Genomic DNA, 72,089 nt, shown 5'->3' with positions numbered 1-72,089 from the left:
TGTCTCGAACTATGGGCGAGCCTGGGTTCCTGCTTGGTATGTCTCCTTCTCTAAGGCTGCTTTGCAAACAGCCCAAGAGAGGACCAAGGAGGCACGTGTCGGGCGAGAGGGAAGTGGGGGAAGGAGGACGCGGGTGTCGCAGGGCGGCTGTGGGTAGAGACCCGAAGCAGATGCTTCTTTACTTTTTTCCCACCCCATCCCCCACCCCCCACCCCCGGACGGGCCACCCCTGGGTTCTTTGGAAACTGGGGGAAGACATACCATGTAACTAGTCATTTTTAATTGAGAACTGTCCTACATAGCCCAGCACAGGAACTTGGATGGGGCGCGGGATAAAGACCCAGCCAACATCACATGAGGAGTCATGAGGAAGAATCAGGAAATGCAAAATGTAGCTCCTGGCCAACGATTTAACCACAGCGTTCCCCTTCAGAGCCTCTGGAGCTCGAGGCGAGAGATCTCCCAAGAGATGCTGGACGAGGGGGAGACGGCGTCCGGAGGGCAGGGAGGGCCTGGCGGGGCACAGGGGGAGGCAGTGCGGATAGAGCAGGGTGCTGAGACAGTGTCCCCCTCTGTCGGGGGTCGGGGGGGCAGCCCGGGGCTCTTGCTCAGCAGCTGGCTCTGCGGGGGGACCCCAGGGAGGGGTGGCCAGGCCAAGCCTCCGGGACAGCTGTGGTTTCGGTGCTCGATTCAAGGAGGATTTCTCAGAGCGTCACTCGCCCTCACTACATTGTCCCAGGGTCTCAAATACGCACTGGAGACGCTTCTTTGGATTCACCGGAGATGCTTCGAGAGGTGACCATGTGACCCAGAAGACCACCAGCCACGGTCTAGAGACAGAAAACAGGCCTAGAGCGTCAGGGAGGGCAGGGTAGGGGGGCAGGCAGGTGGGAAATGTTGACAAGTGGCAGAAGGGGCTAGAGGGGGGCCCATCCGGTGGCTTCGGCGTGGTGACACACCCGGGGCCCAGCATTGTGTGGGTCTGGTGATGTTGGAAAACTAGTCACACAGTTTTGCAAAACCAGGTGTGTTTGGTAGCTTTATTCTGTTGTGCCTCCTGAAATTTGCCCGCTGGAGGGGCGCCTTGGGGGAGGCTTGGCGGCTGAGCATCTCCCTTCAGCTCAGGGAGTGATCCCAGGGTCCCAGGGTCCCAGTATCGAGTCCCGTATCGGGGACCCCGCAGGGAGCCTGCTTCTCCCTCTGCCTGTGCCTCTGCCTCTCTCTCTGTGTTTCTCATGAATAAATAAATAAATCTTTAAAACAAAAAATCTGCCCACTGGAAAAGATGAGAAGGGACGCCTCGTTTGGTTTTAATTAGCATCTACTTTGGATTTTCCGCAGCCCGAGAGTCGGAGCGTCTTCCCAAGGTGACCCGCCGTTTGGGCACCTTCTGTTCGCACTGACTGCTCGCGTCCTCCGACCGCGTTTCTGTGAGGGTGTTTGTCTTTCCGTCCATTGGGTGCTGTGTTTAGGATCGAAGGGGTTCCTTGTAGAACCTCGATACCGACCCCAACTCCCCAGGAGACTGTCCGTGCTGCACGCGGCTGCTCCCCGCCAGCGACTGTCAACGTGGGCGTGTCTCCTGTTGCACAGAAGTGTCCAGTACCTACTTCCAACTGATCTTTCCTCCTCTGCATGTTGCGGGTTGTGTGTGCGTGGATGGGAGATGTTGAGTTTTCTCTAAGAAATACTCCTTTCCTCCAATCCTCCAACGTTATATCGATACTTTCTAAATCTCTTCTAAACTCTTTTTTTTTTTTTTTTGAGTAAAAATCCTACCATGCATTGCATTTGCTGATCTTCCCTTACGGTGGTGAGTTTCCCTACATACTTTGTATTTTTTATTGTCGGGGGGCGTGGTTTTATCTCTGAGGGGACCCCAAACCCTCAGCTGGGCCGTGCTCCTCTGGCACCGGTTGCTGTGTGTTTCAGGCTCTTCGAGGTGCACTGGACCCAGACCCATCCCTGTGTTCCTTTCTCAGCTCAAGATCCTCGTATGACACCGGTCACTCAACTTCTGACCTGTTGCATCTGAGGTCATGACTTGAGATGACTTCTCAGAGCTGAAGAAACTCTTCTCTGACCAAAGGAAAGACTTCCTGGCCATCTCTCTGGGGAGCAGAATGTTTCTAGTCCCTTCTTCACATCAAGAACAGTCATTCGAGGCCCCTGCTTGATGCAGGCACACCAGTTCTAGCTCCCTCACCCGGACGTGCCCACGGTCCCATCTCCTGCCCTACGTTGATACAAAAACTCAAATGCAGGCCCCAAGGCCCTTTGCCCAGACTGTGCTGGCACCGTCGTAGAGGGTCATCTTAGCTGTGAGTTCTCTGTACATTTGGGGCATCTGAGGCTTCTCCCTCTTGCTGGGAGCATGGCTGTGCATTTACTATGAGCACTTTCTTCTCCTGATCCAAAGCACTGTGTGCAGTTGTAGTGTGTGTGTGTGTGTGGGGGGGGGGTGAACACAGCAGCTCGATCTACCTTGCTTCCAGGGGTCTTCCCTCCTCCCTCGCCAGTGTTTTGGAACCTGTCACATGCACCGCTCCACCAAACAGCAGCAGACCAGAAACACCAGTGACTCCCCTGCCTGGGTTCAGCAGACCCACGTGGATCCCCACAGTGGTGGCCTCTCACACCCTTCAGCACAGTGGCCCACCTCAGAGTACATGTTCCTCGTGGTTCCCGAGATATGCTTTCTTGATTTTCCTCTGGTCCCGCTGGTCAGTTTTTCTCCACTTCTCCTAAGAGTTCATTTGCCTACTGGTCTCAACCCCTGCCTTACTCTTGTTACTATCAGATTCCCTCATTTCCCTTCCTTTTCTGAATGTCACAAAAATAGGGCTACCTCAATGCGTCCAACGAAACATTTTAATTGCTGGATCACCCACAGGCACGTGTTCAAACTCCGAAGGGATAAAAGCTTCCAGATTTCATCTGCAACCAAAAAAAAAAAAAAAAGCAAAAAACAAATAAGGTGAAAGAAAACAAAAGGATTAGGTTGGGCATGAGAGGTGAAGATTCTTTGTGTTTTTGCTCGCTGAACTTTGCAAACCAGTATATGGAGATAATTGGATTCAACAGAGTGAAAACCAAATCTAATGTTACTACTAATTCTGAGACCCCTGAAAACCTGGTCTCTTGAATCTTTCCTTCTACCTCTGCATGGAATGTCGGGTAAAACTTCATAGCTTTTCAAACCATTAGAGATAGCCTCTTTTTCCAGGCTTTGAGAAGGTCAGTGTAGAGCAATATCAAATCTTTAAACTCCTGCCTAATTTAAAACCTCTTTCTTTCTCTCTGACAAACCTAAGGCTTGGGCACCCACCATGCAGGAATGAGTTTGGATTCACTTATTTTTCATTTCACCTCTTTTTATGTCTATTCTGACCCCCTAGAGTCACTGAACTCTTCCAGGGGTGGAGCGTGGAAGACAGGAGCGAGAAGAAGGCTTCCCTCTAAGGGATCGGGGAGAAGCATGCATGCATCCCTGGCCTCACATCTCCAAAGTGTGCATTGTATACAGTCGGTGCTGATTCTGAGCTCCACAGCCAGGTCACAGACTCCTGTCTCCAGATTTGTCCTGCATACATCGCATGCCACCAGTGTCAGCATCCCTCACCCTCCAGGGGCCGGACGAAGATCCCTCCCTTGACTGCAGGTGAAGGAGGGTGAGGATGCCCCATAACCTCCTGTGGGTGGAGGGTGAACGGTCACAATTCTAGAGAATTATCTCCAAAAAGCTTTGTCATTTGTATCTATCACCCATTCCGGCTATCTGATAAATTCTTATTTATTATTTTATACGAGCCAGTTCACAGAAGCTGGAAATGAGTATGGGCTAAGGCTGGAAGCAATAGCTTTGGACATTCTGTTTGTTCCTGCAAGGTGTTTCGGCCCCTGGTCAGGCTCTGGGACTCTTCTCATTCTTACACTATTCTCAGTCTTTGGAGACTTTGGGGGAAACAGAGCAAGAACAGAAGCTACACTTGAGATATTGTTGTGAGTGATTGGTGGGAAGACTTTGCTTGTCACATTCCTTCCAGAGATGTGTTTGTTAATGAACACACTGTAGTCTCAATTTTAAAACTAAAAGCATAGTTGAAGACTGACAGTTGTATCTAGCAGCTGTTTGAGCAGCACACTAAAATTTGGCCTAGAAAACTTCCATGTCACGAGAAGAACAAGCCGTGCTCCAAATTGAGCAAAGTCTTGACCTGGACGTGAGCATGCCCAGCAGCAATGACTGCAAATCCAATGAAATCAATTCTGACAAATAAAATCCCCTTGTTGTTAAGGGGCACGAGGTTGATCCACTTTCTATAACCCTACTTAGACTTAGACCAAAAACCAAAACAAAAAAGCAAGCCTCCTCAAATAACCTTAACTTCCAATGCGGGCTGAAAACCAAGAGGTTTCTGCATTGAAATGTGAGCCACTTCCAAAGAGTCATGAGACACTAGACGGGGACACAACACTTCCGCACTATGCTAGTTTTCTTTTCAGTCATCCTGTGAAAACTGTTTCAAAACTATTCTCTTTTTTCTGTGGAAAGTAAATGTGGCTAAGGAGGGCTGATGCGTTTGCTGGTGATCACACAGCTAGTTTGCAAAGGAGATTACGCTGAACATAAAGCTTAATGATTGAATTTTACATTTCACTGAAGTCCCCAAAATATCACCAAAAACTTGATAATCAAGCAAAACAGATCATTAGGATTTGCTGTAGGAGAGGGTAGACAGCCTGGATGGGAAAGGGGAGTCTGAGTTAGGGTACCTGCAGCCTGTGGGCTCTGTGTGTAGGTGGTTCAAGGCAGGTATTTCAAGAAAGGAAATGAGTTGGGTGTAGGCAAAGCCTGTGACCCATTATTTTTTTATTATTATTATTTTTTAAATTAATTTTTATTGGTGTTCAATTTACCAACATACAGAAAAACACCCAGTGCTCATCCCGTCAAGTGCTGTGACCCATTATTGATGGTGGTGGGATGGCAGGGCGAGGGTTGTGAAGCAAGTCTTGAGACATAAACTCTTGCTTATATACAAGTCATTTATCTAAGTGAGTGGAGCGCTGTCTCAATAAATTGAATTTGGGATGTTCCTAAAGCAGAGTGAAGTTACTTGTTTGGTTTACGTGATCTTTCGTGGGCAGAGGTGGAACAGACAACTAGATCGTGTTGACACAGGTGCTCTCAGCTCTCATTTAAAAGTCCCCATTGTCTAGGGACCATTTGAAATAAGAACTCACAGAGTCCAAATGGCTTCTTTCTCCTTTTTTTATCTGATGTTGTATTTAAGTGTTGCAAGACATCTCACTAGTGAGGGTGAGCTGTGCTTATGTGTTCCATGCTGGGAATTGGCATTGACGGTTGCTCACTGATACTTAAGGAGGCACACGAGCTAGTGGTAGACTGGCCAGGGAAGACAACCCCACCTCCGACCCTTCCTCCTCTCGCCCGTCACCTTCCTCCCCACTTCTGACACCCCCTTTCCTTCCCCTGACTCGTCCTCAGTCTCCAACCACAGCTCCAATTCCATTTTTGCTCTCAGCTTGGCAACAATCAATTCTGTCTCAAGTTCTACCTAATAGCTACAAAGTCACCTGAGAACTCACACTGTGGCCTCTTCTAGATGCTTGGGGTAAAGGAGATGGGATGAAGCGGGGAGGTAACCCCCGAGCTGGGGTCCCATGGCTGGGGACACTGAGACTCTGCCCAGAGCTTGGCTAGATCTGTTCATAGCCACCATGGCACCTACCTTCAGAACCAATGATAATCATTCTTATTTTAGTTGCTTATCTTCTCCTTAAAGATAGAATATATTTTATGTCTACTTATTTAATGACACAGTTTTACAATTCATTCAAAAAATAATTTATGCATGGATGCCTGGGTAGCTCAGTGGTTGAGCATCTGCTTTTGACTCAGGTCATGATCCCGGGTCCTGGGATCGAGTCTCACATCAGGCTGCCTGCATGGAGCCTGCTTCTCCCTCTGCCTATGTCTCTGCCTCTCTCTGTGTGTCTCTCATGAATAAATAAATAAAAGTCTTTTTTAAAATAATAAAAACATAAAAAATAATTCATGCAAAGTTATATTTCCATGACTAAACTCACCCATTCAAAGAAGAAAGTCTGTGTAGGCACCAGGAAATAGATGGAGCAACATTTTAATTAACTCCTCCAACAAGATCTACTTTTTTCCCTGAAAATTTGAAGACTAACTTCCTCAAGTCTTGACATCCAGAAACTTCAAGAGAGCATATATTTGTGCTCTCAAAGGTACCATCACATGCACTTCACAATGAACTCTCAGTCAGAATTCAGCCAAAGCAGAGACTCTCTTTCATTATCTCATGATATGTCAGCAAATGTCTGGTGGATGCTATTCCCACTTTCTTGTATTTCTCATCTCCCTATCTGACCTTTCAGTGATCAGTGTCAGGATTGAACCATCCATGCCCTTCATTGGGTGAGCATGGGAAGTCTCCAACAGTCTATGCTTCTCTCCTTTCTCTATTCACACCTGAGTTCTCTCCACAGAGGCACACACCCTCAACATCCTACTCTCCTAAAAGGCCTCCGCCTTCTGATTTGGCTCAATTTTTCCACTCCCTTCTCCAAATTTCAGTCTCAATGTAACCTTTTTATGTTAAGTCCTGAAGTTTGCTAGAATTATTGTTCATGGTCTGGGTACTGGGATCTGGATTACAGAGATCTTAACTCCCATTTCTGAGCATTTTCTCATCATTTTCTCTCTTGGGTAGCCACGTGCCTTTTGCTCCATGGTCCAATTCCCAAGGCTTGTGCTCACATCAGAAATCCATTCTGGCATAATGAAAGGGTGTCAGGCAACCCTCAGGTTCTATTAAAGACTGCAGAATCAGATCCAGAAGAGACTAAGTGGCAGCACACAGTCAGCAACCCACCAGGAGCTGTCTGCTCACATATGATTGGGGACAGTAGTGCCACCATGCTTGGCTTGGCATTGCTGTGGTGGCCTTTCATTTGCTCCAGCCAGGACAGTTCACAGTGCAAAGCTCCAGGTGCATCCACATGAGTTGGTGCCTCTCCCTGGCTGCCAGGACATGAGGTAGAGTCCTGCTTCTCACTCATTTGAAGATTGTCTCCAAATAAACAGGTGTTTAGATGAGTAGTCTCAATAACAAACCCCTACTTTAGTGGCATGATAAATGTATTTGTACACATATCTGAGCATTTCTCCCTCAATTTAACCTAAGGATGTTCTATCTGTAATTAATGACACTTCTATTTGTGATTATAATGGTTTTAGCACTGAACTGCTTTCTGTATCCCATCAGAAGGCCACATGTTTTGGGTTACTTTTCTGGTAATTCTAAATGTTTCATAAAAAAAAAAAAAACAGAACACACGTGTACTCTATGATCTCATTTTTGTGGAAAAATAGTGTATGTCTATCTATCTATGAGAGGAACAGAAAAGAACATTTTTATTTAATGTTAAAACTTGTTTATAGGGCAGCCCAGGTGGCTCAGCAGTTTAGCGCTGTCTTCAGCCCAGGGCTTGATCCTGGAGTCCCGGGATCGAGTCCCACATCAGGCTCCCTGCATGGAGCCTGCTTCTCCCTCTACCTGTGTCTCTGCCTCTCTCTCTCTCTCTCTCATGAATAAATAAATAAAAATAAAATCTAAAAAAAACCTTGTTTATAACCACTTATTTCTTAATAAGTTGCTCAATAAAAGCAACAACATCAACATCTGTAGGATCATGAATATCTAAGAGTGCCGCTTCCACACACAGAGATTGGGAGAGGGGGCAAAGGAACAGGGCTGCTTGGATGTGCCACACCATCTTCCACCAAGATCAAGAGGGCCCCAGGTGGGGCAATTGTTTTGTGAAGCATTAATGAGCCGAGTAGATAGGATAGTATACACAGTGGGTAGGAGTGCATTTGGGAGAAAGGAGGAGTGTTGAGGGGACCATAAAAGCAGACAAGGTTGAAATCTTTAGGAGACAGGAGGCTAAGTGGTGTGACATATAAAATTCCTCAGTTGTCCACAAATGACCAGGCCCATGAATCCCACAAGTGCCTAGGACAAGTGGAGTGAGTGATGAAAACAATGGAGGCAGAGCTGTGAAATATTTAAAACAATACCATTTGCATAATTTAAAAGTGCATGTGCATGATAGAAAGTATGCATGTTGTAATAATACATGCAGAACACAGGTTGTGTGAGGAAAAAAAACAACAGGATGGCTTGACTAACAGGGAAGAGGAATAGGAGAGATGTTTGGTGAGAAACAGGAATGAATGAAGAGATAGGTGGGTGAGTAGGCAGGTGGGTAGACAGGTGGGTGGGCAGGTTAGTGAGTAGATAAGTGGGTGGATAGGTAGATAGGTAGGTAGATAGATAGATAGATAGATAGATAGATAGATAGACAGACAGGCAGATGAAGGCCTAGCGTGGACTACTATTAATATTCCATGAACTAAAGACTGTAATTGACTCAATCCTTTGCACTTGAGATCAAGAAAACACTTGTGTATTTGGAATAACAAAGCAATCATTCCCTGAATTATGTGGGTAAAAAAATGAGCTAAACAGCAGAGGGGCCCAGGAAAAATGGTCCCATCCCCCTCGTTGGCTGATTCCCAGACTAGTCTGGAAGAACATGGACTTCCCACCACATGTGGGATAAAGTCCCAGACTGTTTTATTGGAATCTTGAAAGACAAATTTCCTCATCAGACATCTGGTTTCCCTGTCTCTGTGTGTGAGAATTTGCATATCGCACAAGCAGAGCTGGAGGGGAACATTCAAAACCATTGGGAACGGTTGCGTCAGGAGACTGGGGGTGTTGGGGAGGATTCCGTTTTCATTTTGTATTCTGTTTAAAAGGTTTCCAAGGAACACGCATTGCTTTTGTAGTAACTGCAAGCCCACTCGGTGGATACATTCAGTTCTGGGAAGGATTTCTCTGATTCTGGGGCAGCATTGGGATGCGGGTTTTAACGCCGAGTGATCCCTCATGGATGTCACTCTGTGATCGGTAAAAAGAACAAAGAGCAGAGAAAAGTCTAAGTATTGGCATTACAGCCATCTGCCCGTCAGCGACTTTCTTTTATAGATAGACCTTGATATCTTATCTTTTAAAAAGTACCTGTGCGGTGTTAGACTCTGGCTGTACAAGCATCTACGTATGGCTGGAACACACCATTGACCCAGCTGCTTGAAATCATAGGAGGATTAGAGGCAGCACTGCTGGGGTCAAGAAAATGAGGTTTTAAATATCTCTCATTTCAGGAATTCATGGCAACAACTTTCTCCATGAAGGCTGCTGATGCAGGAAAGCAGATTTCCGTGCTCTGCCTGTTTCTTCACACAGCGTGCCGACACCATGTACTCAGTGGCTGGAACCTGATTGTTCCCAAATTTTCACCACTTCCCCCAATGTTGAACTGATTGTAGGAGCCTGATTCCCTCGGGATCCTGTGAGCTGGCCATCCAGGATTAATAAACGCATTAGTCAGGCAGTGCCTCCCCCGCTGCAGACCAGGACGGGCTGTCCTGTCCACCTGTCCATCCCCTACACAGCTTCCAGACCACATCCACGCTTGCCCAGAGATAACAGAAGGAGTGTCTTCCCAAACATCTCCCTCATGCACACAAGCTGAGAGCCAGCTGATGCTCAGGATTTCACTCACCACTGGCCACAGAGCTGGTTGGTTAAGAAGCTCTGGAGTAGAGGAAGCAGCTGAGCAGTGACACTGTGACCTGGACCTATGGGCCTTGGGTTTCAGTCTCATCTCTGTCTTAGCTTCAAATTTATTGACTTAACACCCTAAATAATTATTTTGTGTTTGTTTTCTAGACGAATCTCTCTCCTCAATAGTTATTAGTTGATTTATAGGAAAAGTCCCTGAGGTTTGATGACAAATGACCTGAGATTTTGATGGCTTCGTGTCAGTGGAAAATGTTGCATCAAAGATGGCACTTGGGGGACCAATATGGGGGGAGCCTTACTTACATACATAGGATGACATGGCAAAGAAAGGGCATAGGGTACATTTTTGGCTTGGGGAATAATTTGGCCATAAATTTAATTACTATCTTGTTTTGACTCATTTCAGAAGGTTGTGAGGGCAGTGGCAATATTGCCCCCTCAGGGGGAGCGGGACTGGTGTGATATGATGATGAATCTCATCCCTTAGGAAGCCCAGCGATATAGCTGGGGCCCATGGGATCACTAATATCAGGCCCAGTGGATGTCAAGAGAGCAGAACCAGGGAAGTTTGGGGGCATCAGAAAGGCTAACCACTTCCTTCTCCCCATACACCCTTCTTGTCTAAGGAAGCAATAAGTTCTGGCTCTCTTCCCTCCCTAGAAGTGCCAGACTTGAGTAAGGGAGTGAAGCATCCCTAATTCTCCCACTATCTACGCTCCAACTCCTCTCCAGGAGAAAAGGGAGCAATGACCTGGTCAGAGCTGGACTCTCCTTGGCCACCTTTGTACTATGCAGTGCTATAGACTGCATGTTTGCATCCTCCCCAAATTCGCAAGTTTGAAACTCTAATTTCCCATACGACGGTATGCAGAGACAGGGTCTTTGGGAAATAATTAGGTCATGAGGGTGGGGCCCTCCTGATAAGATCAGTGTCCTTATCAAAAGAGACACAGGAAAGCTTGCTGCCTCTCTCTCTGCTAAGTGAGGACGCACCAAGAAGGTGTCTATCTACAAGCCAGGAGGAGGGTTCTTACCAGGAACCCAACAGGCCTCCACCTTGATCCTGGACTTCCTAGCCTCCAAAACTGTGAGAAATAAATTTCTATCATTTAAGCTGCCTCATCTATGATATTTTGCTGGAACAGCCTGAAGTGACTGTTACAGGTGGGTCAGTCATATGTAGGTCAACCCCCTCTCATCTTGCCCTTTTTCTGGACTTTCCAAGGCTTCCTGACTTGTGAGATAAACACATCCCAGCCCATAATAAGGTCTTTAGTTCAGTTCCATCACTCGCTGATCAAGTGGACTTCCAAGTCTACTCCAGTGGCACAGGGGTGTGAGATGTGGTGCAAAAAGCTCCCCCCTGTGGTTTCCTCATTCAAACCACATCCTCCAACTCAGTGTCAACCAGAAAAGCCCTATCTGTCGGGGGAGGGGTTAGGGAAGAAGGTTGTCAGGCATTTGCTTAACACTAAGGACCAGTGTTGTTTCCCACTTGGCTCTGGATCCTTGTGCAAATCTCCCCCTGGAAGCATCACTGGAGAGGAGGTTGAAGGAATGGCAAGATTTGGGAATCAAAGCTCATTTCACATGACTGCCTATGCAAGCAGGTGGTTCAGGACCTGGAGGTTTTGAATGCTGGTCGTGTCTCATATACATCCCCCAAAAGAGACATGACTAACATCTGGCATGATTCTATGGCCTGAAGCAAACACACACCAGCACAGGGAATGGAAATTTTATTGGTTGACTCACTCAGGGACCTAAAACTTCAGAACAGCTGCTCTTCCTATGAACAAACTTGGACAAGATGTGGGGGAAAATAGGCATAATATCAGTAAGGACGTAGATTATTCGAACAACACTATCAAACCACCTAAATCAATTGTCATTCACAAAATGCTTCATCTGATAACTGCAGAATACACTGCTCTTGAGTGCATGTGGAATTTTTACCGAGAGGGCACTATAAGTCAACTTAATTTCAAGGGTGAAATTTTCTAGGCTGTTCTGTGATCACAATAGAATTGAATTCAAAGTCAATGAAAATAAAAGATATAAAATTTTTTGATTATCTCAAAAACAGGCAAAACAATTCTAAGCTGGAAGAAATTCAAGTTGTGTTCGCCATGAGACTGAACAGAAGGGGCATGAAGGAACTTTCTGGGGGATGGGAAAAGTCTATGTCAGGATGGAGTGTTGCTTATACAGATGCATATACATTTGTCAAAAGCTGTTGAGTTGTACACTTCAGTTATTTGCATTTCACTGTGTGTAAATTTTAACTCAATTTTAAAAAAGGAATGGAGATCTCCCTCCCACTTACAGGCTATGACAATGACACTCTATCCATAAGGGAACATTATGTCTTCATTATGCCTATTGTCATAGCATAATAATTATAACAGTCCCTTTCACAACCAAAGTGTCCTGATTTATATAATAAATCTATGGTCACTCTGCTTCTGATGGGTTGATTCCTAAGTAGAGGCAGAGAGGGGCAAGATGCTCCAGGCACCCACTGGAAGAAGAAGAGGCATTAGACTACACAGGGAGGAGAGGTCCATTGGACTTTTTTGAGCATTGGTTAATTTTGGGAGCCTCAGATTTCATTGGTTTTATATCCATTGCTTTGAGGCCCTCACACTGAGAAATCTGAAGCATGTGTTAAAAATAATGGTACAGCATGAGATGTAAAATTGGCACAAAAGCAACATGGCCCCATGCCCAGGTTGTGAGCAACAGCAGGTCTGAGAGGAGAAGGGGCCCAGGGAAAGAGAAGAGGCCAGAACACGGTGAGGAGGGCCAGCTGAGCAAGTTGTTGGAAGACATGGACCATCAGAGCCAAGTGCATAGGATGGGGAAGGAGCACAGAATGTGCCTGGCCTTGTCAGAAGGACACACCTCATCCTCCAGAGAAAGCAGAGCCTGTGGAGCTACTCCAGAGACTCGGACAACAGGTTGACTACAGAGGAAGAAGACTGCTTGGATGCCTGGTGGACTGGCCCAGGTCAGCGGCAAGCCTTCCAGGGATGGCCAGGGGGCCTGATGCGTCATGGGAGCCTGGGAGGAGGGGACTTCAGGAGCCAGAGTACACACACCAGAAAAACCCAGCTTTGGATAGTACAGAGAATGGAGCAGATTTGTGGGGACCATTTCATCTAAAGAGGCTGGAGAATTGGCCCTACTGAAAGTATAGCTCTGTTCATGAGTAGCTAATAATGCGTAGGTGTACACAACAGATCTTGCATCTCAGGCTTTACAGGCTGCGGGGAAACAAGAGAGTCCCAACATAAACACAAGACACAGCTGCCTGAATCCAGGTCACAGCCCCATCCAGGAAGGGCTTCATTTTACACAAGGGAGCAGTGTTCCTCAACCTTGACTAGAGGATGAACTGCTTTTAAAGGAAAAACGCCTGCAGATTTCCAGGAAGAATTAAATTATTTGTATTTTAACTTTATTTAAATATACATTTATCATCATGTTATTTAAGCATATGAATATACAAAAACATAAGCATCAGTCCAAATTCCTAATGTTTATAACTCAAATTCCACATTTGAATTTAAACATTAAAGCCACATTGAAAGAATGATGTTAATTTGATGGATTTACGATTTGTTGAAAGGAGGTCATGTGTATTTGTGATTCTGTTCTCTACCAATTCTCCCCATTCCCTCATTTCTCCCTTTTTCCCACATTTACACAAAGGGCCAGAATTTCATTTGCCTTCACTTGGAATTAATAATTATTTACACTGTTCCTTTCTCCTTAGTTTATAAACAAATTAAATTCAACTAATAAAACTATAAATAGTATCTCAAACATGGGTATAGAAATCACGTGAGGGTAGTAGCATGATGTCCTTGTACTCATTAATTTCATTATATTGTCACTGAGTCAGTTTTTAACTGGGTAATGAATTACCCCCAAACAGCACTTATTTATTAGCTCCTAATTCTGTGGACTGATGGTCTGTACTGAGCTCAGTCGGGTGGTTCTTCTACTGGTGTCGCCACGGCTTTCCATGCAGCTGCAGTCAGTTGGTGATCAGCTGAGCATCACTGGGCCCCAGATGGCCTCACTCACATGTGTGGCACTCAGCTGTGGACGACACGTGAACCCCAGTATGTCCAGCATCTAGCTGTCTTCCTCACGTGACTGTGGGTTCCAAAGGCAGCAAAAGAACACAAACCCTAAAGGACGAGCACTTTTCAAGCTTCCACTCATGTATACTTGCTGATGACCTACCGGCATAAACACGAGGCATCATGAGGCTTAGATTAAGGGGATAGAGAAACAGAATTCCCTCTTAATGGGAGAGGCTGCAGAGTTTTGCAACCGTATGTTCTTTTAACCTATCAAAGTCATAAAAGCAAAATCTTCAAATTAAAAAAGTTACAGGGGCAGCCCCGGTGGCCCAGCAGTTTAGTGCTGCCTTCAGCCCAAGGCGTGATCCTGGAGACCCGGGATCGAGTCCCACATCAGGCTTCCTGCATGGAGTCTGTTTCTCCCTCTGCCTGTGTCTCTGCCTCTCTCTCTCTCTCTCTCTCTCTCTGTGTGTGTGTCTCATGAATAAATAAATAAAAATATTTTTAAAAAATAATAAAAAAAATTTAAAAGTTATAGGATATGCAGATCCCTGAAAATACTTTCTTGGATCCCTGTGATGATTAGCTCATGTGAGGGTAATCCTTTAAGTGGAAAGACAACGGGCACATTTTGTTGATAACGGGATTTACAATCAATTTTTCAGGATTAAATAATGTTTAGACTCAAATGCTACTATGTGGGTGTTTGCCAAGTGGTATTAGAAAACAGAAGGTATAGGAAAGGGTCTTTAATTTCTGGATGCTGCAAATAGGTGTTGGTCTCCACCGCTAGAGATATGATGCCAGTGCAGGACGGCACCAAGCTAGGAAGCTGCCCACAGCAGTCTGAGCAGCTCCAGGTGCAAGGTTACTAACAGTCCTCCAGAGACATGTGGGAGGAAGCACCCCAAATGCAGTAGGAGGTCGGAGGATTCAGATCGCTGATGACTCACTGCTAAGGCCTCTCTGACACTAAAGGGAAATCCTTGGAAGTTCTAAGGAAGGTGTAAGTGGGCCCTAGGAGCAAGCCACAGCTTTCATGTCACACAGAAGGTTTGCATCTTGCTCAAGGTCAAGTCAGGACAGTAATAAGTAGGAGAGTCCTCAGGTCAAGGATGTAAGAGGGGAAAAAAAACACCTTGCAATCATTTCTGGAGTTGATAGAGTTTTATCGTTATTTTTTCCCATAGGAGAGAAAACCCAACTCTCGAATAACAACAAAACCACTGGTCCCAGTCAGGGGGGTGGCCTGAGCACCAGCGGTTCCTGAAGCAAGAGTTAGGGAGACTTCTCACCTCCAATTGGGGTAACATTGATTGCCACGTCCCGCCCCAGGTCTAGCAGGTGTTCCTGTGCAATAACCTTGGCAACAGGTGGGCAGGGCAAGCAGGCCAGTAGTCAGGAATGATCTGCATGGGAATGTGTCCCTTAGCAAAGTCCTACAAGGCCAACCACTGGGCAGGGAAGTCTCGCAGAATAAGGAAGGAATGCAATGGTGACCTTTAGAATCCATCCTGGGCCCTGGGAAGAGAAGGAAGCAATGGCAAGGCTCAGTAATGAGCACAGTTCCCACCATGGGCAGGTTAGGCTCAGTCCCTCTGGGTAACTGCACCCAAATCACCTTGGAGACAGAATCTGGACTTCTGGACCCCCACCTCCCATGTATCCTTGCTTTACAGGTGTTTCCAGGGTGTACTCTGGCTGGCATGCTCCTGGCCAACGACACCTGCAGTAGAATGTTGTGACAGTCCCACATGTCACCTGATACTCAAGACACACAACTTCAATTCACACTGTTGATGAAGCTCAAAGACTTTCATATGTATCACTTTGACTATTAAAAAGTAAGGACTTAAGATATTTTTCTGCCGTTTCTCACTGGAATTGGAGATTCACCCAAAAAAGTGGGGTGGTTCCTGTTTTTTTCCTAGTTTTTCACTGTAGATACTCTCAATAACCAGCACCCACCCCCCAGTTGCAGTGCAGACCTTCAGGAGGATACTTACCTTCCTATGTTCCCAAGATACATTGTTAGTTATTTAAAACACAATTGTGAATAGTTTTGGGGCAAATGTGCTGTTTATTTATGTTGGATACATTTTAATTGGGATCCTGGAAGAGTGGAGAAAAATAAAGTGATTGTGGCTAACAAGTAAAGCTGGCTACTTCTGAACATTTTTATTTTTATTTATTTTTTTAAGATTTTATTTATTCATGAGAGACACACAGAGAGAGAGAAAGGCAGAGGCACAGGCAGAGGGAGAAGCAGGCTCCCCTGCAGACTCCCTCCCAGGGACCCTGACGTGGGACTCGATCCCGGGTTTCCAGGATCACACCCTGGGCTGAAGGCAGGCGCTAAACCGCTGAGCCACTCAGGCTGCCCCTGAACATTTTTAAACCATGGTTTGGAGCAATTTGACCAGGATGATTGGAGGGGCGTTCCTTCATGTCTCTTGGATTTGTGGAGCTTCTTGCATTTCAGCTTCCTCCTGGTTTTGTCCATTATTCATTAAAATATTTCTTCCTATATTGCACAGTTGGAGTTTCCAAAGGGGACTTCTGAAGGGATGGCCTTGCTTCCTCAGGCAGGTGGATGCTTAGGGCCCTTGTTCAGCCAGATGAGGGATGATGGTAACACTGCCGGGGTGACGCTGAGGGGGATGAAGAGAATTGGATATATTTGGATACGTGAGAGGCAAATCAGTGGTTTTTTGTCACCATGACTGTGAACGGGCTCCCCCACCAGAAGCTGCGTGTGTGGAAGGACCAGAGCTGGCACCAAGCATTCAGGAATCTTGACGTTAAATAGGTCTGCAGAAGAAGAGAAATGAGAAGAAACAGATATCGCTGTCAGGACAGGAGGAGAACCAGAACACATGATCATGAAAATTAAGGAAGGACTGTGCTTCTCGGAGCATGGAGAGGTCAAAGAGAAGCAGCAGGCACTTTCCACCCCCTCGTCCCACCTCGCGTTCGGCCCTGTTCTCCCATCCTTCTCTGTCTGCTTCTCTCTATTCTCCCTCTTTCTCTCTCAACAGAACTTGCTTGAAACATTGTCAGAGGTTTTCAAAATTACAGAAGCCTTTTATTCAATGCATAGTCAAGAATATTTGTAGAAATAAATCAATACTAATTAAACTGACAACGGTTAAAGCCATACGGAGTGAAAGTTGTCACAGACTAAAATTTTATAAGCAATGAGTCTTCCTTCTCACTGGTGTGAGGTGGCATCTCATTGTGGTTTTGGTTTGTATTTCCCTGATGGCAAGTGATGTTGAGCATTTTTTCATGTGTCTTTTGGCCATTTGTATGTCTTCTCTGGACAAATGTCTGTTCATGTCTTCTGCCCATTTCTTAACTGGATTATCTGTTTTTTGGGCGTTGAGTGTGATAAGTTCTTTATAGATCTTGGAAACTAGCCCTTTATCTGATACGTCATCTGCAAATATCTTCTCCCATTCTGTAGGTTGTCTTTTAGTTTTGGTGACTGTTTCCTTTGCTGTGCAGAAGCTTTTTATCTTGATGAAGTCCCAACAGTTGATTCTTGCTTTTACTCGCTTGCCTTTGGAGACGTGTCTAGCAAGGAGTTGCTGTGGCTGAGGTTGAAGAGGTTGCTGCCTGTGTTCTCCTCTAGGATTTTGATGGATTCCTATCTCGTATTTAGGTTTTTCATCTATTTTGAGATTATTATTGTGTATGGTGTAAGAAAGTGGTCCAGTTTCATTTTTCTGTATGCGGCTGTCCAACGTTCCAACACCGTTTGTTGAAGAGACTTGTCTTTTTTCCAGTGGATAGTCTTTCCTGCTTTGTGGAAGGGTAGTTGACCATAGAGTTGAGGGCCCATTTCTGGGTTCTCTATTCTGTTCCATTGATCTATGTGTCTATTTTTGTGCCAGGACCACACTGTCTTGAGGATCACAGCTTTGTAATAGAGCTTTAAGTCTGGAATTGTGATGCCACCAGCTTTGGTTTTCTTTTTCAATATTCCTCTGGCTGTCTGGGGTCTTTTCTGGCTCCATACAAATTTTAGGATTATTTGTTACAGCTCTGTGAAGAATGTCGATGGTATTTTTTTTTTTTTTGACTTTTAGAAACTGTTTATTTTCCGTCAACCTTATTTTGTCGATGGTATTTTGATAGAGATTTCATTCAATGTATAAATTGCTCCGAGCAGTATAGACATTTTAACAATATGTGCTCTTCCAATCCATGAGCATGGAATGTTTTTCCATTTCTTTTTGTCTTCTTCAATTTCTTTCATAAGTGTTCTGTAATTTTCAGAGTACAAATCCTTTACCTCTTTGATTAGGTTTATTCCTAGGTGTCTTACGGGTTTTGGTGCAATTATAAATGGGATCAACTCCTTAATTTCTCTTTCTTCTGTCTCATTGTTAGTGTATAGAAATGCAACTGATTTCTGTGCATTAATTTTATGTTCTGCTGATTTGCTGAATTCCTTTTTGAGTTCTAGCAATTTTGGAGTAGATTCTTCTGGGTTTTCCATGCAAAATATCATGTCATCTGTGAAGTGTGAGAGTTTGACTTCTTCTTTGCCAGCTGAATGCTTTTTATTTCTTTTGTTGTCTGATTGCTGAGGCTAGGACTTCCAGTGCTATGTTGAACAACAGTGGTGAAAGTGGACATCCCTGTCATGTTCTTGACCTTAGGGGAAAAGCTCTCAGTTTTTCCCCACTGAGAATGATATGTGCTGTGGGCTTTTTATATATGGCTTTCATGATATTGAGGTATGTTCCCTCTATCCCTACACTTTGGAAAGTTTTAACTAAGAAAGGATCCTGTAGTTTCTTAAATGTTTTTTCTGCATCAATTGAGAGGATCATATGGTTTCTTTCCTTTTGTTAATGTGATACATCATATTGTATGAAGTAAGAGTGTTAATGCAATGCATCATATTGATTGATTTGAGGATACTGAACCACCTTTGCAGCCCGGGAATAAATCCCACTTGGTTGTGATGAATAATCCTCTTAATGTACTGTTGGATCCTATTGGCTAGAATCTTGGTGTGAATTTTGACATCCATGTTCATCGGCAATATTGGTCTGTAATTCTGCTTTTGGGTGGGGTCTTTGTCAGGTTTGGGGATTAAGGTTTGATGCTAGCCTCATAGAACAAGTTTGGAAGTTTTCCTTCCATTTCTATTTTTTGAAACAGCTTCAGAAGAATAATTCATTTAATTCTTTAAATGTTTGGTGTAATTCCCTTGGGAAGCCATCCTGCCCCAGACTCTTGTTTGTTGGGAGATTTTTTCTTCAATTTCCTTCCTGGTTATGGGTCTTTTCAGGTTTTCTATCTCTTCCTTTTTCAGTTTAGGTAGTTCATATGTTTCTAGGAATGCATCCATTTCTTCCAGATTGACTAATTTGTTGGCATATAGTTGCTCATAATATGTTCTTATAATTGTTTGTATTTCCTTGGTGTTGATCAACATGGGTGGAAATGGAGGGTATTATGCTGAATGAAATAAGTCAATCAGAGAAAGAATTATCACATGGTTTCACTCATATATGGATATAAGAAACAGAGTAGAGGATCATAGGGGAAGAGGGAAAACTGGAAAGAAATCAAAGAGGGGGATAAGACATTGGAGATGCTAAACTATAGGAAACAAACTGAGGGTTGCTCGAGGTCATGTGGGTGGGTAGATGGGATAACTGGGTGATGGGCTAATTGAATTTAAAAAAAAAAAAAGAAATGAATCTTCCTGCCTAAGTGTAGATGTTCAGGATTTGACAGGAGCATTGGACTGGGTAGAAATAATGGATAATGACTACAAAAGAAAACCTGACGTTGGCAGAAGCTATGCCTGTTAAAAATAACACTAACTGAGGATTCAGATACTGATCTTCATTATGAGCTGTTGCAAACAGAGGAAGACTCTGAGAGAAATAGGCTCAGTGAAATGAAAACGGAAACAAGCTTTGAAAATTTAGTTTTGATGTCTAGGGAGTTGAGCATAAATTATATCTGTTCTACTAGAAGTCCCTCCAGAAAAACAAAACCAAAACCAAAAAAACAAAACCAAAAAGAAACCTGTTTCACAGGAAAGTCATAGGTGCTCTTGTAACCAATGAGAATGTTTCTAGGATCAAAAAGCTCTTGGGGTCAAAATCTTGTGTGAACCTTGGTTTATTTGCATGAAGTTGTGCAAAAAAAAAAATAGTCATATTGTTACAGTGGGCTTTTTTAAATAGTTGTTTTCCATTTTTCATTCATGATTTTGTTTATAGGTCTTCCCTCTTCCATTCATGGCTAACATCTGTGACGGCCCTTTAGAAAGTTAATGTTAACAATTTGGGAAAGGAATTGCACTCATTGATGCATATGATGTTTTGTAGGAAGTGGAGAATATTTCTGTGTGGATAAATAAAAAATTAATCGGTCTCTAAGGGCACAGAATCTTTTCTCCACTTATAAAATCGGTCTTATTTTATTTATATAAATGTGTTTAAAATTAGCAAGTTTTGTACTAGAGACAACCCTTTGCGTTTTTTCTAGAGCAATGTTCTCCATGAAGTAAGGTTTTATAGTATTATGTGCATTCATTTTAATTTGTGTCCTTCTTTTAGCAAGGAAAGGAAAATAGTTTTATGGGCTGCGAGCCTAGAAATTATGTTCCCTTTCTCATTTTCTCTGTGATTCACTGTATTATTATAGGCAGATCACACTGTCTGGGTCCTCACTATCTCGCTCTTTTTAGAGAAGCCAAACTGCACTTTCAGGGTCATCTCTCCACAGAGCTTGTGAGGATCCATAAGGTTGTGTTTGTGTACTGTCTATGGGAGATGAACATTGGGCCTGAGCTTTTCATCACATTGGAAATCTAGATTCTAAATGCCCAGAGTCCCAGGACCATGTCAAGGAACCCACTGGAACTCCCCTTGGTGACTGAGATAGTGTAAGAATTTCTCCTTGTTGACAAAATCCTGGAGATGGTGGACAAAGGTCTCTCTTGTGGGTAGGCAGTGGGAATCGTCTCTGAGAAGAGGAGACTGTCTGGCTGTCTGTAGGTGCCCAATGAACATTGCTCCAGGGATTGGTAAACTGAGATTTTATTCACGATAATTTAAGGCACCCTTAAAGAGCCACAGGCACCTCCTCCAGATCTGTCTCGTTCAAGTGGGAGGGGTGACCTGCCCTAGTTATCTATCAGGAGCCACCTTTGCAGGGTATTCAGAAGCATTGTGTCCTCCACTGGTCCGAGGCCTTCTTGGGTCTCACCTGGAGCTTCTTCCACCAGGTAGAGAATCCCACATTTTACCTTTCTCCAGATCAGAACAGAAAGCCCCCCAATCTTCCTCAGTTGTAGAAATAGCAAATGTGTGGTGTCCTGAGCAGAATGTGTTTCCCATCTGGGAGGTAAGGTCAGGTGGGGTGGTCAGCCAGGGTGTCGCCGTGACTCCGGATGCCCAGTTGGTAGCACTGCTTCCTGGGGACTGGGGTGAATATTCCAGGCTGGATGATGAGCGGTAGAGGCAGACCCAACCCTGAGCAGCAACTCCTGCTCTGAGCCCCCACCCCACTGCAGCGGACTTGCTTCTCTGCCTTGTCTAAGCCCAAGACTATTACCTCCACATCTTTGATGCTACCTCTGTATCTAATTTCATTTCTGTGTTTCAATGTGTTAGACACATTGGAAAAATTAATTTCATCTGTTCTGAGAATAAAATCTGTAGTTTTGATAGAATTCTAGGAAATAAGACATTTGGAGACCCACGTTCATGCTCAGGAGAGGCCGGAGTTTGCTTAGTGACTGACTTGCTGATGACAGGGACAAAGAGGCTCCTGAAAATCTAGCCCTGAGGATTTCTTGGCAGGTCCAGCCAGCCAGACCTCATAAATATCTATTTTTAGATGTATATCTAAGCTTGCAAACCAAGCTGTTTAAGTTCACATAACGGCTCATGAGTTATTTAACGGGAGGAAATGGTCCATTTTGCAAAATACTAAAAATCCATGTGACGGGTCCTGCTGTGGAAACTGCATCTGTTTTTCTGATTCACTGATTAAAACTCAGGGTGAAGGCGACTAAGACGCAGGAGCAGCAGGGGCTTCCCTGTGACTCCATCTCCGCTGTAGGCGGCGTCCCACCCAGCTCACAGGGCTGCAAGCTTTTCTTTTCAAGGTCTGCTGGTCTTCTCTGTGATTGAGATCGGCCTGTGGGAGGACTGTGAAGGAGAAACTTATCCCCACCATGGGACATATTTTCCCTTTCTTATGCTTCCACCCACCATAGGCTTAGCCTTCCAGGGATCAGATGCGTGCTTGGAGATTAAATCTCCCCATTTTGTCTCCCTCCATCTGCACAGCAGCATAGTAACAAACATAGGAGATATCTTTAAGTTCTGCTTGTATTATAACAAACAAACAAACAAAAAGAATAAATCCTAGCTCAGCATGGAGTCAATTAAAGACACAATCCCCAAAGTGACTAGAGTAGCTCATATCTACTCCTGTCAATCACATGCATGGCCAAAGGAAGGATGCAGATACATATTTGACTGGATGGAATCTGAACACTTGATGGAGATGGGGTGCTGTCAACAGGTGAGGCCAGTCTCAGTTGATGCTGATGAGGGCACATCACTCTGGCTTATGTGAAATTTTGAGCTCCGATTCACATACTTTCATTTTTTCCAGAGATATTTGGGGAGGAGATTTAGGCAATCAAGTTATTCCTTTGATTCACCAGATATTTATTGAAAATCTACTTTGTACCAGCTCATGCCCTAGGTACAGGGAGTAGAATAGGGATGAAAACAGTAAAATCAAATAAAAACTCTCCCATCAATGGAGCTTATATTTTAATTGGAAGCATGAACAGTAAATAAAATAACTAAATAAAATGATTAGGAAAAAAGATCATTGAGGTGACGAGTTTTAAAATTTTAGATACAGAAGCAAGACCTCAGTAAGTAATTTTATAAATACGCTGAAGGGGATGAGGAAGCGAGCCACATGGATGGCTGGGGAAAGAAGATTCTCGAGGGAACAAATGCAAAGCCCCAACGATAGGAATGTCATGTTTGAGAAGCAGCAAGGAGAACAAAACGGTGGGAATGAGTCAAATTCTAGGTTAGGTGTGAGGATAGAACTGATAGGTTGGAAGTGGGTGCTTTCTGGCCTGATCACTTGGAAGCATGTATTTTCCCTCAGGTGAGATGGAAAAGGCTGTGGGAAGAGTAAATTTGGGAAAAGGAGAGATGAGGACTCTGCTTTGCCCATATTACCTTTGCTGCGTGTGCATGTCCCATGCTAGAGCACATGTCACATAGCAGTTGGGGATACAGACGTAGCTTTCATGGCAGAGAAGCGGAATGGGGTAGGATTTTAGAACCATCAGCCTTTGGTGTGAAGGCAGAGAACTTTTCCTCTTGCTCACTACTGATTTCATTTAGAAGAAAACTAGCTCACAGCAGGGTCTCAGTAAGGATTTGCTGGATGTAAAGGCACTTCGGTACTCCTCCCAGCTTCCCTCTTCCCAATGGACGTACCAACCCCAGCTGCTGGGAATGCAGGCTACTGGCGGCTCGTGGCTGCGTTGCTTACTGGGAATCACCCTCAGCATTCTCCTGGCTGCAGAGGTCTTCCATGGCCCATGCCTGACCAACATGGGACACGGAGACCCAGTCCCCTGGCTTCATTTGAGACAACTGGGAAGGACTTTCCCAACTGGAGAGCTACCTGCCAGTTTCCTTGGGGCCTCATTGGCAGCCACATTATGGGTCGGTTTCTCTTGGGGCCAGTTCCACCTTCCTCAAATCCTACACGGGGATCTCCTGGGAGCACACTCCAGTAAACCTTCTGCAGGCAACAGAGAGTCTTCATGTTGGTTTCTGTGGAACTCAATCTCACACACAGAATGAATCAATGCACGAATGCTCTAGGGCTCAGCTAATTTCACTTTCTTGGGGACATTTTCTCTGCCTCTGGAATAAATCAGGACACTGATAGATGCATTCATGACTCCTATACTTTTCTCCCCATCATTGCTTGTTTTGCTATTTCTGTGATTATTTGGTTAGTATTTATCTCCCTTGGCTTTTGTGTTCCATGAGGGCAGGGACCAGGGGGATCTTGCCTGATACATAGTAGATATTTAGAAAATATTAGTAGAATGAATGAATCCTGCCTGTATCAGAGGCAGGATTTGAGTCTTCTAGGCATAAAGACCTTGTTATTTGCCATATGATCATTATGGCACCTAGACGTCCATTCTTCGGTGGAGCCACGTAGACCCAACTCTCTGTGTTCCAAAGGAGTAGCATCTCCGCTATGACAGTGTACTCAATGGATTGGGCCTATTTCTGATTTTAGATTTTCCAAAACTGTTGTCCAACCACAGCTTTGAACTAAAGACTTCAGTTGCCTCCATATTGGCATGAATTGGAACTTATGGGCTGTGATATAAGAGAAACAGCCTCAAAACCAAAACCTCTACCTCTCTGCACATATAGCTGTCAACAACCATGAGGGTCTTGAATCCTTCATAATTGGCTCACCAGCGATTGTATAGACATTTGTTGTCCTTTAAACAAGACAACCATCCTCACACACCAGATTTCACTTACTCCCAGGTTGAAGCAGCTCATAGGTGCGGCTGCTGACCACAAGCTAGTCCTCCCACAAGCAGCTCTATTCCCAAACCACTCTGAGTTGAAAAGACTGATTCTAAGAGACTCGATGTGGAATATTCCATTATCAGGATGATGACATAAATTCTCTAAGAATCTCATTCTGGTGCCAAATTCACATCAGATTATCAGAGATCTGCTTTGGATAAGAATTGTACTTGGGGTGAGTTTAGGAGAGGAAAGAAAGTGCCACAAGGAAGCAACATCTGTCCTGGTCTCTATAGATTCTAGGAAGAAAAAGTCAAAAAGCCACTTCAGCTATCGACTGTGTCTGCCAGGAGAGGGTCACACAGGCTGGTAGGGAGGGAGAACCCAGATGAGAGAGCCAGGCAGAGATGCTCAGCCCAGAGGAGCGCCCCCATAGCACTGCTGTGGGTGATGCCTCTTCAGGGCCGCAGGGGAGTGAGGTAACCAGAGCTTTGTGTATGGCTCCAGTTGATTAATCATTCCTGTGTTTGCACAACAAATCAGGACAAACTCATTTCACCCGCGGGACAGACACTCCCATCTGTCAAATACACACACATACAGAGCAGCCCTGTGAGGTGGGAAGTATTAAATCCACTTTTACAGACAAGCTTTGGGAAGTCTGATAATTTGGATGATTGTTCACAGATATTCCCTCACTCTTCCTCCTGTGCAGCTCCAGGGCAGGAGTGTATATATATATCCCCTCATAACACTGACCATGGGGTTGGCCAGGGGACACACTTTGGCCAAAGAATGGGAGCAGATGTGAATGAGCACAGGACTTCAACGTGCTTGTGCAGTTTGGCTTGACTTGTAAGCACTGAGCTTTGCCGTTTCAAATAGCTTCCCAGGCTGCCTCTTCAACCTGGACCCCAGGACAAAGCATGAACAGCAGACCTAGGTTTCCCCCAAAGCCCAGACCGAAGTCCAGCTGACCCACAGCTGGAAACAGAGCTGACCCTTGGGCCCAGGGCTGACGGGCTCTACTGCATTGACATGTAGTTTCATGAGCATGAGGGTAAGTTCTTTTAATAACCCACTGGGTTTGGGAATTGCTTGTTAGGCAGCATTACTCTGGTAATAGCTAACTGATACAGAAAGAAGTTTGATCCCAAGCATTTAGAGTTTTCCATCTCTAAACTCATTGCTCTTTCCATTGTACCACGTAGAACAAAAAGTGTGGGGGTGGGAAATCAGGGAAAATTGTGGCAACAGTCCCCTCTCCAGTACAGCTTACTACTGAAACTTCCAGAAGGTACCAAAGACTGAAGAGAAACATTGCACAGGAGCTCATTCTGGAGAATAATTTGTTGACCTAGATTTCAGTTTCCAGAAGATGTTCCACATGAATGTTTTGGCTCAACCAATTTTAAAAATAACATCCTTGCTAATTCATCTGCTTCATCTGTGAACCTAAAACATTTTGATATGTGGATCTCTCTGTATTTAAACTTGGCTGAAATACACGTTTTCAATATCATACAGTATGAAAATACTCATCTTTTTTACAAAAGTAAAGAAATTACAAAATACGGTTACCACATAGGAGCTATCTGTTCCACTACCAGGAGCCATGTGTGACTGACTCTGAATCCTGTGCCCTTTTCATGATGTCATGTGGAGCCAATGGTGTGAAGGTGAGAAATAAAAAAACATGGGGAGCAGCTGAGTGTTAGAGTATTTATTAAGCTGAGGTGCAATTGATTTCTTTGTATTTGCATTTCCATCCATCTGCTCCTATCTCCTTGGTTCGTGACATAAATTAAGGAAATACAGTGAATTAAAGAAGAAGGTTAGGGAAGCACTAAATCACTAGAAACTATGATTTTTTAAAAAAAGTCTTAAAATCTCCACCCTCTTTATCAAGAATAAGAATTTATTATTACAAGCAAAAGTTTTTAAAAGACTTATATGTATATAAGTCACTGTTCTGTCGTAAAAATAAAATCTGGGTACCACGGCCCAAAGACTTGAAGAGTCAGAGTCCTCCACCCCTGCCCATCCAGATGACAATAGTCACCATCTGTCATCGTCTCAATCATTATCTGTCCCCCTGTAGGAGTGGAGGCTCCATGCACACACACTAGGGCAGACCCGGGTCGCCGTGGGGCTGGCACCACATTCACGCTCAGCAGGTAGCCGTGGGGTGAACGCTGCTCCTGCTCTGTGCTGAGCTCGTGAGAGACACCGCTGGGCCCCTTCCCAGCACAAGCTGGGTTCACGTGCTGAGTCAGTTGGACACATGAGCGGTTGAAAGGAATCGTGTGACATTTTATAAAGACAGGCCGACAGGGATGGAATTCACTTCCTCATCATGTTATCTTTGTATTATAATTCTTGGTTTGCTCTGACAAGAGGTACACAAGCTCCGTGATGGCAGGGTGATGTCCACTTGGTTGGTGGGTTGGGTGGTCTTCGCTGCTGTCCCTCAGGGCCTACAACCATACCTGACACACAGAAGGTGCTCCACAAGGACTCGGGGGCATCGGAGAAATTTGGAGCTGCAGAAGGCTCTCACCGCCTCAGGTCTCTGAGGACGCAGAGAAAGGAAAGTGAGCAGAGCGTTCGCCAACCAAAAGTTGTCGCCTGGAGGTCTGTGTGGGAGCAGAGAATCCCAGCGGAGCCAGGGTGGCAGGCAGGTGGCCTGCCTGCTGTCCCTCCCACACCCCAGGAGACAGCTCTTCCCCACCCCCCTGGAGAGCAGCTGACTGTGCAGTTGACATGATACCTCTCCCAGATGCTCTTCCATCCTTCTAGAGCCCGGTATTCCCCGTCTCCTAGCTCTGTGCTTGCCTCACTAGCTGGCACGGGCTTCTGCGCAACCTGGCCTGGGGAAGCGTTCAACATGGGGGCAGGAGACACTCCAAGGAGAAGGGGAAGGTGAGCAAAGACTGAACTCATCTTTTTCTCCTGGTTAGTTGTTTCCCCTTTTTCTCTTCTTTTCCACACAAATAGATTTTGGGGTGGGATTCAGCCTGGGGAAATTCAGAGATCCGAGCTGACCACACCTGGGGCCTGACAGCTCCCCAGTCATGTCCACAGGTGTGTGGAGAGACCAGGGCCCAGACCACTTCTTCCACCCCAGAAGAACACACCAGCAGTGAGGCGGCTGGGACCTGAGAACTCGCCAGGGGGATCTGCCCAGCCTGTTTCAGTGGAAGCCTTGTCTTTACTGTAGCTTCCGTGGCAATCATTCAGGTTTCTAGAAAGTTCCATGGTCTGCCTTTCTGCACAGACCTCACACGGCTATTATACCCAAGGCTTATTTGGCTTTGGGGAGTAAAATTAACTTTTAAATGCAGTCACGATTTTTCCATTCTCACTGATCTGGATTAATTTGGCCAAGCCTGAGCTCACAACTTTCAAGCATTCAACTTTTTTTCAGTTAAAAAAAAAAAAAAAAGAAGAAGAAGAAGTCATCCGAGAACCCTCACCCATCTTACCGTGCTCTAATTCTGGAACTTTGGCATTTAGTTTGAACTGTAGGAAACACAATTTGGTGGCCCTATCTTAGTCTGTGTGGGTGCCCTGTAACCAGGAAGCGGTGGGTGGAGATGGAGCCCCGAGGGAGTGGGGAGCCCTGAGCTTGAGTCATTCCCATTTGCTGCCTCTTGGCCACAGACATTCGGCTATTGTCACTGCCTCTGGAATGAGTCAAACTCTGAATCCCATGGATGCCTTGGTCCCTCCAGAGCTCTGACAGTCCACACGGGCCAGGACATTTGTTCCTAATTTTTCACCCACGTCCCACTCCGCAAGTGACTGGAACTTCCCACTGGGGGTTGCAACCACAAACTAAGACTGCTGACCTCAGGCATAGCTATTTTGGCTTTTGAAGATTCTCAACCCAGAGAATGGAAGTATTTATATTGTTGGCATTTGACTTAAGAGCTGAGTGGTCTTCTGGGAACATGATAGGTTATTCTATTAACTCTGGGACTCACACAGGATTTTCTCAGCCCCGTTCGTAAAGACTCCCAAGAAATGCAGCACTAGAGGACAAAGGGACAAAGATCAGTTGTCTGAGTTTCAGGGAAGAGAGAAAGTTGAGGCAGTAGACTCGGAGGCTTTGCCGTTGAGGCAGGGGAAGCAATCTTCTATGAATCGTCACGAATCTCAGGGATTCGGTGTGATGTCTTTAGCTTGCAGGCCTCAGAAGGGAAGCCCCATCCCACAGTCCTAGACCCTGACCACTTCTGAAATATCCAAAGATCAGAAATTTCCCCAAAATTCTCAATTAGGCCTTACCGCTCACACCCAACCCTCCTCGCCATGTTATTGATGAGTGGTAGACGGCATCTTGCTGTGTGAAGCCCGAGAGCTATAAAGGAAAATGCCAGACCCAGTGCAGATCCTGTGGGGGCAGCATCATCCAGAGGCATATTTAGTGGCCTAGTGAGAAGTGCCAGCTCCCTTGTGCAGAAACATGGGTCCATACAGGTTTTTTAGGGGTCAGCCGACGTCTTCACCTCCCAACTTCAAGGTTTGAGGTATGTGGGAGAAGGCATAGAATTTTCTGGAAAGGGTTGTAGGTGAGGTGGCGTCAGTGACTCCTCTTCCCACACCACTTCCAAGCCATCACTCCTGCTGTTAAGGATCAGGCCATCGGCACTACCACCAGCCCAGTCACCTGCAAACCACTTCACTGCCCCCATATCACAAGACTGAGAAAGAGATAGTGTTCCCTTCAAGCTCTTGGCCACTCACCCGGCTTTTAATAAGGACTCACCAGACCTGTTGGTGTCTTTGGCAACCTTACAGATAAGCACACACTCATTCTCTTATGGTCCTGGAGGCCAGAACTCCAAAGCCAGCATCACTGGCCCAAAATCAAGGTGTCCACAGGCTACACCCTCCCTGGGCTCTCTGGGGCCAGTCAGTTCCTTACATCTTCCAGTTTCCAGTGGCTGTCGCTGTCCTTGGCTTGTGGCCACAGCACTCCAAAGTCTGCCTCCGTGGCCACCTTGCCCTCTCTTCTGTAGCCAAGTCCCTGTCTACCTCCCTCTTCTAGGGATGCAGGTGCTGCTTGCACATGTGGCCTACCTGTGCAATCCAGGCAAATCTCCCTGTCTCAAGATTCTTAATTTAATCACATCTGCAAGGATTTGTGTATATGTGTATGTGCACAAGAACTCACAGGTCCCTGGGGTTAAGATGCAGAAGTTTTGGAGAACTTCTTCTTTTCTCAAACTTCAAATGTACAGCTTCACCTTTGGCCTTTATATTGAACTGGAGGTCTAGATTTCTAACAGCAACAGTGCACCCCATCTCCTGGAGGTGGAGAAGGAAGGGCTCTGCCCAGACCACTCTGTCTGTGCCTGTGCCTTCAAGGTCCAGTTCTGAACCCTAGTGCCACAGTGACCACAAGAGCATCAAGCAAGGTCCTGCTTGGTTCCTGGGGCAGGTCAGGCTGTGTTCATTCAGTGAGAAGGGCCCAACCACACCTGCAAGGTTTGGGAAGTATCCCAGAGATTGCGGGGCATTGGGCAGGTCTGCTTGGTCCGCATACTCTGTTTTCTTCTTTGTCTTTCCAGTTGCTATTGCGGTGGTCCAGGTGGCTGGAACACTCTGCAGTCTCTGCTGTCTGAGCATTTCAATGTGGAGTCATTTCCTTGCCCTGGCGCATTGGGAGGGGGGCTTCTCACCAGGAGCCACAACACGCTCCGCATAAGACATGACCAAAGGCACCGGAGGAACAAAAGTTCAGAGGCAGTAGGAAAAATGTAACTCACTCCCAGGATGGAAGGGAGGCATCAAGAAGCCACATGCTGTTGTGGTTGGTCTCTGGCCAGACAGGCGTCACATGCACACTGTGAAGACACATCTCCCTAAATGATGGGACCGTCGCCAGGAGCCCGCAGCCAGGTGCCGTGCACGTGGGTCTGCTCTCGGCCGTGCTGGGTAACATCTGGGCCTTCAGCTCTGCTGGCTCAGCCACTAGCCAGGAAATGAGGTGTTCCGCCGGGAAGGGGGTTTGTGCACTTAAATGCAGGCGTGGGAGAGGGCCCAGCTACAGGGAGACTGGATGGTTCTAAGGGACTTCTGGGAGTGCAGCATGAGGGAACACCAGCTGCTGTGGAAGGCAGCAGAAGATTGAATTTACATGACGAAGGGAAGGCCAGTGAAGCTGTGGCATCCCCTCACTGGTGTCATGAGGGCCAGCTTTCTCTTTTCTTTAGCACAAATCTAATGTTGCCTTGGGAGGAAGTGGAAACTTCTCACCATTGGGCCTCATTTTGATTGTTCCTAAAATTCTGCATGAACATGACCAAATGTTGGATGTCAGGCTTCACCTACTCCTGGTTCCTAACTGCAGATTCGTTGCTAAGAGAGCCCACCACAAATGAGCTCCTCACTGGAAAAATCACCAAACCCACAGTGCTGAAAAGTAGTCATTATCACATATGCTTTCAATCCAGATGGAGCTTTGCAGGAAATATGCCTGGTCTTCCACGGTTGCCCTCTGTGGCCCCACCTCTGTGGAAGCAGCTAAAACGCTTGCAATTCAGAGCTTTGCCCCTCCACTTGCCCAGGGGCTTTCACTGCACAGCAGCATTGCAGGACTCAGGCTGGTTCCCAGAGACTAGAAGCACCATTCCGAATTCTTTAAAAATCAAAATGGATACCTAGGGGATTTTTACTTCAAAAAAAATTTTATTTTATTTTGCTTACTTATTTTCTGTCTGATTTAATTTTTAATGATCCTAAGATAAATCAAAATAAATCAGAGTGTTGAGTAACATATTCAATTTGTAGAGTATAGATCCTCCGCCAACAACCAGATTAGTGTTCTTACAGGCAATTACAACAGAGTGGTAATGAATAAGGAGGAAGGGAATCACCCAACAGACTTTGCCCAGCATGACGCGGGCTTCGTGATTATCCTCACGGACAGGCCAAGAATGGTGGCCAACCAAGCAGCTTCAGACCCACTGGGGATTGAAACAAATCAGAAGCTGTTTTGATAATTGGTTGTACCAAAGAGAAGAAACCCATAAATCTGGGTGGAGAGGGAGAATGTTTCATGCTATTTTAAAGTGAAATCTGTTTGAGTTGGCTGAACTTAGTGACGTTGGCCAGACTTTGCAACTCCAAAGGCAGGAAACATGACTGTCTTCATTGTAAAGAACCAGTGATAACACCTATCAAAAACCTAAACTTTGCAGCAATCCACAGGAGACTGTGGCCTGTGTACATAAAATCCAAAGCAAGAGTCTTTGTTTCTCTTCCTCCTAACCACAAAGTTGCTCCTTTGGTTTCCTTTCAGAAAGCTTTGGGAAGACTTAGAAGGGGATTACTCAGATCTGGAACCATGGACTTTGCCCCCTCTCCCCCTGTCCTGGGACAGTGTCTCATGGCCTGCCTCTGAACACCATCTCCCCCGCAGCTGGTGGAGTCTCCATCTAGAGATGATTCTTGGCCTTGGTTCCCTGCTGGAATCATTGGGAGACTTTCAAAATTTCTCAGGCCTGAGTCCCACTCCCACACTTCTGGTTAACTTGGTCTGGGACATGGTATGAGATTTTTGAGAACTCTCCAGGTGACCAGAGTCAAGAACCACCGGTCCTAGGACTCTCTCTACAGCCTCGAAGCAGATGGCTTTTTCCTATTAGAGATGTATGATTTTACTTACTGTGGATGAGGGCACATAGGATCTCTATGTTATCCTTGTCACCACCACATTGTCAGCAGGACTGACCGGGCCTAGCGACTGTCCTGGTTGCATGTGGGCAGGTGCCAATTGTTTCCTTAAACTGAAAGAGTATTTGACTAAAGATGGGGTCTCAGTCGGTTTGGGTTGCTATAACAAAAATACCATAGACTGGAGGTTCAAACAACAAACATTTATTTCTCACAGTTTGGGAGCCTAGAAGTCCAAGATCAAGATGAAGGCAGATTGGGTTCTATTGAGGGTCTTGTTGTGATTCAAAGACTGCTGCCTTTCTGCTGTGTCCTCACATGACAAAGGGGCCAAGAGGGTCTCTAGGGTCTCTTTAATAAGGCCATGGATCCCACATACGAGGGCTTCACACTCATGGCCTAATCACCTCCCAAAGGCCCTACCTTCTAATACCATCACCTTGGGAGTTAGGACTTTAATATTTGAATTTGGGTGGGGGAGGAACACAACATTCAATCCATAATAGATGGGTTCTTGCTTCTTGAAGGCAGGGAAGCAAGCATGGATAAGAAATGAAGGATGGTAGGGGGTAGAGGCAAACAAGTAAAAATGGCCCTAAAGACACTTCTGTGGGGCATGAAGCTGATGTTTTCGGCAGCTCTATTTTAGTAAAGCAAGATAAAATTAGGAATGCAGAAGTAAGAAAAGGGCCTTGGAAGATGTGTGGAGTGAGAAGTCCTGAACCTGCAGCTCTTTGAGCTGTTATAAACCCCATTTGGCTGAAATGAGTGACCAGTGCAGCTACACGATGGGATCGAGGTGGTTGTTGAATGTGATGGGGTTGAAACACACTTTCCACATGGAGAGGAATTTGTAAAATATTCATCAAAATTTAAAGGGTCACAGAACAGCACATAAAATCCATTTTTATAAAATGCTGCATGCACACTCATTTTAAAGTGTGTTTTATAGTCCGATAGAAATATAGATGTTGGTTTCCTATAAGGGACCTCAGGCCGAGGAGCGAGGTCATGGAGCAGGAGCTGTCACCGCCAAGCAGCACCCAGTGGCCGCGCTCTGGGTATAGCGCACCCAGACCCGGGGCAGCACGTGCCGGAGCTGCGGGCCTTCCAGGCCAGAGAAAAATGACTTGCAAGTTGCCTATGAAATGTCTCCTTGTAGGGACTTGAATGATCTCTCTTTTTTGGACTCTTTTTGAGAGGAAAGAAGAGGTGATTTCATTTATCCAATTACCTGCGATCAATATATATTATATCACGAACATACTATGGCAATTTCAGTGATTCATACTGTAGTATCAGGAGTCCCTATGATTACAGATCTCAAGAGAACTTCAGAGACATCTTCCTCTATGAGAGCAAAGAGGAGGTGGGGAGGGGCACACTTTCCCACAACAGGGTGCCCACGTGGTATGTTCCCTGAGAAACATTTGGTGCGTGTTGGATTTTCTGGGTATTACACGGAGCATGTCTCTTCTGACAACACCTAACTGATACCTACATCCCGAAATGCCACCCGGCCTGGCATCAGGAAGGCTTATCCTGCCTCCCCACGCAGACATGCCTCTGCCTCCTGCACCAGTTACTTCAATGTGGTTATAGGTTTCCTTGTATTAGTGGAAGCTTGTAGCAGAGACCTTTCCAGCAGTGCTTACAAACCAAGGTCTCGCTAGGGAAGAACCCCCTTGTTGGTGCAATACGTGACCTAGGCATACCATGGGCCACGGGAGGAGGACAATGAGAGCATCATGATACGTCTCCCTGATGTAGCCACAGTCAGCAGGGAGTTGGCAGTGACCTGAACAGGAAGCGCTGCTCTGTGCCCCACACTAGGGTTTGCTTCAATATGATGTCTGGCTGCTTTCCACGTCCAGAAAAATCTAAAGACTCTGATTTGGAAGTTTTTGGTTTTGTCCCTTGCTAGGGTATAGGCACAACCCATGTCAGAGAAACATCACAGGCAGTTCTTATAAAAATCCCCCACCCCCTCAAAACAGAGGAAATGATCTCTGAAAATTGCAAACATATGCTGACGAGACCAGTAGTATATATATTTGCACACAGCGGGCCTGTCCCCGCCACAAGTTCTCACCAGCCCCCTTAGCCATGTCGGTAGGACCCACAGGAGCACCGATGTCGCCTTGCAGCTTCAAACAAATTGGATGTTGTTTCCTTTCCTTTCTTTTTTCGTATTTTTTTTTTTCAGTTGCAATCACGCTCCACGTTCACATGGCTTTGATTAGCGGGCATACACAGGCTCCAAACCTAATGTCATCTGCGGCTTTTGATTTTATTTTCCCTTTATGGAACTGGAAAAATCATAGTGTCCAGCCTGGAGATGGTTTGTCTTTGTTTTCCTGGCGACCCCACAGCAGAGCTGGCAAGGGGGGATGGAAGGGAGCGGAGACTCCTGACGGCTGGTCCTCGGGACAGCAGGCTGGCCCCCAGCCCAGTCTCCTTCATGTCCCCATCTCCCCTCGGCCACGGCCTTCTCCTGCCTTCTCAACAGGCCCTACGTACACGTATCCCTGAGAGCAACTGGGGAATCAGCGTGTTCACGTCTTAACAGCCCAAGAGGGCCAAGACACAATAAGAGTGAGATTGTGACATTCCTAATTCCTAAAGACAAATTGCAGACATTTTAGTATTTGACATGAAGACAGCCCTGGCATGGACGGGATGCCTTGGTATGCCCCACAGCAATGACGAGGGCACCCTTCAATGGTGCTCCCCAGAGAGTGGCTCGAGGAAAATGCTTGCTGAGTTCTAGGGTGATTCCTTCCAGAGAATGATGATTCCTTCCTCACCACCACTCTTGACCCTCTTCTCTCTGACCTATACTGAACCATTAAATACAGCCCATTCTCTTTTAGAAGAAGCTATGAAATGATCACTTCTCGGGGAGACCATTTTTAGAATATAATGAGAAAACAGCAGGAAGCAGTGGACTTGTGTGGAAGAGCAGTGAAAAGGGGCAGGGGAAGAGTCTCTGCAGGAAGCCACCTAAGACCAAGTTAAGAAAGGAGAACTGGGCAGCCGGGTGGCTCAGCGGTTTAGCGCCGCCTTCAGCCCAGGGCCTGATCCTGGAGACCCGGGATCAAGTCCTGCATCAGGCTTCCCGCGGGGGAGTCTGCTTCTGCCTCCACCTGTGTCTCTGCCTCTCTCTCTCTCTCTCTGTGTCTGTCATGAATAAATAAATAAAATCTAAAAAGAAAGAAAGGAGAACTGTGCTCTCTATGTGAGGAAGCGGAGACATCAGGTTCTGTGCCAACTGCAAGAGTTAATCAATGACATCTCTACATAATGAATCTTGAATCAAGTAATTTGATTACTATCAAGTAATTTGAATAGTGTGTCGATTAAAATCTGTAGCATATCAGTGGAATTACACCCAAACGCTGATAGGTATAGGAAATGCAACACTATTGCGTTGTCATGCAAGGTCAAACAATATAATTAATTGCACACTGAACCTTCTAAGTCAGTCATTCTTCATTAGGAAGTGGCTCCAAGTGCCGAGTTTTGTGCCAGCACCGATGGCATCCACTCAGTGAGAGGAACGAAACTGGCATAACCTGCCCTACTTTCCTAAGACACGTGGCCTTTTCTCTTTATGTTTCCTATTAATTGTTCAGCTCATCATCCTTCTTACTGCATACTTGATACACCCTTCCCTTTCCTAATTTATCCCAAAATTCAGTCCAAGGAGCCTTCAAACTTGAGCACAAAAGCTCAGTGGAAAAAATACATGGAATCTATCGTTCCCCTTGCACACAAGGATGATCACTGGGAGAAGACGACACTTATCTGACAGCTGAAATTGCCTGTGCATGGCTGCAAGCATGACCCTCTTGCTGGTCCAGGCTTTACCCATCATTGGGCCAAAGTTGGACTCATTCATTCAACAAACATTCAATGAGAGCTGACTGGGTGTGAGGTGGTATTCTTGTTTCTGGGGTTACAGCAGTGGAAAAAAACAGAGGTTCTTGTTTCCTCTTTCTAGGGGTAGATATGGATAAAAAATAAAATACATCATTAAATTACTTCTAAGTAAATCAGGAGTAGACAATATTAAGGCAGAGAATACAGTAGGGATGGGAGACATAAAAGGTTGGGGAGGAAAGTGAGGAGGAAGTGAGGGGGCTTGTTCTGCAAATATAGCTGAGGAAAGGGCACTGTAGGCAGAAAGAACAGTCAGTGCCTAGGCCCTGAGGCAAGAGTGAGCCTGGTTTTGTGTAAGAAGAGGAAAAAGGTGGTGTACTAAGGGCACTGCTCAGGGAGGCAGAGAGGTAATGAGGACTGTGTTCTGTTGTTCACCATCAGTACTTAGCTCTGGGCATGAAAGTACAGGCATTGGGACAGAGTAGCAGGGACAGGTCCTGCCAGTTTTTGCCAACATCCCTTCCTGTGGCAAATCCTTAGGCCTTTGTGTCCGACGGCATCACCTCCCAGACATCTCCTTCTTTGGTGGAAAGTTTTAAAGACATTCTTCAAGACATGTATAATTATCCGCTTTTATAAAAGGCATATCTGAAGTTGAGATAGATTAAATAATTTGCATAAGGAATAAGTAGAAAGGGAAGTTTTTATTCTAGATCAGTTTACTGTCTTTCAAGGTCACAGTCCAGGAAGAGAAGGACACTTACAAAAAATGCACTGTGAAAGTAAGAGATAAAAGCTCTATACTCAGGAGAGAGCTCTTCACAACCCCATCTGGAACTTGAGGCTTAGACAAGAATGGATTCTACGGAAGCAGGTCAGGAAAACCTTCAATGAAGGGGTGACATACAAAAAAATGTTTTGAAGAATAAGGCAAAGATGAAAACCTTCAATGAAGGGGTGACATACAAAAAAATGTCTTGAAGAATAAGGCAAAGATGTCCACTTTCATCATGTCTATTAGGAATTGTATTGCTGGTCTCAGCCATTGCAATAAGGCAAGAAAAAGAAATAAAAGGTTTATTTTTAAAAAAGATTTTATTTATTTATTCATGAGAGACACAGGTGGAGGGAGAAGCAGACTCCTGGCAGGAAGCCTGATGTGGGACTTGATCCCGGGTCTCCAGGATCATGCCCTGGGCTGAAGGCAGGCGCTAAATTGCTAAGCCACCCAGGGATCCTGGAAATAAAAGGTTTAAAGATCACAGAAGAAGAGATAAATACATATAAGTGGAATAGCCTCCTCAGAATTGTCCCAGCAGGGATTGAGGAGGAGAAAGCATTTATCTCCCCGCCCCCATTTGTTCAAGTCTATCCCCAATGGCCTCTCCTACCATCCCTCAGAGCTGGTTCTGCACAAAGTCAAGCCAATTTCCAGAGCACAGACCAAAAGAGAAGAAGGACACAGGTGCTTGAGGTGGGAAGCTGTCAACAGGCCGAGAGCTATCCATAGCTGCAGGTGGGTTTAGTTAACAGAGGCCATCATCCCAGTGTCGCTTACAGTCAGGAATAAGTGAAACCTGTCACCTCTCACTGCTAATTAATATCACATAGGGTGTTATAGCCCCTTGTATAAAAAAGTAAAGGAGAGATGTAAATATTGAAAGGGAGTATAAACAGTTCTACTATTTAGAGACATTATAGAATTACTACAATGTGGGACAACTCAAAATGAATTAGAATCAACAAATAGTTTCAGTAAGGTGTCAAGTTAAAAAAATAATACCCTCACACACATATCACACTTTTAAAATATCCACCACATACACACAAACACACCTCACATACACCACACACAGACCAAACATACCCCACAAAACAACAAACACACCACCCATCACACATATACACACACCACACACTATCACACATATACACACACCACACACATCACACATATACACACACCACACACCATCACACATATACACACACCACACACATCACACATATACACACACCACACACATCACACATATACACACACCACACACATCACACATATACACACACCACACACCATCACACATATACAATACACACACCACAAATGATGCATACACCACACATGTGCCACACACACAAATTATACACACACACCATACACACACCACATTTATACCACAACACACCACCCTTACACCACACAGAACACATATATTACAAATACAAACTCCACAGACACCGCACTTAAACCACACAAACACGCAGCACACATAAACCACACACATGGATACAACCTATATAAACCACACACACACACACACACACACACACCCCTATACCACACAAACACTACACAAAACTACATATATATCACTTCCACGTTATACATATACTGCACACAACCAAACACATATATCTCATAAACATTCCACACATATAACATACACACAACATATACCACACTCACAGGACACATATAATCATGTACATATGCCACACACAAACCATTCACCTACTACACATACCACACACAGAAATCACGGATACCGCACATCCAGGGCTCATATACTACATACACTACACCCACACCACATATACCCCACATGAAAACCACACACACATATATGAAAAATAATAATAATACCCCCATTAGCTCTCCCTTATGTCATCAGTGGCACTCTCAAAATTTAGAGGAGAGAGAATTTATCCACAATAGAAATGGAATATAAAAGAGTTATATGTACACACTCACTCTACCTGTACTCACCATCCTGCTTTCTGTTTCTCTCAGATAAATACTGTATTCAATAGACAGTTTTCAAGATTTATTTATCCGAGATAGAGATAGAGAGAGAGAGAGAGAGAGGAGGGGCAGAGGGAGAGAGAGAATCCCAAGCAGACTCCCCACTGAGTGTGGAGCCCAACGTGAGGTTTGATCCCACAACCCTGAGACCATGACCGAAGCCCAAATCAAGAGTCAGATACTGAACTGACTGAGCCACTCCGGCACCCCCAGGATACATACATTTTATACCCTGTCTGAACTCTGCATTCATTTTATATTCTGGCTCTGTTTCCCTGAAACAGAATTATACATGAAGACCCCCCCAAACTCAAGGTCTGTAATCGAGTATTTTCTCTTTCTCCATCAATAAGACTACTTGCACTCACTCCAACCCATTTTGGCCACGAATAACAACTGTGTTCTGCTTTTCTGCTTTTGAGGAAACTTGCCTCTATCTCTGACATCCAAGTTCAATTTCAATGAGTGTGGAAACTGGGCTGAATCAGGGGGAGATCCTTCCCTTAGCAGCACAACCACCTGGGATAAAAATTCATTTCTATGCAGCCTGCAGACACCAGATCACGCACTTTGAATGCATTTCTCTGTATTCCAGTCTATATCAGTTCATTGATCTTTAAGATAACTTGATGCCCTGTTTTTTTTTTCTCAATCTGGCATTTTTATTATATTATTTACAGCAGTGGCATCATATGATGAAATATTTTTCTGAAATACCCATCTCTATTTGTGGCAAGAGAAACAGAAGTTCCCCGGTTACAATAGCTGAGTAAAAGATGGCAGAGTCTAATCATATATGCATTTAAATTAAGCCATTGCAATCGTATGAAAACAGGTAGATCAAGAAACAGTCTCCGAAGGAATCTTCCTGCCCTTCCACCTGACAACATGATGGCATATGTACTCATGAGGGTGAAATAAGAGTCACCAAGCATTGTCCCCTCAGTGGGTCTCCACTTCCAGTATGACACCTCAATCCCAATATCAGGGTGTGAACATCTTCCTGCACCGGGATGCCCATGTTTAGTGCATAGTTTTCAAGCTGCATGTTCCTTTATATCACTGGCTGCTTCATCTGATACTCATCATTGGAGAAATAAGTGGCCATGTTAAGTCAGCCCACTAGAAAAAGCATATTCAGAGCATCTGTGAGGCTCCGTGGTTGAGCGTCTGCCTTCAGCTCAGGTCATGATCCTGGGGTCCTGGGATCAAGTCCTGCATCAGGCTCCCTGCAAGGAGCCTGCTTCTCCCTCTGCCTGTGTCTCTGCCTCTCTCTCTGTGTCTCTCATGAATAGATCAATAAAATCCTTAAAAAGAAAAAGAAAAGAAAAAGTGTATTGGACTCCAGAGGGGCACAGAGATATGATTTACCATACTTACGGATTTTTGTAAGGTAATTGGAACTTAATCCTCACCAACGTGATTCCTCACATTGATGAAGGGCTTAATACAGGCCAAAATTTTGTTTTTCTGAGTGAGACTGAAAGCAGAAAAGATTTAGACCTAGTGTGGTGGATGTGGAGGCAGAGTCTGGAATATCTGGAATGACAGAGGAACATGCATGTGTGTGTGCCCACCTGTATACCTACGTGTATTTAAAGAAGAGTCAGTAAAAGAAGCATGTGGCCCTTGGAGAAAGGGCAGAGATATTGCAGGGAAATACTTGCTGAAATTTTTGTTTAAGGGATACAGTGTGTAGCTCTTTCCTCTCTTCTACGTTCAAAAAAGTAAATGTCTTCCCAAAGGCTTCATTACCAAATGAAGATCTGTGGGATCTGTAAGTGCAGCTTGGCGCCGTGTTATGACAGAGTTAAAGCCGGAGAAACTAGGTTTTGACATAAAGTTTTTACAACACGAAAGGAAACAGCTCTAATATCTTTCGTTTGGATGCCTTTCTTAGATGAATCAACTGCTTTACAGAATAGAATTATGAAAATGTACCACTTGGCAGACATAGAAAGCAGCTGCTTATCATCATTAATTTCCAATAAATATGTATTAAGCAACAAGATATATATCACTCTGCAAGGTTCAGGACCTTGGGAAAATACGGTATCCTAGAGACAACACAAAGAATGACTCAAGGCAGATCTGTGTCATCTGCACTCCTCCTTGCTCCATGCTGTTGGCCTGGAACCTTCTGGCCTGAGTGAGTGAGAAGTGCTGTGCACTCCATGGGGAGGTGGCAGTGGCCTGGCCACCTGCCAGGAACAGAACAGAAAAAGAAAATCAGAGAGAGGTGATTTGGAGAGAGACCTTAATTTCTCTGACATCATGGGGAGGGGGCATTGCATTTGAAGACATTCATTTCCCAGCAGAGAGGGAGAATATGTGACTGAGGTCATAATTTCTCTAGGGAAATTTTAGAATCGCAGAAGTTCACATTATTAACATTTGGGGTATGTTTTATTTTTGGCCTTATGATTATTTAGAGTCTACCATCTGGGGGTGCTCGTTGCATGATCTTCTTGAAAGTAAGACTGACCAACAAACCAGCTATGCAGTAGGATTGGGTGTTGAATAGAGTGGATATGGTGGTAGTCACTTGGTTAAGCTAATGTCCTATTTTTTCCAGTGCAGGGGCTTTTCAGGGGCAAAGCTGGATTGTTCTATGTTGTTCTGGCTGGCAAACAAACCAAAAAAAATGGACATGTGGGGAGAGAATGTTGAGGGGCTATTTGCTAAACTGATCATTCCAGACACAGGTTGAGTTCTAGTGCAGCCAGGATCACTATAAATTAGGAGGTCAAATATATATCTGACACCTTCCTATACCATAGCACAGTCTCCAAGCTGTGTAGGACTCCCTCTAGGGCCTGGTGATACCCATTCTCTTGCCGTACAGGTGTACACGTATGAGCTGGTGATGCCTAGAAGGCTTCTACCATATGGGCAGAAAATGCTGAGATTCTGTTTTTAGACTGAGGCTAAAGAAAGACATAAAAAACACAGACCAGATTCTCTGACTATAATGTAATAAAATTGATGTAGTAAGAGAAAAAGAAAAACCAGGAAGCTTTGTCACTTGGAAATTTTTAAAAATCCTTCTAAATATCTTCTGCTACTCATGTGATATGAGGATTGCTACCCCAGCTTTCTTTTGAGGACCATTTGAATGGTAAATGGTTCTCCAACCTTTCATTTTCAGGCTGGAGGTGTCCTTACGTCTAAAATGAGTCCCTTATAATTGAATTCCAATAAATATAAATATATATCCATATATTTGTATATATGTGCATATTTGTATACATATGTATGCACATATGTATATATAACAAAAAATTTAAAAAATAAAAAATAAATTAAAAGAAAAATAAAAAAGATAAAGAAAAAAACATCTGCTTAAAATAAGAATAAAATTAAATTAAGCATCAAACTCAAAATATAGCAAAATAATAGCCAAGCTGATTCAATTCAATAATGATAGATATTATAATCAATACATTGTAAAAAAAAATAATTTCTTAAATGAGGTGCAAAACATAAGCCATGAAGGATAAATAAAAGATTAAATTGGACTTCATGAAAGTGAAAAACACTATACAATGACAGACACCAAAACCAAGGAAAAAGGCATTTCAAATTGGAAAAAGATATTTGCAATGCAAGTAATAGAAGATCCATTGGCAAAATGTATAAAGATACTCTACAAACCAATACGGAAAATAGAAGCAACCTAAAATGACATGAAAATCCCCTACAGAGGTGAGCAAGTAACTCATGGAAGAAGGAAAAATAAATGATCAATAGGCATATGAAAAAAATTTCCAAACTTCCTAATAATTAGAGGAAGTGATAATTAGGTCAATGGGATATAACTTCATCCCATCAGATAGCAAAAATTAATAATGCTGAGGAAGCTTTGGTGATCTATGCAGAAGTAGAACTCATGTACATTGTTGGCAGAAATGTGAAATCTTTTATATGCAACACAAGTCTTTGTTCATGATGTCCAGACCCTATGACTCAGCAATTCCACTCTGGACTATGTGGGATCTCTACTTGGGAAATCTTGAAAAGGTTGAAAGAAAGAAAAATACTAGTCTAGAATTTACCCAGCAAGATTGTTCTTCAAAAGTGAAGGACAGATAAAGACTTTCTCAGACAAGCAACAACAGAATTGGTGACAGGAGGCCTGTCCTGAAAGAAATGCTAACCATGTCCAGAAACTTGGAAACACATACAGAAAGAAGAGTGTTGGAAAAGGAATAGATGAAAACAAAATAACATCTTCAGCTTTCCTATTCTCCATTAATCTAAATGATAATTTTTCTTTAAAGCAATAATGGTGACGATGTGTTGGATTTTTATAATGTACAAATGACAGCTGCAGGAGACAGGGATTGGCCATACTCCATCACATGGATCCTGTGTTATGTGTGAAGTGGTATGGTGTTATTTAAAGATTGTTATAAGTTACTTAAAATATATATTGTAAGCCCTAAGACAATCACTAAAAAGTTTTTTAAGGAAGTACAAATGATAAACTGCAAGAGGAAATAAAATGGAATCAAATGAAATGCTCAGTTAAAACAAGAGAAGGGGGTACTTGACTTTCTCTTAGTCCAACTACAATATCTATATATTATATACAAGTGAACATCAGAAGATTCTGGGAAGTGGGAAGAGAGAAGCAGATTGGTTTGGCACCTTGGGACTGGAAAAATTATATGGCAGTGAGTTCTCTGGATTTTTTTTTTTTTTATGCCTCACATATCCAGTTGGGTTGTGGAAAAGCTGGCCACCCAAAAACTCCAATGGGTGTGGACAAAAAAAAAAGCCACTACAAAATCTTAATATCTGTAGTCAAAGGAACAGGACAGTCAACCAAGACAGAAAAATTAGGCAGCCATTCCCCACCACCAACCCACACACCTGTGGCCCTGCTCCAATGCACAAAGGCTCAGTGAGGAGTCCAGATTTCTCTCTTCTCTAGGCTGTATGAGGCACCCTAACCTCCCATCAGCAGGATAGGGCCAGAGAAGGCCAGAGAGGGAGCTGGGACTCCCAGCCCCATTGGCAGTAAGAAGACACTTCCCCTTCCCCACTGGGATGGTGTCAGAGGAGGCCTAGTGGAGAGTCAGGACTTTTCAATACTTCCCAGAGGTAATGAGACCACCCTCCTTTCCACTTTGTTAGTGGAAACCACTAACAGGATGGACACTGTTAAAGAACACACACGTCAACACACTAAAGGACAGCTGCTCCCATTGTAAATATTGTAGTGGTATTTTACTTTTTTACTTGGGTGCATGTGCTGTCTTAACTTTTAAAAAAATTTAAGGAAAAGTACAAAATAAGATGCATGACACATTCTTGTACAAGGGACTCTATTATGAATATTAATGATCTCTAAATATAGCTACACCCAGTGCTCATCACCCATTCACCCCCACCCCCCGCCCTCCTTCCCTTCCACCACCCCTAGTTCGTTTCCCAGAGTTAGGGGTCTTTATGTTCTGTCTCCCTTTCTGATATTTCCCACACATTTCTTCTCCCTTCCCTTCTATTCCCTTTCACTATTATTTATATTCCCCAAATGAATGAGACCATATAATATTTGTCCTTCTCCGATTGACTTATTTCACTCAGCATCATACCCTCCAGGTCCCTCCACGTCGAAGCAAATGGTGGGTATTTGTCGTTTCTAATGGCTGAGGAATATCCCATTGTATACATAGACCACATCTTCTTTATCATTCATCTTTCAATGGACACCGACGCTCCTTCCACAGTTTGGCAATTGTGGACATTGCTGCTATTCTGTATGTTGGCAAATTGAACACCAATAAAAAATAAATTTACTATTAAAAAAATAAAAAATAAATAAATGTAGCTACAAATTGAGAGTAATAAAAATTCCAATGGGAATTTGGCATATTAGCTGACCGAGAAGAACAAACATGGGAGAAGAGCTAAGAAAATTCTGGGTAGGGAAGAAGGGAAGTAACAAGATCCACCCTATCAGGTTCTCAAATGCATTGTAAAAAGACAGTAAGGAATATAGAACCAACACTGGACTAGGTCGCCAGATCAATGGAATACAAGGAGAGCCAAGATATCAAAATAAGTGTGTGAAAATGTAATTTGTAATAAAAATGTCATTTCAAATCAGTAGGGAGAATAGATTGGCAAATGGAAAATGGATTTTTCAGTAAACATATTTAAAAAAAATAAAGCTGGATCTTTGGCCTGTTCTTAATATTAAAATAAGTTCCAGATGGATAAAATATTTAAAAACAAAATGCAAAATCATGACAGATGAAGAATTATTTTGAATGAAATCATCAATAATATTGAAATAGAGTCATTTCAAACCAAATTATTATAAAGGGTAAGGAATGGATTCCTTTAAATAGCAATATATAAAATTGCTATTTAACAACAACAACAACAAACAGTTAAAAGGAAACTCCACAATACTTTCATCACTCATGCTGTATCAAGGAAAATCCTTTGCAGCTTTTGGTAGAAAATAGTTGATTTCTTTAACATGCAAAGAATTTTTTAACAATGAGAAAAGATGAGCACATCAATAAAAAAAAGTAGATAAGACCAAGAACAAACACTTGAGAAAACAATAAACACTTGAAAGGGTCTCGTTTCGTGCCTTATCAAAGAATTGCAAGTAAAACTAATAATAAGATAGTTGAAAACGACTGTTAGTTTAATAAGAATTTGAAAGATTAGCAAAAACCCTCAGCCCTTTCTGTGAACTAGTTCCTCTGAGTTTCTCTAGGGTTTAATTTTTTTTAATAATAAATTTATTTTTTATTGGTGTTCAGTTTGCCAACATACGGAATAACACCCAGTGCTTGTCCCGTCAAGTGCCTCCCTCAGTGCCCGTCACCCATTCACCCCCACCCCCTGCCCTTCTCCCCTTCCACCACCCCTAGTTCGTTTCCCAGAGTTAGGAGTCTTCATGTTCTGTCTCCCTTTTAAAGTTAGATATTACTCTAAATCTTTTCCTTTGTTAATTTCTTCCTTTGCTTTTATGAATAGTTTCTTTTCTTTTTTTTTTTTAAGATTTAATTTATTTATTCACAAGAGACACACACAGAGAGAGAAAGAGAGGGAGAGGCCGAGACACAGGCAGAGGGAGAAGCAGGCTCCATGCAGGGAGCCCGACGCGGGACTCGATCCCAGGTCTCCAGGATCACGCCCTGGGCCGAAGGCGGCGCTAAACCGCTGAGCCACCCGGGCTGCCCATGAATAGTTTTTTTCCTTATTCTGAAATAATTATATTTGCCTATTATTCTGTTTCTTAAGGGAATTTTGTGTTTTACGCAGAGCTCCTTCATATGTTTAGAGTCTCCTGTGATGTTTGATATAAGCTATGAACCTAAAACAACTCATTTCTGAACAGTTTATTAATTGCCCAGTACTATATAATGTGCGATCCTTCCTTCCCAAATTGATAAGGAAGCCAACTTTACCACGTACTTTGAGGAGTCCCAGCGTGTTGGACTGTCTCCACCCACACCTGTGTCTACACCTGTTTTTGTCCCCCAAGCATCTCTCGCTATAGATGAAAAAGATGAAGATGGTGGTGGTGGCGGCCCTTGTCTACCCATGATCCGCAGGACAACGTCCTTCTCCATAAGCCACACAAGCCTCTCCCAGGCCTCTGAATCGGCGGGTAGTGATGACTCCACCCTTCCCCACCGAATACCCCGCACTCTGCTCAGGGGGAGAGGAGGTGGTGCATCCTGTGGACAGTGGCCCTCCCTCCACCGTGCCTGTGGGAGATAAGGGTGTGACTTTGTTCTGATTCCTGGGCGCAGTGCTGACAAGCTGTGTCCCCTGAGAGAAGGTCCACCTGATTGGAGAATGCAGCCACTGCCTCCTTCTCCTCCCACAGGGGCCAGAGCCCAGGCCCAGAACAAGACTGTGGGCACCGGACTCAACCTGCCTGAGTTCAAATCCCAGCTCTTCCACTTCCTACTTGGTGACGCCTCTGGGCCCTAATTGCTCATCTTGAAAACAAGAATAACAGGAGGGCCTAACTCGTAGGGACGATTAACTGAGTTAACTCACTAAAGCGTGTAGCACAGTGCTTGAAAATGTTAGCTGTAAACATGAGTTTTCCTCATTTTTAGTCAGTTGAAAAGTTGGTATCTAGTCAAGTTCATACTCGGTCTTTGAAAAGGCATAATTTTTTTTTCTCTTTAGTATTGAAATTGGCATCTTTGTGAGTGTGCCAACACCTCTTAGGGCATCCCTACCAGAAAGCCAAACTTCCCCTTAGGCCGTGTGGCAAAATCACAGGGAGTGAGCACAGCCTGTTGAATTAAGGATGCAGGTGGTTTGCTAACTGAAGGGAGAAAAAGCCACCGCAGCTGGGGCACTTCCTGTTTATAATACACTTGGGGAAATGACCATTTCGCTCATGGAGAAAATATTTTTTTTATCTTATTGGGTAAAGAAAAATAATAGGCTGCAGAGACAGAATATTACTATCACAACATTTTTGTCTCATGAAAAACTGATTGGCTTGACTGAATATTGATTAAACATTCTACGTGCAGTTATTCTCTTGACAGTAAGAATCCTGGCATAAAATAACCTTACAGGCAAAGTTCATTTATGGTCAGAGAAATTTCACCAAAACAATAATATCCAAATATTATGGTTCCAAGATTGAAATGCCGGCAGCCTCTTTGGGGACCTGGGTTGTGATCTGTTCAAGGATCACAATCTGTTCAATCTGTTGAGAGCAATCTGCTCAAGGAGCCACCATTGCCTACTGCTTCCTCAGTTTCCCTTAAAACTCAACAACCTGAGAAACAGTAGGAAGCTAGTGCATTTAGGTTTGCAAATCTCTGCCCAGATAAGTGCAGATAAATGGACCCTGTTCTCAACTTATCTGTCCAAAAGCATACCAACCCTGGGCTGGATCTGTGTTTACAATCCAGTTGATATCACCAGCACATTCCAGAGAAATGCTGTCCTATGCTCAGATATCCAAGCAGAAAAATCCCTTTGCCTTTTTCTTGGCCTCCACTTAAAATTTCCCTCCTTCTAGATTAATTCACATCTAGAGAATTCTGTTAGAGGATTTTGTCCCCATCATTCCTTTTTATCTCCTGGTCTTTTTATCTCTAAAGTCTTAATGGTCTTTTCTTGTAGGTCCAAACTCTGCAACAGTATGAAAACCAGTAGCTGTGTACTGGCATAAGAGGCATGACCACATCTTGCCAGCCCAAATAGAACAGAACTGCTCCATAACAGTTGTGTGAATTTTTTTTTTAATGGACTAAAAGCCATTTATGTGTGTGTCCTATGCATTGCTCACAGGTACATCTATACACCATGCATTGCTCACAGGTACATCTATACACCATGCATTGCTCATAGGCACATCTATACACCAAGCATTGCTCACAGATACATCTATACACCAAGCATTGTTCACAGGTACATCTATACACCATGCATTGCTCACAGGCACATCTATACACCATGCATTGCTCACAGGCACATCTATACACCATGCATTGCTCACAGGCACATCTATACACCATGCATTGCTCACAGGTACATCTATACACCATGCATTGCTCACAGGCACATCTATACACCATGCATTGCTCACAGGCACATCTATACACCATGCATTGCTCACAGGCACATCTATACACCATGCATTGCTCACAGGTACATCTATACACCATGCATTGCTCACAGGCACATCTATACACCATGCATTGCTCACAGGTACATCTATACACCATGCATTGCTCACAGGCACATCTATACACCATGCATTGCTCACAGGCACATCTATACACCATGCATTGCTCACAGGTACATCTATACACCATGCATTGCTCACAGGTACATCTATACACCATGCATTGCTCACAGGCACATCTATACACCATGCATTGCTCACAGGTACATCTATACACCATGCATTGCTCACAGGCACATCTATACACCATGCATTGCTCACAGGCACATCTATACACCATGCATTGCTCACAGGCACATCTATACACCACGCATTGCTCACAGGTACATCTATACACCACGCATTGCTCACAGGCACATCTATATACCATGCATTGCTCACAGGTACATCTATACACCACGCATGCAGGCACACACATAATTTTCCAGGATGGCTTCAAAGACACAAGGGTCCAAAAGAACTCGGATCCCATGGGTTGGTCTCATGACAAAACTCCAAGGCCCAAATCATTCTTGAACTGCTGCCAGGGCCTCAGCTAGCCTTGCTGGAATCCCCCAGGAAGAATGTGCATATTGGTTCAGCATGCCGTGGGCCACTGCAGTCATTCTGGCTCCTAGGATTGTGGACTTTGATTCTGAGCAAACAGGGATCACTGAAAACTTGCTGTGGACACTCTCTGTGCCCTGGCCAGAACTCTGGGCTGATGCGCCAGCCTCCAGCTGCTGTGAGTGTTGGCTGCTGAGGACTCACAGCTGCCCTTTTCTGGAGAAATTCCCTTGGGACAATAGCAGCTTCCTGGCCCTGAAGGTCACACCCACACACAAGGCAGTTGAGGGCCAGTCCTTGAGTAATACAAAAGGCCAGACCCTTGCCCCAAAGTGGGACTGACTGGTGGGGTTTATACTGCAGGGCTCCCCATAGGGTCAGACAGGAGCCAGGCTCCAGCCAAGACCACATCCTTGCTTAACTACCTCTCCCACCTCACCCTGTTTTTCATGAAAAACTCCCTCTGTTGACGGTGTCCCCTCAATAGATCACTTTTCCAAGACTCCTCTAGTTAGGCTCGGCCTAAGTAATCCCTCATCTGTCCACAGACCTCTGAGCCCATCTCGAGCCTTCCACGTGGGTGATCATACTCTGCTTGAATAGATAAAGACTGTGACAATATTCTGACCTTCAAAACTGTTGGAATAGCCACTGCCCCTTTCCCCTCTGCCCTACAATGGAATTATTATCAGTGTTCACAAAACTCAGGTGAAGACACTTGTAGAGTAGGAAAAGCATATGCTCTCTATATAAACTGAAGTTTCAAAAATGCATTCAGATATTAATAATACAATGGTATTTATTTGCTAGAAAGCCACAGGCAGTTAAGAAGTTGAAAATAAGTTCTAGAAGGAAAGGTGCCGATGAACAAAAATCCGGAGCTCCAGAGTACCACTTGGATTAATGACGGTTGTATATCAAATTTGTGCTCGAGAGTTAGACTTTATCACTGACCACAAATACTGTCAATTGTTTTCCTTGAAGTGACACACTCACTTCATTTATTTTTGAGCAAGACTTTGCCAAATATATAAGTCTGAGTGGCATAATTTGTCAGTTATTCTTCTGAGTAAAAATGGTGTCTCACACACACACAAAAATGAGTTCAGCTCACAGCTCAATCACACAAGGGCTTTTCCTCAAGCTAACCTACTTTTCTATTTCGGTATGGTAAGGTGCTTTACGTGTGGTTCTCATTTTGTCACTCAGAATATTTGAAGGACAGGTACTCTAGGGTCAAGATTTAACAAAATCAATAGGTTGTACTTTGGTGACAACGGAGAGCACAGTGACACTGATAGAGTTGATGTCTCTGCCTAGATTCCTGCCAAGGTATTGACCCAATGTTTTTGTGCCATCAGGGAAAAATGTCAACACACTGGGAAAGGAAAAAAAAAATGTCCCAGTGGACTTTTTAAAGTAAGCTTTTTATTTTAGAATACTTTTAGATATACAGGGACATTGCAGAGACAGTACAGAGAATTCTCAAGAATCCCACAACCATTTTCCCTTATTTCTGACATCGTGTATTAGTACGGCACACTTGTGACAACTAAGAAACCAGTTCTGAGATATCATTATTAACTAAAGTCCAAATTTTATATGGATTTCCTTGGTCTTTACCTAATATCGTTCCTCTGTTCCAAGATCCCAGCCAAGATACCACGTGACATTAAGTATCATGCTTCTTTAGGCTTGATTATATCCGTTTCTCCAATTTTCCTTGGTTTTGATGACCTTAACTCTTTTGAGAAATATTGGACAGATATTCTGTGGAATGTCCCTTAATTGGGATGGTTCTGATGTTTTCTCTTGATTAAACTGGGTTTATGGATTTTTTTGAGAGGAAGACCACAGAGACAAAATGCCGTATCTTATGAAGGGTCCGTGCTATCAGCCTGACTTATCGGTGTTGATGTTGACCTTGATCACCGGACTGAAGTGGCATTTCTCAGATTTCTCCACTGTACAGTTACTCCTTCTGTTTCCCCTTTCCACATTGTCCTTTTCAAAAAGTGGTCACTGTGTGCAGCCCACACTTAAGGAGCAGGGAGTTAAGCTCCACCTCTTGGAGGCTGAAGTAACCACATTAGTTATTTGTTAATAAGGTATTTTCTTGGTGTTATCTTAAAAATAGATTGGACCTTATAGAACCCTGCAAAGGTCTCGAGGGAACCCCCAGGGGCCCACAGACCACTTTGAGAACACCAGGAGCTACAATCAGTTACATCTTGGTGCTTCCAGGACTCCCCAGGGATAACTCTGAGAGGAAAATTGTAGCCACTATTACTTGATAAGTGCAAGTCTGCTTAAGGGACTCAGTCCCTTCAAGGATACAGGTCTAACCCCCCCATGAGACAAGCAGTGAACCCACAAAGTGCTTCTGTAGGGTGAGGAAAATATAGAATGAGTCATGGAAAAAAGGAGAGATAAGTATCAATTGTGGATTACCAATCTGCAGTTGCAGTGACTCAACATTGTGTCACTAACCCTCTCATTTTAAATATATAGAGATTTGGTGTATCTACAACATTTAAGGAAACTGCCACAGATCACACTAGATACCACTTCTCAGCAAGAAATACTGAGATAATACTTCTAGAATTAGAGTCAGATATAATGTACAGCATGGTTAGACACAGGAGACACAAACAGTGGACCCAGACACAGCTCACACACCCATCTCGTCTTCCAGGCACCTCAGTGACAACCCACTGTGTGTGCAATGCCTCAGCTCTCATAGTTTCATCCAGGTGCAACCCGACAGCACCTTGCCTCAGGCCTGCACCACACCTTTTCACTACTACCCATGGCTTCTGATAAAGCCAGGGCATGGGATACTGCAGAAGGCCCCCTGGTGCTCACATACACAACCCAGAGGTGTGGTCCATTCAGAAGGTCCCCTGGTGCTCACATACACAACCCAGAGGTGTGGTCCATTCAGGCTGCTTAAACAACATACCACGGACTGGGCAGCTTATAAAACAAACATTTATTTCTCAAAGTTCTGGAAGCTGGGAAGCCCAAGATTATAGCGCTTGTAGATTTGGTGTCTAGTGAGAGCTTCCTGGTTCACAGACAGTCATCTTTCTGCTGTGTCCTCAGATGACAGAGGGGGTCTCTGGGGTCTTTTTATAAGTGCACTGATTCCATTCATAAAGGCTCTACCTTCATGACTAATCACTAATACCTTAATAGACCCCACCTGCCAACACCATACCTTGGGCATGAGGATTTGGTATGTGAATTTTGGAAGGGATACAAACATTCAGTCTACAGCAGTAGTTAATGCCCCCTTGGGAAAATCTTGAACAGTGAGAGATAGGGTCCAGTGAATAAGCATTTCCTTCCATCCCATCCCACAGCACTGAATAATGACTCTGACTCACATCTTATGTGGCTTCTCAGGTTTCATGGCATTGAACACTCGTTCCTATAGCAGTGGTCCACTTAATAGCACATCTCACACTGATCTCTCTTCTTTCCTGAAATGCTTTCCCTACCCCTTAGTTTTGCTCTTAGGATCACTTCCCAATGAAAGTGTTAATATGTGTTTGTCTCAGGCTCCTTGTCCTCAAGAGCTTAGGCTAAGACAGATCAGTGCCATGTCGTGACCTTCAAGTAGTCGTCATTCCTTCTACAAATATTTATTAAGCACCTATTATGTGCAAAGCATCACGGTAGGCTTACAGACAACTGGGAAAATTATCAAACAACTCATTGCAGTGAGGTAAGAGGAGAAGTGCAGTATGCTTTCAGATTCTGTAATACCCTAAATTAGAGGACCAAGGAGGGATTCTCTTAAAAAAGGAACTTCTCCAATGAGATCTGAAGAGTGAATAGGACTTCTAGGAAGAGACAGGAGAGGAGGGAGTATGTTGGTCAGTGGAGCATCAAGTTCAAAGGAATGGAGGTGAGTGAGAGTGGAGTACAGGTGAGTGGTTGGCTGAGTAGAGAGGGCAGAGAGATTGGAAAGGAGCAAGGAGAAAAAGAGATTGACAAAGAGAATCTCATTGTGAAGAGCCTTGAGAATTTATCATATGAGCAGTGGGGAACCACTGAAGAGTTCTGAGTAGAGTTAGCGTTCTTCAGAGACTATTTTGGCTGTAGAAGTGAAAAATATTTGGAGGATCAAGAGTGGATGCAGGAAGACTAATTAGAAGGTGATTTAACTGATCTAAGCAAAAGATTAACATTGTGCCCACTGGAGCGATAGCCCGCCAGAATGGAGAGAAACTAAAAGATTGGAGAAGTGCTCAGAGGTAGGAAAACTCCATTTTTATGGTTAAAATGGGAGAGGGATTGGTATTCTTCAATTTCTTGGAATTTAATTAAGAGAAGAATAAAATTTGTGAAAAATTTCCACATACCTGGTCTATAATTTATGTAGGAACTCACTTGTTTACCTTGTATATTTTTGCCATTGTAATTTTCTTTGAATGAGAAGGATTTAATTACTTTTAAGAGAATTTTAAGACAGTCCATTTATATATTAAATAAATCCAAAATTTCACCTCATATAAAGAAAATATGAGATCCTTTGATCAATAATATCAGAATTCAAACTCCATCTGCCACTTACTCACAATCACAAGGCAGCTGTAAGCAGGTCACAAAAATATAAATAAATCAGTACATGGAGCCAACACCACCTAAATCGTGTGTGTCTTGTAGTTGTTAATTTTTTCAAGAGGGAAATAAGATAGTGGATGTAAGATAATTGGTGCCAAATATAATACCTGGCACCAATAGATACATGAACAACAGTACCTACTATTTGTAGTATCTTCAGATCATTAATCAGCTGCCCCTCTCAAACCTAAATCATTATCCTAAAACAATTCACTCTAAAACTGTGGTTTATTATCCTCCCTTCACTGTGTTAGTCTATTGGTTCTAAATAGCTCCCCTGTTCCCACTTCATCCATTGCTTTGCATTGACAATTCCAGCTCAGGTTCTCCACTCCCCTCCCTTCCTCTGATCATTCATTGAGACGCTCAGTCATCTTAGCCTCAACAAGCCTGAAGTGCTGCACATCATCTCTCTCTGCCCATGCTTCACCTCAGTCAGTCCAAAACTACTACCCACTTTTGTGCCTCTGCTGCTACAACCACAGTGACTAGGGCAGCCCAGTGTGCTGCTGCCCTTGGCAGGAGATAGGACACTCGGCTCATGTGAGTTGTCCCAGGTCACATAAACCTCCCCGTAGCCTTGGGATATGGGGCTTCCCCAAGCTTGCTCCGAGTGCCCTTCTAGAAGTGATATTTTTCTTTCCATTGGCTCTCTTGGCAATAGCCTTGCACAAACATTAACTCCATTAACTTAATCCATTAGTTGAGTCATGCTTAAACACATAGTGGTACAGAGTCAGTACAATTGGGCTTTCAGCTCAGATTCTTCAGAAAATAGCTTCCATGCCTACGTGCATTTTGCCAATGGAGAGTCATCAGTCAGTGATCATGACAAAGTAGAACCAGACTTTCAGTGAGTTTCCATCTGGGAAAATTCTCAAGAGCTGAGTCTGTCAAAGCAGTGGCTTTTAAGCTTCTTTTTTAGCAAGGAAATGAAAATCTTCAAATAAAATTTTATAAAGAAAATATATGAAACAGATCAGTAGGAGCGATTCTGATTAAGTGGCAGAAAGTCATGGAGACCCAGTCAGTTCTCCAGTCCCCCGCCCAAATTACCCCAGAAATCCCACCGTTGGGTTTAAAAGCACCTAAATCAGTGCTCTAAAGAGCATAGTTTTCCCCAGAAAGGCCACTGAAGCAGCTGCAGGCCACACCTGCACGCATTTGGGACGAGATGCATAGAGAAGGTAGAGTATAGCCTGGTCAGGCCTCCATGTCCAGGGGCATTTCCCAGGTGAGGAGCCTTTCTATGGCACAGTTTCCCTTCCAAACTCACAATATCCTGATGCTTGCAATCACAAAGGACAGAGGATCAGAAATGGTCTGCGTCATTTTGGATTCTTTGGATACAAGCAACAGAAATTGACTCCGACTACGTCAATCCGAAAAGAAACTTGTTGGAAGAATATGGGGTGGCTTGCATAACTGGAAAGCAGCTGAAAAATGAGTCTTAAAGGGGGAATCAAAGAAATCCAAACATCCAAGTAGTGGGAAATAATTAACAGTCTTATCTGGGTGTGCATACGAGGAAGAATCAAATCCTGTATGGATTAAGTGGTGCCCCCAAAGGAAACCCCAACAATTCTTAGATGGTTAGGCCACTGCCAACTGTGGGACCCAGAGATTAGCTAGGATTTGTGGGAGGAAGCTTCTCCACTGATTATTTACAAGGTCACAACAGAACTCAAGCTTCTGGTTCTCCATTTATTGCTCTGTCTGCTGCCCCAGTGCTGTAGTCTGATGGGTAACACCTAGATCATTTGGCAATCGGGTATCATAAACTGTCCCGATCAAGGTTCATGAAGCTTCCAGCTCTGACCTTGGGCATGTGACCTGCTCTTGAATCTCCTCCAGCCTCGACACTTCTCAACTCTTTACTCAGGTCATGTTTCTGTCTTCTGGTTGCTCCTGTCCCTCCCACCCCCATCAGTCCCCAGTCCCCCACAGCTTTTCCTCTGCACATGCTGTCTCACCAGGGAAAATGCTTCTCCCCCCTCACTAGTGCCACCACTGAGTTTCATTTAGCCCCAAACTGTTGTTTCTGGGTCCATTATAGGGTAGTCTTATCTGGGTTATCATCATAGAAGTTGGGAAAATCAAGAGTAAGAGCAGTGGATAGGTTGTGTGGCCCAGCACTACAGGAGCATAAGCAAAGGGCCAAAGTCCCATCCATGTGAAGAGTAAGGTCAGAACTTAATGTGGCCAGAGATTGGGCACTGGGAGAGAAAACAAGATGGTGCAGCAAGATGATGGCACAGACTGAGGGGTGGTCTAGGATCCAAATCTAGAGAAGGAAACAGATGGATGAGGATCCAGATCTGAATCTTTTGGAATGACTCCTTGCCTGAGGGCTTTGATGACCCAGAGCTGTCACTATGAGGGAGCTTTCCCTCCTGCCGGTGTGCCATCAGACACACTGTTCTAGAGAGCTGGAGGACATCTCGCTCAGTTTCCCTCTACAGCTGCTCCAAGTTTGGATGCCATTGAGGACTCTTGTTTTGTGTCTAAGAATAGCACTGGATCAGAAAACACCTTCGTTCTCTCTCTCCAAGGGCTAAACATCGAATTAAAGACCAGGCTGATAAGGTCCACTTGTCACCATGTAGCTCAGTGGAGTTGTAAAGGAGAATGTGAAGGTTGGAAGTGGTGTGAAAGAAACAAGTATGAGTCAGCTTGTGAACATTCTAGAAAACTAAGCCAAGGAATTCAGATTTTGTTTCTTTCCACTGCTGGAAGATAAGAAGTCATCAAATATTTGTTAAGTGGACAAATGCGAGGTTTTAGAACAAAAAGTTTGGTAATAAGAAAGAGTTATTTTGATTGCTGAATGATGAGTTGGGTGCTCTAGGTAGATACACTGCTTCTGAAATGATGGTCAAGCACCAAGAAAGATGGGGAGGGTCTGGCGTGGAACAAGCACAATTGGAACTGGAGGGAGAGGTGGGTTAGAGAGACCTTAAGAAGGCAGAGGTGGTCACTGGTTAAAAGAAAAAGAAGTGATCAAGGAGCTGTCCACTGTCATGAGCCTGAGAAGGTGTGACAGCACCAACAGCAATGGAAGCTTGCGAGGAGATGACTTTGGGAAGTAACACACTTGGTTTTGGCCATGATCATGTCTAAATGGCTGCATCAGTGCACACATCGAGCTCAGGAAAGAGATGAGGGTGAGTGAAACCATGACAGGAGGGCATTAGAATAAAAGTAAGCAAGGAACTCCAGAGACAGGTCTCACAGAGCCTGGCCCTGTTAGCCACCCACATCATAACCTTGGCTGCCCTGCTGCTGTCCTATGTGGCCCCATCACATGGTTGGTTAATATGAGCTGTCAGCCAATCCCAGGGAAAGAGAGTGCTCAGACTGACTTCCTTTTCAACCCACTGCACTGAAAGCAGAGTTTGACCCAAGTTTTTGTGCACAGAAATTTTATGAGACATGTGACCTCAAGGAATAAAAATAAAGGACCAAGAAGAGCAGAAGAAAGAGGAAAAGTGAAGCCCTATAGAAGGGTTACCTCTGTGGGCAACAGGTGGTCAGCCTTGGCCTACAGAATGCCTATAATTGACTTTCCCAAAGTCCAAAAGGGAACATATTTATTTATCAGCCCTTATGCCACATTGGTTGTCCCCAGGGGCATTACCACACCCACACTAATAGGCTGTCCCTATATGTGGACAATATGGGGACCTACCACATCTACGGCACTGGAGGAGCTCTAAGAAGGGGAGAGAGGATGTGAGCTTGTTCTTGAGACCAGAGATAGGGGCAAAATATGAGTGGAAGCCCCACAGAGTTTCCCACCATAGTCACAGCTGGAATCTAGGTGAGGCCAAGAAGGTGAAGGAGGAGGAGCCCAAAGATATGTGATACATGGATCCCTTATACTCCTCAGATCCATGCCTGCCCATGACATCCAATTCAGTCAAAATGGAATCTTCAAGACTTAACACACATGGTTAGTGGAACAAGGTGAAGTCTCAGTGCTACAATTGTTTCAAGACCTCCATCGCTATTCATCACATCCCTCAATACCATCTTTTCCGGGTCCCCCTCACCTCTAGCTAATATTTCAGCTGGTCTAGGTTGGTTTCCTGGCCAGATGACCTAGATCTTCCCCCCTAAAAGCTTGGTTCTCTTGCTTCTGTCAGGTCATGATTGCTGCAATTGTCTGTCACTGACATCATTGGCTTGGAAGCTCTTGAAGATGTCCCAGTGGATCTTGCAGGCTCTAGAAATTCTTCTCCCCTGGCTCCTTGTGACAAGTGTCAGTTACCCCTCCTTATTTGCCTGCTGATCCACCGGCATGACTAGTCCAAAGTAAACAAGCTGTACTCGTAGCTTCAGAATCAGTGAACTCTGTGTCCCTGGAGGAAGTTCCCTGCCTAGGAACCAGGGCCTGTACACTAGAAGAGCCTGATGTTAAAGGATAAGAAGCACAGATCCCACACTGGATTATTTAAAATGACATTGTGAGAGGCAGTTCTACTTCAAACCCTTGTCACCCAAGCCTTCATATTCCAGCTAATAGGACCCGTGTGTCTATATACTGGGCTATATAAGTTTAAGCCCATATAGTACATCTTGGGGTACAACACCTCTGATGAAACAGAAGATCAGAGCCCTTAACTTGCTAATCCAGAGGATAATGTGATATATGGTGATGTGGTATATGGTAAGGCCCATAAACCTATAAAATAGGGGGGTTTTTTTGGTCTGAAGTGATATTTTACAGAATTGTATATCAGTAAAACAGACATTCTGCAAACTCTAGAATGCCACTTGTCAAAGGAATTGTGTGCAGAGAAAAAGCACATCCAGAATAGATGTTTGTTTCAGTAAAGGTGAGTCATTCCCCTTATGGGTGGAGGGATATGATATGATCAACTGCCAGCAGGTGGCTGGCTTTTCTCATAGGGCTGACACCAGACTGAGGGCTCGGCATTGAGTCCTGCTGCCAACAGCCTAGGCATTCACTGGTGGCAATAGGAGATAAATCTTGCAAGAGTGAACCCATATGATTGGGCCCATGCAAGGCCTCCAACCCTGCCATCATGGTCTGGTGTGCAGGTACTGGGGTGAAAAAGGAAACAGCCTGCAAACCAGCAATTCCATTCTTAGAGTTTCTGAGTTTTCCAAACAGTACCTTGTTTGTCTGCACCTTCTTCCCAGAGGTGGCCAACCCCTTGAAAACTGTTGTGCTGATGAGGGGGATAGGGAAGAGCTTGACAGACACTGCAATGCTTGAGTCACCCTCTTTGTGCAGAAGCTAATAGAGAATATTTTAGCCTCCTTGTGTTCAATACTGGCAAATTATAAGAAAGAAGCTGCAGAATTAACTTCTCAAGGAAGTCCTGATCAAGTAGAAAGGACATATCCTTCTGTAGAACCTATGCAACTACCCCTTCCAGTCCACCCCCCTCCACCCTACCTAGAACACGGAGTGGCTCTACTGCCTCGGTGCTCTGTATTCTCTCTGTGAGCCCTCGTTTCCCAAACTGTAGGATTGTATATCAGATTGGCAAGAAGATGGATGAGACCAAAGCTGTCCAACATCTCAGAAGCTGTAATGGTCTAGATAAAGAGGTGGATATCTGCATTCCTAAGTCCAAGAAACTTCTTTCACCCAAGCATAAAAAGATGAGAGTGAGTATTTGTCATTTCTAATGGCTGAGGAATATCCCATTGTATACATAGACCACATCTTCTTTATCCATTCATCTGTCGATGGACACTGAGGCTCCTCCCACAGTGTGGCTATTGTGGACATTGCTGCTAGAAACATCGGGGTGCAGGTGTCCCGGCGTTTCATTGCATCTGCATCTTTGGGGTAAATCCCCAACAGTGCAATTGCTGGGTCGTAGGGCAGGTCTATTTTTAACTCTTCGAGGAACCTCCACACAGTTTTCCAGAGTGGCTGCACCAGTTCACATTCCCATCAACAGTGCAGGACGGTTCCCTTTTCTCCGCATCCTCTCCAACATTTGTGGTTTCCTGCTTTGTTAATTTTCCCCATTCTCACTGGTGTGAGGTGGGATCTCATTGTGGTTTGGATTTGTATTTCCCTGATGGCAAGTGATGCAGAGCATTTTCTCATGTGTGTGTTGGCCACATCTATGTCTTCCTCTGTGAGATTTCTGATCATGTCTTTTGCCCATTTCATGATTGGATTGTTTGTTTCTTTGATACCCACCATTTGCTTCAACGTGGATGGAACTGGAGGGTATTATGCTGAGTGAAATAAGTCAATCGGAGAAGGACAAACATTATATGTTCTCGTTCATTTGGGGAATATTAATAATAGTGAAAGGGAATAGAAGGAAAGGGAGAAGAAATGGGTAGGAAATATCAGAAAGGGAGACAGAACATAAAGACTCCTAACTCTGGGAAACGAACTAGGGGTGGTGGAAAGGGAGGAGGGCGGGGGGTGGGGGTGAATGGGTGACGGGCACTGAGGGGGGCACTTGACGGGATGAGCACTGGGTGTTATTCTGTATGTTGGCAAATTGAACACCAATAAAAAATAAATTTATTATTAAAAAAAAGAGATGAGAGTGAGGATTAGGACTTTTCTTCCTATATGTAGTAGAGGTGGGCAGTGCTGAGAGGACAAAAGAGCCAGAGGCACAGAACATAACTAAATAGAGCATCCCTACCAATCCCCACCTAGTTATTCCTGGTTCACATCTCCTTGTACCTTACCACTATCTCATCATCATATAGCTTCTTGTCTGATCACTTATTGTGCCCCCTTCATTCAGCTCCTTCTCTGGAACCTGGCATCCCATCCTCATTCTCTACTCCAAGCATTATAACAAATATGGCTTCTCCATTCTAGTTCTTTTCATGTCTTGTATGTCAAACCTATCTCTTGCCCAGCATGGCCCACTAGGGGAAAGGGATCAGATGACAAAATGAAAGTCTGACATGCCAGACACTTACATGTAAGAAAAGTTCTGAAAGGGGCAATAGCAGAAGAGTCAAACATAGTCAAGAGTTATGGTAGAATGAAGATGGAGAAGTCATTGATCTTGCCAAAGTGGCTCTGTCATGGCCTTGAAAAGAGAAATTTTGGTGGAGTGAATCCAGTGGTTAGTGTTTAAGAAAACCAATGGCTAGTGAGGGGATGCGGATAACCAGTGCAATTGATACCTTCTGGAGGTTTATCTGTGAAGGGACAACAGAAAGTCATCAACCTGAAACAACAGTGGGATCTCCTTCCTCCTTTTCCTAATCGTTACCCTTATTCTACTTTCTGCTCATATTCTTTCTTTCCTTCTTAACACCATCCAGCTGTAGGTCCAGAACCAGGATGAAATATCACATGCAGTGGAGCTCAGAGTAATAAGGGAAAAGCCCAGAACTTTGCTGTTCACTGCCTATTCCCATTTGCTGGCATGAATATGTGTTATGAACAGATTGATAATATGGCACAGGAAGTTTGTATACCCCTCTCGCCATCCCCAGAAAGGGCAGGTGAGCTTGTGGGAACACCAAAAATAATTTAGCAAAAGGTACTTAGGAGACTAGAGCCCTGCCTGGTCGGTGGACAAGGATGGTTGTGGGAGTTGAGGGGCGGTGGGTTCTATACTCTTAACAAGAAAACTTGTTGCGTTACAGGCAAGCTTAGCTCTCAGAAGAGCTACCAAGATAACCTACGAGTTTCTGTAATATTAGAGGCTCAAGTGTAAGAGTATGCAGACATGTTTCATAGCAATAGGAGTCCAGGGATTTTCCCACTGTGTACTTGGGTTTCTGGGCTCATGGGCTTGGATGCATCCATAAAGGAGCATGTGGGTGAGCTGAAAGATGGAAGATTATGGAATTACGTCTATGGGAATATTTGGTTCCAAGGAGAAATCTTTTCGTTTCCAGCAGGAATGGATGCAACAAATATGTGTTAGGAGACTGCTCCGCCATGGGGCCCAGTGATCTTGTACATCTCCACATGGGCCATGCAGACAAAGCTTAATCACAGCTGATGTGAAATTCAGCAGAACACCCTGTGATTCCACCAGAATATAAGAACCTGGGAGGCTTGTGAGGCCATTTCCCACTCATGAGATAGTTTCTCATCACATCCCAGGTTCTGACGATGGATGAGGCTCTCTAACTCCCTCACCCCATTGCATCTCAAACCCCACCTTTGGGGCACAGGTGCACCCAATAAAACTTCCTAGGTGCAGCATGAATGTCTCCATGCCTGGTTTCTGTTGTTTTGCCATCATTCTGTGGGACAAGAGACAAGGGGGGAGGAGGCACCTTTTTACTCTTGCTTTTGCTATCATTGTAAGGAACCATCTATCTTAATCTTACAAGGTCTCCCTGTTTCTTTACTAGCTGAATCTGTCAGCTTTACCTTGACAATATGCTGCATTAATGAGGAAGTTGCTTTTCCATTTAAGTGGCCACTCTGATGCCCATTATAATTGGGGTGAAAGCCATTATTACTGCCTCCTTGCTGGACCGGAGGATATATTTATTCTCCTGAAAGGTCACTTATTTCTCCAGCCACTTGCAACTTTCAAGGATGAAGTGGGATAGTTGCTTCTCATGGTGCCAGACATCTTTCACAAAGAAAATTATATGCTCAGGGCTTTAAACTCAGCTCAAGCATGCACAGAGAATGCAAGGGATTCTCCAGTAGACTTAAAGGAATTATTGATTCTTAAGCATGCACATGACAAACATAATTGAAATCCAGGCACAAATCTAACCATGTGGTTGTGAGTTCAACCCATCCCAACCAAGTTATATGCAACTTTGACAAGACTCATATGTTAAGAAAAAGGCAACTCATTTGGAAGAAGCTGGGTGCTGTGACATGGGAGGGATATTAGATCAACTTAGAATAATCTAAAAGCCTCGAGGCCACTAATTTCCTTCAGTTCCCCTGCCCAGAAGAATAAGACCTTCCTGGGTATCTGAGGAGATACCCTTCCTTGCTTATGGGATACCACATGAGTCCTTATCGCAGATCCATGATGACTCACGGTCTTCAGCAGGAGGTGATACCTCATACAGGGAGAGCACTGCAGGGATTTGCCTTGCCAGGACATGAAGTACATGTAGATTTTAAGGGTACCAAACCAAGAAAAATGAAACGTAATGCTAATATGGGAACACTTTTACAAGATTCAGGGCTTAATATTCTAGCTTTCACAGCTGGAATGGCTTTGCTAGTTGGCATTGTTCATTGACTGAAACTTGGATTTATTGTTGACCTACATTCAACAAGGTCAGGATGTCAGAACTCCTGCAGCATAGTGTGGAGAAAGGAATCCAAATGCTTAGGGAGATGAAGATAAAGAAGTAGGCTTTATTATGTGGAACCCACTCACTTTCATCTTGACTTTGTCTTTAGGTGGTCCCAAAGGATACCAAACAAGGAATTGAGAAGCAGCCTCCCTGAAAACCTTTGCCCCAGCATCCCCTGTGAGTGAGGATAAAACGGGAGATGTGAAACAGCCCCTTTGACCTGATTTCAGTAGGGCTGATGGGATCCCAGAGCAACTGAGGCCAGATACCAGCGCTTCACCATCCGCATCAAAGGAGACTGCAGGGTCAGGGTGGTAATGTGTTTTATACTGCAGGGAATTATGGTCATGGCTAATTTATCCAGTGCTTCCGATGGATGAAAGACATGAAAAGCCTACTAAAGTTTTACTCGATATATATCACTAGAAAAATTCTGAGTCCAGTGAGCAGGAACATGACTGAGTCACCCAGTAGGAAGCCCTGGCCTCTCACCCAGTTCTTCTTTTTCCTCCAGTTTTACTAGGAAATAATTGACACACATCACTGTATAAGTTATGGTGTACAGCACCATGGTTTGATTTACATACATTGTGAAATGCCACAATAGGTTTGGTTAACACTCATCATCTCCTATAGATAGAATAAAAGGAAAAGAGAAAAATATCTTTATGATGAGAGCTCTTAGGATCCACTCTCTCAGCAACTTACTGTCTACCACCCAGCAGCATTGGTTTCACACTATATCCCTGATTCTTATTTCTCTTGTAACTGGATCTCTCCCAGTTCCAGTACCAAAGCCCCCTAATTAAAGGGGAGGCTGGTACCCTGTGTTACCGCCACAAGCATATACTGTAAATTTTCATGTGGCTTCATGTGGCTATGTAGCCAGGGTTCCAGAAATCCAATGTCATACTCGAGGTCCCAGTCAGGGCAATGAGTCAACAAAAAGAAAGGAAAGACCTCCAGCTGGAAAGGAAGAAATGAAAATATTTTTCATCACAGATGGTATGGTGGTCTATATAGAAAAGTACAAAGAATTGTGATACTAGAAAAGGTATATGGTGAAATTATTTGGTGATATGAATAAATGAGCTATCAAGCCATGAAAAAAATATAAAGGAACCTTAAATGCAAAGTAAAAAAAAATCAGTCTGAAATACTATATATTATATGATGCCAATTATATGATATTCTAGAAAATGGTAAAACTATAGAAACAGTAAAAGGATCAGTGGTTACCAGGGAAGAGAGGAAGAAAGGAAAAGGGGATCGTTAGGGCAGTAAAACTATTTTGTATAAAACTATAGTGGTAGATTTATGGCATTGTGGATTGGTAAAAATCCATAAACTTTCAGCATGGTGAATCTTGGAAATTTTTAAAAAATCAGTCATGTACAAATTTCCAGTAATAAGGTAAGTCCTGGAGATGCGATGTAGAGCATGACAATACTGTACTATATATTTGAAAGCTGCTCAAAGAGCAGGCTTTAAAAATTCTCATTATAAGAAAAAAATTGCAGCTGTGTAAGGTGATGGATGTTAACGAAATTTATTATGGTGATCATGTCACAGTGTGAAGATACATCATCGAATCATTATGTCATATATCGAGAATGAATACAATGCTTTATGTCAATTATATCTCAATTTTTTTAAAGTGTTAGAGAAGGACATTTTGACACCACTCAGGGCAGATTCCCGCCCCCCCCCCCAGTCGTTACTGTTATTCATCAATGAAATGGTTTGCCTTACAAGGAAGCTATAGGATTTCATTATGAGAAATATCCAACGTACCTCTACAATGTAGTCTCATTTTTTATAGAGCTCATTCTAAGAAAACATGGCTTGAAGGTAGCAGAACCCCTGAGAACCACTTGTCCAGAAGGGCTTACCTAGTTATAGTTACACTGGGTCTATTTTCCATCCTTGACAAACTCAGCATCTACCAACCAAATGAGTGAACTCAGGAGAACATACCGGTTTGTTATTTTTCAATAGCTCTCGTAATTGCAATGTAAGCAACCCACTTTAGTAACTTTTGTTACTGAATTTCTATATGTAATTATTTTGACATTTTCTGCCAATTTAAAAAACTATATGGTTATGTGTTTCTCTGGTCATTAGCTAACTTGGCTTTCTCGACTCCATTTATATTTGGAACCTGCACACAATATTAATAAAAGCAGTAGGATCTGTTTGGAAAATAAAAAAAAAAGAAAGTAGACCGCCACATGTAATATGCCTAAAATATGACTGACCAATGGCACTGCTATTGCTCTGCTGGGAATGGATGGGGCGGCCGACTTCAAAGGGGCAGGTTTGGCAGGTGAAGGGGCCACTCTGTGTCTTCACTGAGGTGGGGGGTAGGTGGTCAGGTATGTTTGTCAAAATTATCACAGCTGTCCACAAAAATGGGTTTATCGGACTGTACATAAGTTATACTTGAATGTTTTCAAGTGAGGGAGATGTGCATTGGGATTTCTAGCACAATCACGTGTGGGGCTGACTTCTCAGCTTTGGTGGCTTCCCCGGGTGCTTCACTCCCCAGAGGAAGGACCCACCTGTGTGCCACCATCTGCAGACAGCAAAGGTGTTCATAACTCCCTCTTCTGGGTCACTATGGTCCTGTCCCACCTGCTCCAGGCAGGATCCAGGCAAAACCCAGATGGTGCGACGGCACTCCCACCAGGGAATCTGAGGAGGAGTGGGGGCCGCCACAGCAGGACCCCAGGAGCCATCACCACGTCAGACCAGAACCCAAGACAGTTGGGAGACGACTGTGTGACAGGAGCTAGGATTCTTTTTTTAATTTTTTTTTAATTTATTTATGATAGTCACACACAGAGAGAGAGAGAGAGGCAGAGACACAGGCAGAGGGAGAAGCAGGCTCCATGCACCGGGAGCCCGACGTGGGACTCGATCCCGGGTCTCTAGGATCGTGCCCTGGGCCAAAGGCAGGCGCTAAACCGTTGCGCCACCCAGTGATCCCGGAGCTAGGTTTCTTGGTGAAGGGAGGTGGTCAAACCAGGGGAACCTTTTGGGATGGGCACCCAACTTGCATGTAGATACTCAGGCCTCATTTGCCTTTCATCTTCCGATTTCCTGCACCTGGCTCACATTGGCCAAACTTACCAGAGGCAGAGGGCACAGGCATCCTATAGATGTAGATCATGAAGGTCAGCCCCTCCCTGGATCAGAGAAGCCGGGTGAAGGACGGGGAGGCTATCGCACACCTACCTCATCTACCTCAGCCCACAGCCAGGAAGGGTTCTTGAGAGTTCTAGAACTCTCTGTCTCTCTCTCTCTCTCTCTGTCACACACACACACACACACACACACACACACACACACACATGCACACACGCACATACGTGCATGCACAACAGATACCTATCTTACCAAAACTTTTGAATAGGAAAAAGTTGAGGAAAAAAGCCAGAGAAGCCCTATGTCAGAAGGGTTTTCTGCTGGAGTCTGGTAGCATAAAGAAACCACGTTGCTGCCTTCTTGGGAAAGAGGAAAAATGTTCTTATGTCCCACTGAATGTTTTAGAAGACCTACAGCAGATGAACTTTTTTTTTTTTTTTTTAAGCCCAAGGACAGAGATATGCAGCCTTCGTGACCTGGTGACTCGGGACCATTCCCCGCCACCCGAAGCAAGCAGAAGCCCTCTTCGGTTTGGACAGAGATCATCCAGCATCCTGAGGCCATTTACATTTCCTTCTTTCTACTTTGAAATGAGAGGGAAGGGGAGGCGGGGATAAGCAGGACCGAGGAGGACACATGGGGCTCTTGTGGTTAGCGCTCGTGTTGCTTGAGTGCTCCTTCCAGAAAGAAGGTCGCCCTCAGAAGCCATCCCCACCCTGGTGCCCAGCATACAATCAAAGCCTAATCAATATTTGCTGAGTGATGATGGAAGATAGCCAGACCATAAAAATTTATTGGGAATGGTATGACATATACTAAGAGCTGCCTTTGCAAAGCTGGGGCTCCTTTGATGGGTCAGATCATTGGGGTTATACCCTCATCTGCTTAAAAGCCGTCAGCGGCTTCAAGAAAACTCTCCCACAGACCTAACTCGGCTCCTGGTAATCAGACCCCTGCCTGCCCCTGCCTTCTCTCCAAGTGCTTGCTCCCTGGCTCCTGCAGGACAGCCACTCTCAGCCGCTGCTGCTCCTTGACCCGGCGGCCACGGCCTGCTGGACAGCCACCTACCATAGACCTCAAGTCCTGTACCGGGTGCTCCCTCTGGCTTCATCCTGTCCCCCCTTCCCTGATCTTACTTATTTCTAAAGAATCTGCTCAAGCCCACACCCCCTGGGCATCTATTCTGTACCCATGAGTCCCTTGGGTGAGCCCTGGGTGGAGAAGTGACTGTTTCCGAGTCCTCTTACACAGGTGGGTGCTCAGGAAATGCTCCTTGAATTGCTGCATTTGTAAAGTGTGGCCTCCTCCAAGGAAAAAGTGACCTGGCACGAAGGGAAAATCATGCATTATTTGATCAAAGGGTGGAGTCGTACATACTTAACTGGTTTTAAAAAAGGAAAAACACACACAAGCAAACGTAAGTCAAAGTTGCTAAGGCATCGAATTTCTATTTTCAAATTTCGTACGGAGCCAAGAGTGAATTTAGCCACCGTTTAAACACAAGGAAGCTTTTACACCTTGAAGACTGCTGATCATGCAGGTTCACAATTATTAAATGTGTCATTACAATAATCTGATGAAGGTAAGACAATGTGAATGAGTCAGCCGGGCGCAGGCCACCTGGTATTGAAGTACAAGGCCTGGCTTGGCGGGGCTGTGCCAGCTTCCAGAAGCCGTTCTGTGATTTTCTGGCTTTATTCTGTATGACTAGTCCCGTCCTTGCTGCCCATACCCCTGCCCGCCCTCTGCCTCCCACCCACCCGGCACAGACCCCGCTCTCTGCTCCCATACCCGGAGATGGCAGATGAGCGTGGCTCCCATCGTGTCACCTCCTCCCACGGGACTGGGAGCTCTGTGGGGCACAGCTCAGGGACCAGCCTTGTGTGCTTTTCAAACAAATGAAGTAAACGGAAAGATGGTAAAAAGAAAATGAATGATTATGTTCTAGATCATCCTCTTGCCTCACATGCCTCTGACATCCATCATCCCAAAGTTTCCTTTTTCCTAATGCCATCAGCTTGGGAGTCCTGAAGCTCTTCCCATAACTGGAAATAGGGTGACAAGTATGGAAGCAAACGGTGTGTGCTCTGGAGTCATCAGTCCCAGGTTTGACTCCTGGCCCCATGGCTTCTTACCAGGTGTGTCACCTTGGCTAACTACCTCACCTTCCTCAAACTCCATTTTCCCATCTGTAAAACTGAGACATTAATAGGACCCACCCCGTGGGGCCATAGTTCCTAAATCACGCGCCAAGCCACAGAAAACTCACAAAGTCTCCAACGGACATTTCAGATCTTCCAAGAATCGTGGAGACATCTATCAGGTACGGCATGAGCCCGTGCTGAGCTCTTGAGACTCGATTCCAACAGGTGCCTGCCTTAGCACTGCAGCTCTTGGGTGGGAGAGACCTAACTAGGGAAAACCACTCCCTATTTCTCTTGTTCTGGGGACACTGGGAAATTTTACTATGACACTAGGTGGCTGCCAGCCTGGACGGGTCAGGAATGCATGTCACAGTGTGGCCGTGAGAATCTGATGAGACGGTACGCAAGACGCGTGTGCTGAGGGACCCACAGATGTGAGCTGTAATCATTATTGCCCCATTTAAAAATCATTATTTCAATTCTGAGCAAACTAAAAGTGAAACGACAAAATTATGAATAAACGACTCAAAGAAGAGAGTGGATAGTCCTTGAGCTTGCTACCCTGGAAATCCACACCCCAGATCGGCTTAATGAAATCTCTGGAAACATACCATCTTGGACAGTAATTTGAATAACTCACAGATTGTTATCACCCCAAGGATCAAGAACTCTGCTTTTAAAGAACTGAATGTACTAGAAATAGTTTATTCTGTTATCTTCACTTCATGGTTTTTACTGGGTGCCTTGTTTGTCTGTTTCCAAGGCACCTCGTCACCTTCATTACTGCTTTTAAACCACATGCCATGACTTGGTTGGTGATTAATAGTATAGAAGTGTTATGTCTTTAAACAGGAGTTGCCATGCCACTTTTTACAAAAAGATTCCTACAAATCCCTAAGACTAGACACTAGCTCTTGGGTGTAAGGCAAAAACACTAAAACAAGACATTTTGGCTTTCTTCTTCCAAAGACATTTCAAACCAATTGCATTCTTGAGTTTGTCGTCTTCTTCTTCTTCTTCTTCTTCTTCTTCTTCTTCTTCTTCTTCTTCTTCTTCGAAAGGCTAAGCCATATATTAAGTTATCCCAGAGTTCCAAGATCATCAGAGCCCCTGGGAGTCCCAGACAGAAGGAACATTTACAGGATGCCAGTGAGTCACTTTGGTATTTTGGCTGTTGAGTGTGTTTTGTTAACTGTGCAGTGATGCCTTTTCCTTTCACATCCAAAACTACTCATTGCACCAGGAATGCTGGAAAACTAGGAGGAAAAAAAAAAAAGGCTTTACATTTAGTCTAAGTCTAAATCAACCTTAAATGGTCGGTCTGTATTTCTAAGTATTTGAAGGTCTAAAAACAGTAGATTCTTGTAGGATAAAATATCGTTGCGAGTAGTGTGCACACACCATTCAGGAAGCTTTTCCATCAAACAATTCTCTTAGGAGTGAGGGACGGTCATAACTCTTGGTCCCGAGAGGAGCCATATCCTCACAAACAGAATCCCGACGGTTCCAGCATCCCACGTTCCTGAGGGTTAGTCCTGAAGCTGGTCCTGAAAGTGCTACCTCTGAAAACCACTCGAAGCCATACAAGTCGTCCCCGGGACTTGGGTACCTCTGCTTTGCGACCTGGGTCGCTGGCAGGCTGGGATTTTGGGGGGGGTATCCTGCCCCCCTCTGTCCTTGCTCTGCTCTTTGGTGTCTGAGTAGCATCAGGCCCACGGTGACGGCTCAGGAAGCAGTGCTGAAACCAACGGATGATGTTCACGCGTTAATGTAGGTTCTAACACAAGGTGTTGAGGCCATTCCTTCAGTCCCACACGCGCTGCTTCATGTAGTATGTATTGCACGATAAAGGAAGCTGACAGCGTCTCTGTTGGAGGAGGGGTAAAGCGAACATTCAGGAAGGCAAGCGGATCACCCTGGGTCGCACAGCTAGCAAGCACGAACACGGCCACGAGGCCTGGCCCGGCAGATGCTTGAGGAAACCTGGTTGAAGTGACGGGACTCTCTCAGCCGCACCCCCCCTCCCGGTACACGGGTGGCTCCCACTCATTAGGTCCGGAGCTTGGAAGCGGGAGTATGGTGAGCGGCTGCCAGGCAGTGGGGCAGGCTCTCCTGGCATCACCGCGTGACTGGGAGTCAGGAGACCCATCTCTCCAATCCCCTTGTTAGATCATCTATTTGGGTTTTCTGTGGGGTTTTTTGGTTTTTTGGTTGTTCTTTTTTTTTTCTTTTCTTTTCTTTTAGAAAAGAGAGAGAGTGAGATCTGGCCAGATTGTGAGGGTTCCCCAGGGACTGGGCTCTCACCATCTCCTTAGGAGGCCAATTGCTTCCAAGATGTCCACTTAGAATCTAAGGAATGAGGCCCAACAGCATCATGGGGCACATGCTCCAAATCCCAAGTGAACTGTGCTTGGCTGCATGGCCACTGTAGAGATCCCCCTACCGTCCTCCCGGTCGGCCCACGCCGGGCTCACGCCTGAGCACCCACATCCCTCCTTCCCCACCTTCACCAGCCTGGAGCCTCCTGCCAATTTAGCTTCTAAAATCTTGACCCTTTTTTCCAGACCATCTTGGGACTTAAATCTGTGGACTATTCTTTGAAAGCCTCTGTCCTCTGTTCTCATGGCCAGAGTAGGTGAACGTGGTGCCCCACACATCGCAGAGCCATGGACACCCTGGGCGGAGGGAGTCCGCGTCTCGTTGCTGCCAAGTCTTTCCAGGGTGGGGTTCCTTACGAGGAATTTAGGAGGAAACTTCAGGTAATGACATTCCTGAGCTTGAAGGAATCCCAAACCCCTGTCACTGCCAGCGTGGAAGTGGCCCAGAGCAGGAGAGGCAGCTTCCCAAGATGGGCCGGTGAGTTAACCACGGCGGAAATTCATATTTTCCTCCTTACACACCACACCCTCTTCTTCCCAGAAAAATCCCAGACTCATTTGGAAGCATGTCAACACTGCAGAAATGCACACGGAGCTGCAGCTTTATGACCTTCACCTGGGAAGACACTGTCTCCTTGCTTTAGGGTCATTCCATTTCTGCGCGTGCCGCCCACGAGGCTCAGCGAGGGCAGACATAGTGCACACATCGTGCTTTTGGCTCCTGGCACATACATGCACACGTGAAAGGGGCTTTAGTGGAAGGTACGGACAGGATTTGGGGGTGGTTCAGGCCCATGAATTCAAAATCTCTGTTTCTCCAACCAGAAACACGGCTCCCTCTAAAAATAATAATAATCTTAAAAACCTGTGGCCCAGATAATATTTTATTTAGCAGATGGGGGGAGAGTAGAGAGTAGAGCCAGCCTTACTGAGAGGAAAAACAACTCCCAGAAATCCGAATCAGAAAGTCGTGCCCAGTCTGGCTGCCCTGGAGAGGGGATATCCTAACCTCGGCTGGTTCTGATTGCTTCGAACGAAGAGGCCTGCTATCATGAGGAGAAATGATTTTCCAAATCTATATCCGGTACAGCTGTGGGAGCTTTGCTCTTCACTGCCATTCCACTAAGAAATTAAAAAGCAATTTTCCTTTGAAGTCCTGGGGATTTTTTTCTTCATTTGAGATTACAGTTTGAGGTCAAAAAAATGAGACACAAAGAATTCACAAACATGCACGCATTAGGTTTGGTAAGATTCCATCTTCCACATTCCCATTTCAAATTGTGCGAAGGCCCAGATGGTTTCCAGCTTGACCAGGCTGAGGCTGGCAAGTACTGGAGGGATTCAGCTTACAAGGTTTTCCTGAAATGGAGGCATTTTATGTGTTAAGCTAATCAACACTGGAGAAAATGAAGCATGAGGACCACCTTTAAATAATATTTTATGAAGTCTTTTAGCAATAGGAACAGAAAATACATGCAGAAATAGAATGTGTAAGCCCATAAAGAGTATGTTCCAGCATTGATTTTCTTAATTTTCAAATTTGC

The sequence above is a fragment of the Vulpes lagopus genome, chromosome 8 (assembly GCF_018345385.1).
Source record: "Vulpes lagopus strain Blue_001 chromosome 8, ASM1834538v1, whole genome shotgun sequence".
In the NCBI taxonomy this organism is placed as follows: Eukaryota; Metazoa; Chordata; class Mammalia; order Carnivora; family Canidae; genus Vulpes; species Vulpes lagopus.
The sequence above is the reverse complement of the archived record's forward strand: the minus strand, read 5'-3'. Positions refer to the sequence as shown.